This window comes from Danio rerio, chromosome 21 (genome assembly GCF_049306965.1).
Source record: "Danio rerio strain Tuebingen ecotype United States chromosome 21, GRCz12tu, whole genome shotgun sequence".
Taxonomy (NCBI): Eukaryota; Metazoa; Chordata; class Actinopteri; order Cypriniformes; family Danionidae; genus Danio; species Danio rerio.
In genome coordinates this window covers 2,100,001-2,162,500 of record NC_133196.1, presented here as the reverse complement: position 1 = coordinate 2,162,500, position 62,500 = coordinate 2,100,001, and the positions used below count along the sequence as shown (strand labels likewise).

Sequence of the window (62,500 nt, the reverse complement as noted above, 5' to 3'; positions counted from 1 at the left end):
ACACCCGCACACATCATCATATGCATCGCGATCTCTTGCTTCTCAGATGATAGAGACTGCTGTAGTTATTCCAGTTGTGTTATTTTTTGGTATTTATCTTCAGGAAATCACTAAAGGCAATGATATTATGTTATCATAACCATATAATGTGGTAATAAGCCTATAACTGTACTGTGCATTCACACCGTGGCCATATTCATGTATGTAAACACACAAAAAACTACATATAATAAATAATAATAATAAATATAATTTATAATAATAATAATAAATACAATAAAATATAATTTATAATAATAAATATACTAAATAATAATAAATATAATTATCAATAATAATAATAATAATAATAATAAATAACTAATAATTATTATTAGTAAATATAATTCATAATAATAACAATAATAAATAATACTAATAAATATAAAAATATATAATTTATAATAATAATAATAACAATAATAATAAATATAATAAAATATAACTAATAATAATAATAATAATAATAATAATAATAAATATAATAAAATATAATTCATATGAATAATAATAAATATAATAAAATATAACTAATAATAACAATAATAATAAATATAAGTAATGATAATAATAATGATAATAATAACATATAATTTATAATAATAACATTAACAATAAATTTAATAACATAATTAGTAACAATAATAACAACAATAATAATAAATATAATAAAATATAATTTAATAATAATTACTAATCATTATAAAATAAAATATAATTGACAATAATAATAATAATAAATAAATAAATAATAATAAATATTATTAAATATAATTAATAATAATAACAATAATAATAATAAATATAATAAAATATAATTTATAATAATAATAATAATAAGAACAATAATAAATATAATAAAATATAACTACTACTAATAATAAATATGATAAATTATAACTAATAATAATAATAATAAATAGTACAATATAATAATAATAATAATAATAATAATAATAATAATAATAATATAAAATATAACTAATAATAACAATAATAATAAATATAATTAATGATAATACTAATAACAATAATAAAAATTTATAATAATGATAATAATAATAAATTTAATAACATAATTGGTAACAATAATAATACATTATTATTTTTTGGACAATATAAAACAAAACTACAAACACAACATGGAACGCCTGACACATACCAAAATTGAACTTACAGTAATATACATATGGTAATACCACAGCATTCTGCTACAAGCAACACAATGCAGCAGGACCGGTAGACCATTTGTTAATAACAGAAAGGACGCGATATCATTCAAAATCTCTAAAGATCACAAACAGAGATGTTTATACTGTACAGATACGGTGTCCATATGCTGACAAATCCATCCCCTGTGGAGTGACTAAGACATGTTAGAAGTTCAAGAGGAAAAGTCTCTTTGATAACCGAATACTATGCTTTTACAGAAGGGGTTTATCACTGATCCACGACATTAATAAATTCTTCCTGGCAGCAAAAGTTATCAGTCAAAACAAGTGCTTGTTACGAATCGGTCTGCAAGGAAAACCCAGGTGAAGGACAGAGGCTGCCTCTGACAGTAATTTAATTACAATAACTCGTTACTATATGTACCCAACAGCAAAAACCCTCCATGGTGCCCATTTACGATCGCAGAGTAAAGCTCCGCCTCCAAACATCCTACCAGCCAATCAGAGACTTCCATTAGACACACCCACATACCGGAATTTGCCACGCTGGATGAGCAGCCACAGAGTTCCCCCATGGGTCACGGAGCTGGAGGAGGGCAGAAGTCAGACAGAGGTCAAAGATCACTCAGGAGAGGACGTCAGCCTGAGGGAGCTGCGTTTACAACACACACACTCAAACACGCTCCAGACGGCAAACACACCACCCCTTTTTAAAGGTACGCAGTATTAAACAGACATTTCACCAGGGGCAATGCTAGACATGAAGCTCTACTGGGGCTTAGCACCCCCTCCAAAAAACATAAATAAATTAATTAATAAAAAATAAATAATATACACTTAAAGTCAGAATTATTCGCCCCGTTTATATTTTCCCCAATTTCTGTTTAACGGAGAGCAGATTTTTTCAGCACATTTCTAATCATAATAGTTTTAATAACTCATCTCTAATAACTGATTTATTTTATCTTTGCCATGATGACAGCACAAAATATTAGACTAGATATTCTTTAAAGGGCACCTATGGTTTTCAGGCTATTTGGACAAACATATGTGTATATATAGTGTATAGACCTTCATATTGGGGTGATATAAACACACACAGCCCTTTTTTTTTCAACTTAACAACATAAAAACGGTGGACCAATTAGAGCGGTTTTCAGACCGACTGCAACTTTACGTAGGAGTGCGGTCACCCCGCCCACCAATATTGATTGACAGCTGCGCGCATTAACATGTTCTGGTAGTCACGTGTATATGTCAACAAGACCAGGCAGACATACACAAAGCAACCGGGAATAAAAGGTCTGTTCAGTTCGCTAGGATCAGCAATCATCATCAAATGTGATTAGGAGTGAGTTTCACATGTTTAAAGTGTTTTAAAACAGAGTATGTGTGTAATGAACTACAGCGATTTACTTCAGCTTTACTTCATCAGCACAGCCGCATGTCAGATCAATTATAAAAGAAGACGCTTCAATCCCGGTTTGTGGAAGTTAAATCAGGTTTATTTTGTACAATAGCATAACAGATATCCACACAGCAAAATTGAACTTACAGTAATATACATATGGTAATACCACAGCATTCTGCTACAAGCAACACAATGCAGCAGGACCGGTAGACCATTTGTTAATAACAGAAAGGACGCGATATCATTCAAAATCTCTAAAGATCACAAACAGAGATGTTTATACTGTACAGATACGGTGTCCATATGCTGACAAATCCATCCCCTGTGGAGTGACTAAGACATGTTAGAAGTTCAAGAGGAAAAGTCTCTTTGATAACCGAATACTATGCTTTTACAGAAGGGGTTTATCACTGATCCACGACATTAATAAATTCTTCCTGGCAGCAAAAGTTATCAGTCAAAACAAGTGCTTGTTACGAATCGGTCTGCAAGGAAAACCCAGGTGAAGGACAGAGGCTGCCTCTGACAGTAATTTAATTACAATAACTCGTTACTATATGTACCCAACAGCAAAAACCCTCCATGGTGCCCATTTACGATCGCAGAGTAAAGCTCCGCCTCCAAACATCCTACCAGCCAATCAGAGACTTCCATTAGACACACCCACATACCGGAATTTGCCACGCTGGATGAGCAGCCACAGAGTTCCCCCATGGGTCACGGAGCTGGAGGAGGGCAGAAGTCAGACAGAGGTCAAAGATCACTCAGGAGAGGACGTCAGCCTGAGGGAGCTGCGTTTACAACACACACACTCAAACACGCTCCAGACGGCAAACACACCACCCCTTTTTAAAGGTACGCAGTATTAAACAGACATTTCACCAGGGGCAATGCTAGACATGAAGCTCTACTGGGGCTTAGCACCCCCTCCAAAAAACATAAATAAATTAATTAATAAAAAATAAATAATATACACTTAAAGTCAGAATTATTCGCCCCGTTTATATTTTCCCCAATTTCTGTTTAACGGAGAGCAGATTTTTTCAGCACATTTCTAATCATAATAGTTTTAATAACTCATCTCTAATAACTGATTTATTTTATCTTTGCCATGATGACAGCACAAAATATTAGACTAGATATTCTTTAAAGGGCACCTATGGTTTTCAGGCTATTTGGACAAACATATGTGTATATATAGTGTATAGACCTTCATATTGGGGTGATATAAACACACACAGCCCTTTTTTTTTCAACTTAACAACATAAAAACGGTGGACCAATTAGAGCGGTTTTCAGACCGACTGCAACTTTACGTAGGAGTGCGGTCACCCCGCCCACCAATATTGATTGACAGCTGCGCGCATTAACATGTTCTGGTAGTCACGTGTATATGTCAACAAGACCAGGCAGACATACACAAAGCAACCGGGAATAAAAGGTCTGTTCAGTTCGCTAGGATCAGCAATCATCATCAAATGTGATTAGGAGTGAGTTTCACATGTTTAAAGTGTTTTAAAACAGAGTATGTGTGTAATGAACTACAGCGATTTACTTCAGCTTTACTTCATCAGCACAGCCGCATGTCAGATCAATTATAAAAGAAGACGCTTCAATCCCGGTTTGTGGAAGTTAAATCAGGTTTATTTTGTACAATAGCATAACAGATATCCACACAGCAAAATTGAACTTACAGTAATATACATATGGTAATACCACAGCATTCTGCTACAAGCAACACAATGCAGCAGGACCGGTAGACCATTTGTTAATAACAGAAAGGACGCGATATCATTCAAAATCTCTAAAGATCACAAACAGAGATGTTTATACTGTACAGATACGGTGTCCATATGCTGACAAATCCATCCCCTGTGGAGTGACTAAGACATGTTAGAAGTTCAAGAGGAAAAGTCTCTTTGATAACCGAATACTATGCTTTTACAGAAGGGGTTTATCACTGATCCACGACATTAATAAATTCTTCCTGGCAGCAAAAGTTATCAGTCAAAACAAGTGCTTGTTACGAATCGGTCTGCAAGGAAAACCCAGGTGAAGGACAGAGGCTGCCTCTGACAGTAATTTAATTACAATAACTCGTTACTATATGTACCCAACAGCAAAAACCCTCCATGGTGCCCATTTACGATCGCAGAGTAAAGCTCCGCCTCCAAACATCCTACCAGCCAATCAGAGACTTCCATTAGACACACCCACATACCGGAATTTGCCACGCTGGATGAGCAGCCACAGAGTTCCCCCATGGGTCACGGAGCTGGAGGAGGGCAGAAGTCAGACAGAGGTCAAAGATCACTCAGGAGAGGACGTCAGCCTGAGGGAGCTGCGTTTACAACACACACACTCAAACACGCTCCAGACGGCAAACACACCACCCCTTTTTAAAGGTACGCAGTATTAAACAGACATTTCACCAGGGGCAATGCTAGACATGAAGCTCTACTGGGGCTTAGCACCCCCTCCAAAAAACATAAATAAATTAATTAATAAAAAATAAATAATATACACTTAAAGTCAGAATTATTCGCCCCGTTTATATTTTCCCCAATTTCTGTTTAACGGAGAGCAGATTTTTTCAGCACATTTCTAATCATAATAGTTTTAATAACTCATCTCTAATAACTGATTTATTTTATCTTTGCCATGATGACAGCACAAAATATTAGACTAGATATTCTTTAAAGGGCACCTATGGTTTTCAGGCTATTTGGACAAACATATGTGTATATATAGTGTATAGACCTTCATATTGGGGTGATATAAACACACACAGCCCTTTTTTTTTCAACTTAACAACATAAAAACGGTGGACCAATTAGAGCGGTTTTCAGACCGACTGCAACTTTACGTAGGAGTGCGGTCACCCCGCCCACCAATATTGATTGACAGCTGCGCGCATTAACATGTTCTGGTAGTCACGTGTATATGTCAACAAGACCAGGCAGACATACACAAAGCAACCGGGAATAAAAGGTCTGTTCAGTTCGCTAGGATCAGCAATCATCATCAAATGTGATTAGGAGTGAGTTTCACATGTTTAAAGTGTTTTAAAACAGAGTATGTGTGTAATGAACTACAGCGATTTACTTCAGCTTTACTTCATCAGCACAGCCGCATGTCAGATCAATTATAAAAGAAGACGCTTCAATCCCGGTTTGTGGAAGTTAAATCAGGTTTATTTTGTACAATAGCATAACAGATATCCACACAGCACTGGAGGTTAGCCTGTATCCTGTCACATTTGAGTGCAAAAACAGTGCTAAGCTAAGCGCGCTCTGTCTGTCTGCATGCCTGCTTGTGTGTGTGTGTGTGTGTCAGCTGCGGTGTGCGTGTGTATCTCTTTGTGTGTGTGTTAGGGCTGCTCGATTATGGGAAAAATCATAATCACGATTATTTTGGTCATAATTGTAACATGATTATTCAAAACGATTATCAGTTGAAGTCAAAATTATTCGTCCTCCTGTAAATTTATTTTTATATATAAATATTTCCCAATTGATGTTTAACAGAGGTTTATTACAGTATTTCCTATAATATTTTTTCTTCTGGAGAAAGGCTTATGCGTTTTATTTCAGCTAGAATAAAAGCAGGTTTGAATATTTTGAAACCTATTTTAATAGCTCGATATTATTAGCCCCTTCAAGCAAGATGTTTGATTGTCTGCAGAAGAAACTACTGATATACAATGACTTGTCTATTTACCCTAATTAAGACTTTGAATGTCACTTTAAGCTGAATACTAGTATCTTGAAAAATATCTAGTAAAATATAATGTGCTGTCATCATAGCAAAGATAAAAGAAATCAGTTATTAGAAATGACTTATTAAATCTGTCACGTTTAATCTGCGCTTTAAGCATCTTCACTGTATTTTTCATTTTATTATTGATTAATAATAAAAACAGTCAGCAGTCACTTTAAGAATAGTGCGGCTCTGATATGGTTTCTCTTTCTTGTGTCTTTTGATTCTCAAGTTGTTAGTTTATTACACAAATGAGGGTTAATATGAATAATCACTAAACACTGCGCTCTGACACAAGTGTGCATGTATTTGACCATTAAAGCGCTCACATTAAGATCGCGTTAGATGTGTGTGTGCTCTGCTGTCCGAGGATAAAGCCTGATTTATACTTCTGCGTCAGGTGACCGGCGTAACCCACGGCGCAGGCAACGCGCGTGGCTGTGCATTTATACTTCTGCACGCTGTCTCTGTGGGTCTGCATTAACACTTCTGAAACGCTAGTGGGCAGTGAGGTGTAAATGTTCCTCTGTGTCGAGTTTCTTCGCTGCTTTTTTGCTTTACCTGAACACTTCCGGGATGTACAAGTGGCTCAAACTCGCTCATTTTGAGGCAGGAACCGGAGCTCCTTCACGGGACTCCACACTTGTAAACAATCGCTCGTGATATTCGCGCGGCTCTCGGTCCCGCCCAGACTCGTCAGCGCTACCAAGCCGACCAATCACAGAGCTTACGCTACGCGTCGTTGCGACGTGTAGTTACATTTTTTGAGAGGTGCACGTCAGTGACGGCGATGGCCACGGCGAAGGGCTATGCGTCAGTGCCGTAGCATACGCCGGCGTTTGACGCAGAAGTATAAATCAGCCTTAAGCGCGGCGCGGAAACACACACACACGCTCATGTCCGAGACTAAGCACGGCGCACACACACACAACAGCACGTGCTCTTTTGCGCTTTTAAAAATATGAATGATGCACATCCGATGCTGCAAAAGTTGCATTACAGCACATACATTTAGTCATTTTCACGTGGAACTGAGCTTTGCACAACTGGAAAGGGGGCGGTATGTGATGGAATAATCGCTTATCTCGATTATTGCTTTTTCATAATCGTTAAAAGCCGAAATCGAAATCGAAATCGGATTTTCGATTAATTGCACAGGCCTAGTGTGTCTGTGTGTGCTTGCGCGCGTGAACTTTGTAACGATATTTCGTGTGACTCATCAATGCAACTTCACAATACTGATTAGTAAAGGTTAGTTCTTACTGTAGTATTTCTCACAAACGCTACGTGAGTCCTTCCTCCTTAAAGTCTGTCTGTTGTCTGACGCAGCAGAGGGAGGAGATTAAAGCACGCGGGAAGGCACGTAGAAACAGTAGGCGGGCAGAACTCGCCTTAAAGGCGCAGTACGACAAAACCACCCCTGCTGGAAATCAGTATAAAACAGCATCTTGTAAAAGGTGCAATGAAAAATCTGATGGGTGTTTTGAGCTGAAACTTTATATACACATTCTAGAGACGCAAAAGGCTTATATTAAATCTGAAAAAAGGGGAAACCTAGGTGCCCTTTAAGACTTCTATACAGCTTAAAGATGCATTTAAAGGCTTAACTAGAGTAATTGGGTTAACTAGGCAGGTTAGGGTAATTAGGCAAGTTATTGTATAATGATGGTTTGTTCTGTTGACTATCAGATAAAAAATATATATATAGCTTAAAGGGGCTAATAATTTTGACCTTAAAATGGTCTTTTAAAAAATAAAAACTGCTTTTATTCTAGCCGAAATAAAACAAATGAGACTTTATCCAGAAGAAAAAATATTATCAGACATACTGTGAACATTTCCTTGCCCTGTTAAACACTATTTTAAAAAGAGAAACAAATTTAAAGGGGGGCAACGGTTAAAATATTAAATATAGTGTCCCATATTAATTTAATTATGTTATATCATGTAAATAATAATGAATCTTTTTTTTAATATTTACTTTTTCGATTATAATGTATACACATGTGTACACCTACAGTTATAAGATAAGAGGTTTTATTTCCATGTAATGTTTTATTAATTGTCATTTCTGTTTTGTACATTTTAATGCATTAACCTAATGTGAATGAAAATGTTGGCAGCTTTGACTTTTGTTTTTCGTATTCGGTTAATGTATATTAACAAAACGGTTTATAATAGTTCAGGGTGTAAGTGAATGTGAATGTCAGTGCAGGTGAACTCCTCATTCTGCTCCTGTTTATATCTCTGTTCAGATGACAGGATTGGATCTCTGATCTTAAGAGCGGAGCAGATGTTAAATTCTCCATCATTTGCTGTCAGTGATGCGGTAAAAGAGCTCAATGCTTCAGCAGATACAGAAGAGGCGCTGGACGTGGACCGGTCCTGGGACAATCCACCAGTGGCATTGTGAGTGAAGAACAGAACAGTCCCTTTATTAATCCGGGGTCGCCACAGTGGAATGAACCACCAACTTATCCAGCATATGTTTTACACAGCGGATGTCCTTCCAGTGGGGACACACACTTTTTCACACACACATACACTACGGTCAATTTTAGCCTACCTAATTCACCTGTACCGCATGTCTTTGGACTTGTGGGGGAAACCAAAGCACCCGGAGGAAACCCACTCCAACACGAGGAGAACATGCAAACTCCACACAGAAACGCCAACTGACCCAGCCGAGGCTTGAACCAGTCCCCTTCTCGCTGTGAGGTAAACGTGCCTCCCACTGCGCCACCTTTACAATAATATGTTTGTGCTTATACATTAGTGGGGCGGCTCAGTGGTTAGCACTGTCGCATCACAGCAACAAGGTCACTGGAAGGGCATCCGCTGCATAAAGCATATGCTGGATAAGTTGGCGGTTCATTCCACTGTGGTGACCCCTGATAAATCAGAGACTAAGCTGAAGGAAAATGAATAAATGTACATTAGTTTATCAGTATTAAAGACAAAATTGGCACTAATCTAACAAACAAACTGAAAATAACAGTCCAAAAATGAGTACGGATGTGGGGGAAATATTAACTACAATTTTAATAAACAGAAAAAATCAGGAGAATCCTAAAAAAAAAATCTAATTTACTTGCAATTTTGTAGTTTGTGATGTTTCTCGTTTCAATCTAAAGTTGCAGTGTGTAAGTTTTGGGCGAGGCAGTGGCGCTGTAGGTAGTGCTGTCGCCTGACAGCAAGATGGTCGCTGGTTCGGCTCAGTTGGCGTTTCTGTGTGGAGTTTGCATGTTCTCCCTGCGTTCGCGTGGGTTTCCTCCGGGTGCTCCGGTTTCCCCCACAGTCCAAACACATGCAGTACAGGTGAATTGGGTAGGCTAAATTGTCTGTATTGTATGAGTGTGTGTGTTGGATGTTTCCCAGAGATGGGTTGCGGCTGGAAGGGCATCCGCTGCGTAAAAACTTGCTTGATAAAGGCTGATTTATACTTCTGCGTCAAACGCATAGCCCTTCGTCGGCTGACGTGCACCTCTCAAAAAAATGTAACTACACATCGCAACGACGCGTAGCCTAAGCTCTGTGATTGGTCGGCTTGGTAGCGCTGACGAGTCTGGGCGGGACCGAGAGCCGCGTGCAGGCACGTGCACGCATAGGGCTCAACCTGTGCAGTGCACATGCCCTTTTTAGTCTTGGATAGAAAGTGCCCTTCCAAAATTATCAAAAGTGCCCTCGCGACGCGGCACACCTTCGGTCCCGCCCTTCAGTACGCGCGCGACAACACCGCTGTTCAGTACGCGCGCGACAACACCGCTGTTCAGTACGCGCGCGACAACACCGCTGTTCAGTACGCGCGCGACAACACCGCTGTTCAGTACGCGCGCGACAACACCGCTCTTCAGTACGCGCGCGACAACACCGCTCTTCAGTACGCGCGCACATGCCCTTTGGACGGTCTCTGCACGGGCCTGGCTGCGTGAATAGTGCGAGCCTGATGGAGCGATTGTTTATAAGTGTGGAGTCTCGTGAAGGAGCTCCGGATGGAAAGTTTTGTTTTGTGTTTCCCTCATAGTTAAAGTTGTTGCACGTCTGCCGGGTCCTGCCTCACAATGAGCGAGTTTGAGCCACTTGTACATCCCGGAAGTGTTCAGGTAAAGCAAAACTAGCTGCCAACTAGCGTTTCGGAAGTGTTAAAGCAGACCCACAGAGACAGCAGCAGAAGTATAAATGCACAGCTACGCGCGTTGCATGCACCGTGGGTTACGCCGGTCACCTGACGCAGAAGTATTCACCTTATTTTCCGCTGACGAGCGGGCGCTGCCATTTGAATCTTTTTGGCTCGAGACTTACGGTCACATTCACTTCCATTCATTTTTTGATGTTAAAAACTGCTCGTTACCCTGCTTGATGTTGCAATTTGATATTTTCTTATTATATTACGCTACTTGGTCTGTGTAGTCATGCAAACATTTGTTTGTAGAGCAAGTAGTTTGACCGTTTTCTGCCGTTTATTATTCCTAGTCATTTCTCCCATAGGCGACTGAATCGGAAGTTTTAAGACAATCGCGAAAACAGGCGCGCTTCCGCATTTTAGAATAAGGTCAATAAACCAGGCTTAAGTTGGCGGTTCATTCCGCTGTGGTGACCCCAGGTTAATAAAGGGACTAAGCCTACAAGAAAATGAATGAATGAATTTGTAAGTTTGACACCCAGTGGTTGAACTAGGTATTGCACTCCTGGATCAACACGCGCAGGTTGCCAGATTGATAACGTTAACAGGAGTGTGCCTGACTGTCGAGCCTAAAGGCTGATTTAAGTTGTGTTCAAAATAAAAGCAATGACAAGCAATAGAAGGAATATTTTCCATATTAAAATGACTTTTTGTCCTAAACAACACCTGAAATTTATATTAGAAAGTTATATTTAGACTACTAAATCAAAGAAAGTAATTGATTCCTACTGTGTGCAGTAAATCTCCAGTGCCGGTGGGCATCGCTGAAGAGCCGCCAGCAGCTGAGGATCTGCAGAGGAGTAAGGTACAGTACAAGACGTGATTTAAAGCAGATATTAAATGAGAAACTAAAATTTCCTTTATATTTTGACGTATAAAAGTTGACAGTTCTATAAACACATCCTGCACGTTTCAGAATTAAACACTTTGTGGTTCCTCTAAATTCAGCCAAAGAGCATAGAATCACCAAGAGGCGACACGCTAATACGCGATATGGGGAAACAGCCACTAGATGCCGCTAGTGTCACGCGGCGGCCATATTGGAATGAAAACTCCAATAGAACAGCAGCATGTTACAAGTCTGTACAATAAACTATTAAAGAGCTGATGATTGTGATAGTAAGTGTTGTATTGTCGTCTTTCAGGTTGTATTTCAGCTTTAAAGGGCCATGAAACCCCCTCGTTTCAGCAGGGTGTTTTCACACCTCTACTTTGGAAAAAGTCAGAAAAGTGGGCGTGTCCAGCTCTGTTTAGGGGGGAGTGTCGGAGGAACTAAAGTGGGATGGTGTGGGAGTGTCTATTTGGGCACGCGCGAGTTTCAGAGTCAAAATACACACACACAATAGAAAGTGATGGTGTTTAACCTACATGGACATCTGTAGTCGAATTATTTGCCAAATTATTAAATGTTGGACTTTAACTGCAGTTTGGCTCTTTCATTCAGGGAATTCATTCATGTCCCTCGCGACAAACGAGATATTTGATTCGAGGATCTGCTCTAAGCGTGTATTTTTCATGCAATGTTTGATACCGCACGGTGAATGAGAGAAAAAAAAACCTTCGCATTTTCCGGAAACTTAGATGCACACGGCAGGTAGCGTCAGAAAGCCGCGTGTGTTATTCCGGTCACTAAATGCGGTTAAAAACCCTACACGAGGTTAAAGTTTGGTTGTGGTCCTAACATGTTACGGTGCAATAGTTAACTTAGTTCGATACGAACAAACTGAATAAACAAAGATTACTGGTCGCTCACTTACCAAATCTGTAGAGACAGGACAATCACCAGCAACTAGAGCCGCGTCTTTATTAAGAGGAGACTACAAGCGAATCCGGATCTCAGCGTTTGCAGATGAGAACAGCTCTCAGATAAACAATAATCCTCCTTAGACACGTAAGTTATTGTTGTCGAGCGTCGCGTACACTGTTAATCCACACGTGACTCTAGCTGAGCTCTCACAGAGAGAAAATGAAAACAAAACTTAACTGCAGCAAACTATAAAAGCAACACTTCACGCTTGTTTTGCCAACACAACGTGGCGTCTCTGTCGTGTAAACACAGTAATGAATATTAATGAAGTTGCACAATAGAGCGCGCTGATTGGTTTGAACCAAGCCTTACTCATGCATTAATGCATCACACTGTAAGACGTAATAAGACTCACTCTGGCACAGGCGTCCAGTCTGCACGCTGGAATACACACTATTATATCATGACCGTGACGCAACTTCAAAAATTTGTTACAAACCGGAAGTACGAATTTGCTTGAAATAACGTAAAAACAACCAATTTACACTTTTTAGTGAAATATAGGTGTCCTAATAGTGTTTTTAGCAGTGTGGGACACATATACCACTGTCAACAGCTCAACACATGTGTTCTGGTGTTTCGTGACCCTTTAATGCACTTTTAAAATAAATAATTGAAAAACAAAGCAGCTGCTCGCCGAAATGAAGCGTTTCTGTCAGCGAAAGTCAGCGCATTTGGCTTCGAGAGGAAACCCTGATAATAAACAACTGGGGAAAATCATGGCTACTTTAAACGCTCTAATGTTAATCTGTATTACTGTAATGCTGCGTGTGTGCGTGTAGTCTGCAGCATCCGGCTCTTCCGGATACAGCAGCAGGAATCATCCGGGTCCAGTGGAGGCGCTCAAACACATGCTGTACCGCCTGCAGGCCGTGGAACAGAAGATCAGCCAATCACAGCACAGCATTACAGATTCAGCAGACACTGCAGAGCAGGTGCAGAACACTGATAAAAGCATCACGCTACCTTGTGTGTGTGTGTGTGTGTGTGTGTGTTTGTGTGTGTGTGTGTGTGTGTGTGTGTGGTCTCATACAGCACCTTTAAATTGATTTAGTTTATTTTTAAATGCATTTATTGCTTCTTAGCAGGAAACAGAAGCTGTGGATGCAGGAAGCGGCGAGTCTTTACTGAGGTCAGTCGATATGAGTGTGTTTTTCTCCTTTATAAACTGGTGCTGGTGTTCAGTTTTGTTTATGATCCGGGTTTCTCAGAGCTCTTCATCATTTGGAGCGGCTGAAAACACTGGTGGACGATATGAATGATAGGAAGGTGGGAGCAGGGAATGATGGGATTGACTCTACAGACTGCACCAGAATCAGCATGCACACATGAAGACCCGACCTCAGACTGTTATTAATACAGTCTAGCATGAAATTATTCATTCACCCCTGACAAATTCTGGCTTAAAGTTATTGTTCAAATGTACATAAAACCTAAAACATATATATTTTCCACAATGATGCCTCTTGAATGTCACGTTATAGTCTTCTGGGAGTAGCCTGGGTCATTTCCAGGTAATAAAACTACTTTCTGGTTGACTTGACGTAAGTTTAAGTCAGAGTTTGCCAGGGGTATGAATACTTTCAGGCTTGGCTGTATATAAACACAGACACGGCTCATATTTGCTTAAAGGTGTCATTTCTATTTTCATTTAAAGGGACAGTTCACCCAATAAATGTCAATTCTGTCTTCTTTTAGTCCTCTTCAAAACCGGAGTTTCTTTCTTCTGTTGAACACAATGAAAAATAAATAGAGTATGCTGGAAAAAGGCGACGTTGAGAAGATTTGTATTTTTGGGTGAACTGGCCCTTTAAACTGCATCAACAAAAGCTTCTTTATCAGTGGTTTGTCTGAAGAGTGTTATTGACTCAATTATTGCACAATTATTCAGTTTTGTATATAAATAAACGCTTATTTTAAGCTAACGGAGTTCGAGTATTTCAGTTGTCAAAAGGATCATTCAAGTTCTGGTTTTGATGTTGATTAAAGACGGAACTTTAAGTAGCTTCTTGCAGTTCTGACTTTTATTATGAAATTCGTGTGGCATTTTTTTCTCTCTCTGCATTTACTGTATTAATTTGTAATTTGAATATTGATCGAATATCTATTCTTGCACCATGGAATAATAGAAAAAAGGTAATTGGTCGAATTCACAATTCAGTTTTTTTTTCCTCAGAATTCTGAATTAACAACTCAAACTGTTTAGTTTTTTTAAAGTAATTGTGATTATTTTTTACTCACTATTCTGACTATTTTCCAATTAAAATTATGCATAAAAAATTATGGCCGTGTATTTCTACATTGTCTAGATTTTAACTTTTTGTCACTTTTGCTTCACAGTTTTTACTTTGTGTAGAAATATTTATTTGCCTCGGTTTTTACTTTTCTTGTTTGTTTTCGTAACTTTAATAATTCATTTGTTTTCCACAAAAAATAAATAAATAATAAAACAAAAATCGCAATTGTAAAAATAATTTTTTATAAAAAATAAACGGAAAAAGTTAAACTTTTCAATCACAATTCAGATTTTACCCTCCAGAATTTTAACTTAGTTAAAAACCTTTTTTTTTTTTTTTTTTTACTTAATTCTGACATGCAAGTCTCAAGATCAACACATTTACATTTCACAGTTCTGCCTTTGGATCTTTACATTTTAAGAATTGTCAGTCTTTAAAAAAATATTTTTCTTTGTTTTTGGAATTCAGATGAAATTTTTCAGACTTATAGTTAAAAACGTAAGTAACTGCATTGTTTAAAACCAGAGTTCTGTGCTCCAACCCATACGGAAAAATACTATCGTAAATAATGTGGTGTTTTTGAACCATGAAATAGTAAAGTACTTGAATTAATTCAATTCAGCTTTATTTGTGTAGCGCTTTTACAATGTAGATTGTGTCAAAGGAGCTTCACATAAATGGTCATAGTAACTGGATCAGGGTAGTTCAGTTTTTAGTGTTTAAGTTCAGTTCAGTTTAGATCAGTTCAGTGTGTTTTAAAATCATTACATTCAGTCCAAACACTGAAAAGCAAATTCATCGATGCGTAGCTCTACCGATCCTGAACCATGCCAGCCAGTGGCGACAGCGGAGAGGGAAAAAAAACTTTAATGGAAGAGTGAAGAAAAAAAACCTTGAGAGAACCAGACTCATTTTAATTTATCTGCTGGCCAAAAGTCTTGTGCATTAATCTGTTGTGGCGGTTCTATAGTTGCTACAGTAACACACCAACTATAGAAATCGATCTGCTGTGCCAGTTCTATAGTTGCTACGACAATGCACCATCTATAGAAATCGATCTGCTGTGGCAGTTCTATAGTTGCTACGGTAACACACCAACAATAGAAATCCATCTGTAGTGGTGGTTCTATAGTTGCTATGGTAACACACCAACTATAGAAATCGATCTGTTCTGGCAGTTCTATAGTTGCTACGACAACACACCAACTATAGAAATCGATCTGTTGTGGCGGTTCTATAGTTGCTATGGTAACACACCAACTATAGAAATCAATCTGTTGTGGCAGTTCTATAGTTGCTACGACAATGCACCATCTATAGAAATCGATCTGCTGTGGCAGTTCTATAGTTGCTACGGTAATACACCAACAATAGAAAATCCCTCTGTAGTGGTAGTTCTATAGTTGCTATGGTAACACACCAACTATAGAAATCAATCTGTTGTGGCAGTTCTATAGTTGCTACGACAACACATCAACTATAAATCGATCTGTTGTGGCAGTTCTATAGTTGCTATGGTAACACACCAACTATAGAAATCGATCTGCTGTGCCAGTTCTATAGTTGCTACGGTAACACACCAACAATAGAAATCCATCTGTAGTGGTGGTTCTATAGTTGCTATGGTAACACACCAACTATAGAAATCGATCTGTTGTGGCAGTTCTATAGTTGCTATGGTAACACACCAACTATAGAAATCAATCTGTTGTGGCAGTTCTATAGTTGCTATGGTAACACACCAACTATAGAAATCAATCTGTTGTGGCAGTTCTATAGTTGCTATGGTAACACACCAACTATAGAAATCGATCTGTTGTGGCAGTTCTATAGTTGCTATGGTAACACACCAACTATAGAAATCAATCTGTTGTGGCAGTTCTATAGTTGCTTTGGTAACACACCAACTATAGAAATCGATCTGCTGTGCCAGTTCTATAGTTGCTACGACAATGCACCATCTATAGAAATCGATCTGCTGTGGCAGTTCTATAGTTGCTACGGTAATACACCAACAATAGAAATCCCTCTGTAGTGGTCGTTCTATAGTTGCTATGGTAACACACCAACTATAGAAATCGATCTGTTGTGCCAGTTCTATAGTTGCTACGGTAACACACCAACAATAGAAATCCATCTGTAGTGGTGGTTCTATAGTTGCTATAGTAACACACCAACTATAGAAATCGATCTGTTCTGGCAGTTCTATAGTTGCTACGACAACACACCAACTATAGAAATCGATCTGTTGTGGCGGTTCTATAGTTGCTATGGTAACACACCAACTATAGAAATCAATCTGTTGTGGCAGTTCTATAGTTGCTACGACAATGCACCATCTATAGAAATCGATCTGCTGTGGCAGTTCTATAGTTGCTACGGTAATACACCAACAATAGAAATCCCTCTGTAGTGGTAGTTCTATAGTTGCTATGGTAACACACCAACTATAGAAATCAATCTGTTGTGGCAGTTCTATAGTTGCTACGACAACACATCAACTATAGAAATCGATCTGTTGTGGCAGTTCTATAGTTGCTATGGTAACACACCAACTATAGAAATCGATCTGCTGTGCCAGTTCTATAGTTGCTACGGTAACACACCAACAATAGAAATCCATCTGTAGTGGTGGTTCTATAGTTGCTATGGTAACACACCAACTATAGAAATCGATCTGTTGTGGCAGTTCTATAGTTGCTATGGTAACACACCAACTATAGAAATCGATCTGTTGTGGCAGTTCTATTGTTGCTATGGTAACACACCAACTATAGAAATCAATCTGTTGTGGCAGTTCTATAGTTGCTATGGTAACACACCAACTATAGAAATCAATCTGTTGTGGCAGTTCTATAGTTGCTATGGTAACACACCAACTATAGAAATCGATCTGCTGTGCCAGTTCTAAAGTTGCTACGACAATGCACCATCTATAGAAATCGATCTGCTGTGGCAGTTCTATAGTTGCTACGGTAATACACCAACAATAGAAATCCCTCTGTAGTGGTCGTTCTATAGTTGCTATGGTAACACACCAACTATAGAAATCGATCTGTTGTGGCAGTTCTATAGTTGCTACAGTAACACGACTACTATAGTAATAAACAAATGACCCAGTACTGGAGATTTCTACAACTATAGGTTATATTATACTACAATAATCCAGTTTACTTTAGTATAACTAAAGCACACTACAGTATCAGTTCACTATAGTCAATATGACAGTATGCTGGAGCATTCATTAAACAATTGTATATACTAGAATATATAGAGTATTTCAGAAACACTAGTATTAATTACAGCATTTCTTCATGTGGCGTCTGGCAGTGATTCTTGAGCAACTGCTGTGTTTATATTCTGACTGCACTGATGTTTAGCTGAGATTTTGTTTGCTATGTGAGCTGGACTTGGATCAGTCTGAGGGTCAACGTCCCACACTGAGAAACAAACACACACATCTGTTCTGAGCTCCAACAGAAACCATGCTCAAGTTTCTCTCTTTATTGCTAATTTCAACATTAGCAGTTTTTGCAGCGAATGCGAGTCCATCAGGACGTGTCCAGCGCTCCATCGGCAGACCTTTCAGATCAATGCTGACCGTCCATAACGGGATGAGATGGGGATCATGGGGTCAGAAAGAGATGTGTCCAACTGGGATGTACGCCGCAGGATTTAGTCTAAAGGTGAGCCACTATTATGAAGGTAAATCAGCAGCAAACCGAGAGCTTACTAATCTAAATGTGAGAACTTGTGATGGTATTTGTATGTGTTGAAATGTACAGTACACTCAGCTCTGATGTGAATAGCTGAATCTGTCAATCTGCACACCAACAATAATCAAAACCATGTCAATTTGAAGTTGCAGATTAAACATTGATGTGAAGCAGTGGTGTACAGCAACAAATAACTAATACACAAATTAGTGTATTTGTATTAGTTTTTAAGGAAATGCAATGTTTTAAAAAAATTTTTGTGCTGTATACTTCACTACTTTTTAAACCTGCAGATTTTATTTTTTCTTGTCTGAGGATTGGCTGAGTAGAAAAAAACAGTCTTGTGATTCCCGTCCAATCAAATCGCACATAGAAAGTAAATCAAATCATACTGAACAAGCGCAAGACATGGGCACTTTATAAATGCTGCAAACTGTCTGAAAGCATTAAAAGTGTCCAAGGAGATGTCCAAAATCTTTCCATGCAAGCATTGGGAGACTGTTTAAATGCAAGTCACCGATAAGAAGATGGTGGTTGTTTGCTGTATCATGACTGAAATTTCCAAACGACCTTAAACAATCACTTAATGCACTACAGAATGTTACGTTTTCACACACATGCACAAATTGCAGGTCAGCACTTCAACCTTTCACACTGAAATACTCAGTACTCTTGAAAACATACAGTAATATTTACAACAGATACTTTTACTCCACTTTCACTACGTTTTTGGGCAAGTAGCCATTTACTCGAGTATGATTTTCTGTACTCTTTCCACCACTGAATGTGAAGAGATGATAACAACTACCAAAGACTTCGTGTGCATGTTCAATGAAGTGTATTAAGTTGTCCTCAAGACATCATCTATATACTATATAACTGCAGGTTAACTATATATACCCATTTTATAAGGTTATAACGTCCAACTGCTCATTAAAGCAAATTTCTAATCAGCCAATTACAGAGCAGCAACTCAATGCATTTAGGCATGTAGACATGTTCAAGACTATTTGCTGCAGTTCAAAGTGAGTTAAAGGGGATTTAAGTGACTTTGATCGTGGCATGGTTGTTGGTGCCAGACGGGCTGCTCTGAGTATTTCAGAAACTGCTGATCTACTGGGATTTTCATGTACAGCCATCTCTAGGGTTTACAGAGAATGCTCCGACAAAGAGGAAATATCCAGTGAGCGGCAGTTCTGTGGGTTCAAATGCCTTGTTGATGCTAGAGGTCAGAGGAGAATGGCCAGACTGGTTCCAGCTGATAGAAAGGCAACAGTAACTCAAATAAGCACTCGCTACAACCGAGCTCTGCAGAAGAGCATCTCTGAACACACAACACGTCCAACCTTGAGGCGGATGGGCTACAGCAGCAGAAGACCACACCGGGTGCCGCTCCTGTCAGCTAAGAACAGGAAACTGAGGCTACAATTCACACAGACTCACCAAAACTGGACAATAGAAGATTGGAGAAACGTTGCTGCTCTGATGAGTCTCCATTTCTGCTGACACATTCAGATGCTCGGCTCAGAATTTGGCATCAACAACATGAAAGCATGGATCATCCTGCCTTGTATCAGCGGTTCAGGCTGGTGGTGGTGGTGTAATGGTGTGGGGGAGATTTTCTTTGGGTCCATTAGTACCAATTGAGCATCAACGCCACAGCCTACCTGAGTATTGCTGCTGACCATGTCCATCCCTTTATGAGCACCGGTTCTCCATCTTCTGATGGCTACTTCCAGCAGGATAACACACCATGTCATGAAGCTCAATCATCTCAGACTGGTTTCTTGAACATGACGATGAGTTTACTGTACTCAAATGGCCTCCACAGTCACCAGAGCTCAATCCAATAGAGCAGCTTTGGGATGTGGTGGAACGGGAGATTGGCATCATGGATGTGCAGCCGACAAATCTGCAGCAACTGTGTGATGCTATCATGTCAATATGGAGAAAAATCTCTGAGGAATATTTCCAGTATCTTGTTGAATCTACGCCATGAAGGATTAAGGCAGTTCTGAAGGCAAATGTGGTCCAACCTGGTACTAGTAAGGTGTACCTAATAAAGAGTATAGTTATTAGTAGCTAATAAAGTTATGGGAACTCATAACCATATTGATTTTGTGAGCTCACATTGCTAGTTTTGTTTTGAACACTTCATCTGTGCACGTCATTAAGAATAAACAATAGTTTTACCTTGTCATCTTTAAGTGAAATCTGAAAAAACAAGCCACGCCCACTGTTTACTCATAATATTTCTTTAGGAACTGCATCACAGTATGAAAAAAAATGGTCGCAGCTTTTGGCTCATGCAGACTTTAAATGTTTCTGTCGCATCACATGTAGTCAGGAAACAGTGTTAAATGCAATATTGTGCATGTGTGTGTGTGTGTGTGTGTGCAGGTGGCAGGTATGTGGGAGTCTCTGCTGGTTGGCGATAACACAGCGCTCAATGGGATTCGTCTTCATTGCATCAACCCATCTAAAAAATCCTCTGCTCCATATGATGATTACGCCACTGTTCAGTCAGATGTAGGAAGGTGAAGCTTTTATTAAACTATTATATAGAGACTTTTGTGCCCACACTTCACATTAGGATCACATTGGTGGCTGAGAGAGCTTAATGCACTGCAATAAAAGAAGACATGCAATTACAAAAAACGAAAAGATCCTCATCGGCTGGGCAGCATACGTGTTGCAAATCCTCACAACGCAAACACACTTTAAAAATGTGCTGCATTTTCTCACAATCCAAACTAAGCGGCCTTAAATCACTGGGGTTTGGGTCCTATTTTAACATCAGAAAATAAAACAATCCTTGTGCTTTTATCACTCCAATATGACTGTGGACACACTATACCTGCACACAGTTCTGTCCGAACAGCTTACAAAGGATGATTTTTATCATAGGCGCCCTTTAATGCACCGTGAGTTAAACAAAAAATTAATGGCTTTATTTTCATTGACTAACATTAGCAAATATTAATAAATACTGTAATAAATGTATTGCTCTTTGTTTTTGCATGTACATTAACTAATGCACCCTTATTGTGTGTTTTTTTAAAAAATGTTGTATATATTGCAGAAAAACTAAATATCGCAATGTCAGATTTTCTCTATCGAGCAGGCTTAAATATTACAGCAGATTATGTTTCTTATCTCAGCTGGGGAAAATGGTCAGATATCAAATGGTGCCCAAGTGGATTCCTGATGTCTTTTCAATTGAGAGTGGAGCCCTACCAAGGGACCTGGGATGACACGGCTGCAAACAACATCAGGTGATCTTAATTGTGTAGGCCTATATAGTCAGAAGTATTAGCCCTCCTTTGAATTTTTCTTCTTTTTTAAAAATGTCCCAAATGATGTTTGCAAGCAAATGTTCACAGTATGTCTGATAATATTTTTTCTTTTAGAGAAAGTCTTGTTTTATTTCGGCTAGAATAAAAGCAGTTTTACATTTTTTAAAATCTATTTTAAGGTCAATATTATTAGCCCCTTTAAGCTATATTTTTATTCAATAGTCAACAGAACAAACCATCATTATACAATAACTTGCCTAATTACCCTAACCTGCCTAGTTAACCTAATTACCCTAGTTAAGCCTTTAAATGTCACTTTAAGCTGTATTGAAGTGTCTTGAAGACTATTTAGTCTAATGTTATTTCCTGTCATCATGACTAAGAGAAAATAAATCAGTTACTAGAGATGAGTTATTAAAACTTTTATGATTAAAAATGTGTTGAACAAATCTGCTCTACGTTAAACAGAAATTGGGGAAAAAATAAAAATAAACTTCAACTATGTATGTATGTATGTATATATATGTATATATATATATATATATATATATATATATATATATATATATATATATATATATATATATATATATATATATATATATCAAAAAAAGGTATATACATATACACAGAGACTTTTATTTTGTATAAACAATCGCTGTCCATTACCAAATCGCCCTGTTTAAGATCTAATTTCTTTGTAAATCAGCGATTTTTACTGCCTGATTGATAGAAAATATATTGTGGGTTTTCCGACTGGACAAGAAGCACTGCATTACATTACATTATTATGCACCAAATGTATTTTACCTCAGTATTTTCAATGGAGTTTTAGCGCTCGCCTGTTACTCCTGATTACACTTGTGAAGTCTTTTTAACTGATTATATGTTCATTAAATCACATTATCTATACTGTTAAGGGAAGAAAATGATCACATCAACCTTTCACTGGAAGTTTATCACTAGCTGAGCATAAAGCCGATTAATTTATCTTATAAAACTTAAATTACTATGACTTTCAAAGATGTTTTATAGACCATCAGGACTTTGTTTTCATTTTTTCATTGACAATAAAAAAGTAACAAATCAGATACTGTTATGAAATCCCTCCTGGCACCCTTTTCAAATCCGATTCGTAAATTCAGAACACGACAAAAAAAATACACAAATCCAATTCGCAAGTTCAAAACACGATTCATAAATATGCAAGTCCATTTCAGAAATTCAAATAATACACAAATCCTATTCGTAAACAAAAAAATACAAAAATGCTATTTGAAAATTCTAAAAATGATTCATAAATACACAAATCCAATTCGTAAATTTAAAACATGATTCATAAATACACAAATCCAATTCGTAAATTTAAAACATCATTTATAAATACACAAATCTAATTCGTAAATTTGAAACGTGATTCATAAATACACAAATCCAATTCGTAAATTCAAAACATGATTCATAAATACACAAATCCAATTCGTAAATTCAAAACATGATTCATAAATACACAAGTCCATGTTGTAAATTCAAAAATACACATATCCAATTCATGAATTTAATATTACAAAAATCCAATTTGTAAATTCAAAATATGATTCATAAATACACAAATCCAATTCATAAATTTAAAACACGATTCATAAATACACAAATCCAATTCATAAATTCAAAATACAATTGATAAATATGCAAGTACATTTCGTTAATTCAAAAATACACAAATCCAATCGTAAATTCAAAACACGATTCATAAATGGACAAATCTAATTAGTAAATTTAAAGCACGATTCGTAAATACACAAATCCAATTCGTAAATTCAAAGCACGATTCGTAAATAAACAAATCCAATTCGTACATTCAAAACGCAATTCAAAAATGCACAAATCCGATTCGTAATTTCAAAACACTGTTCATAAATTCAAAACACGATTCATAAATAGACAAATCCAATTAGTTAATTCAAAGCATGATTCGTAAATACACAAATCCAATTCATAAATTCAAAATACAATTTATAAATATGTAAGTCCATTTCGTTAATTCAAAAATACACAAATCCAATCGTAAATTCAAAACACAATTCATAAATGGACAAATCCAATATGTAATTTCAAAACACAGTTCATAAATTCAAAACACGATTCATAAATTGACAAATCCAATTAGTAAATTCAAAGCACGATTCGTAAATACACAAATCCAATTCATAAATTCAAAATACAATTTATAAATAATGTAAGTCCATTTCGTTAATTCAAAAATACACAAATCCAATTCGTAAATTCAAAACACGACTCATAAACGGACAAATCCAATTCCTAAATTCAAAGCACGATTCGTAAATACACAAATTCAATTCGTAAATTCAAAGCACGATTCGTAAATACACAAATCCAATCGTAAATTCAAAACACGATTCATAAACGAACAAATCCAATTCGTGAATTCAAAACACGATTCATTAACGGACAAATCCAATTCCTAAATTCAAAGCACGATTCGTAAATGCACAAATTCAATTCGTAAACTCAAAGCACGATTCGTAAATACACAAATCCAATTTATAAATTCAAAATACAATTTATAAATAATGTATTTCCATTTCGTTAATTCAAAAATACACAAATCCAATCGTAAATTCAAAACACGATTCATAAATGGACAAATCCAATTCGTAAATTCAAAACACGATTCATAAACGGACAAATCCAATTCGTAAATTCAAAGCGCGATTCGTAAATACACAAATTCAATTAGTAAATTCAAAGCACGATTCGTAAATACACAAATCTAATCGTAAATTCAAAACACGATTCATAAACGGACAAATCCAATTCGTAAATTCAAAGCACGATTCATAAAGGACAAATCCAATTCGTAAATTCAAAGCACGATTCGTAAATACACAAATACAATCGTAAATTCAAAACACGATTCATAAATGGACAAATCCAATTCGTAAATTCAAAGCACGATTCGTAAATACACAAATCCAATTCGTAAATTCAAAACTCGATTCATAAATACGCAAGTCCATTTTGTAAATTTAAAACACTATTCATAAATACGCAAGTCCATTTCCTAAATTCAATCCTACACAAATCCAATTCGTAAATTCAAAGCACGATTCGTAAATACACAAATCCAATTTGTGAATTCAAAACAGGATTGATAAATCCAGAAGTCCATTTCGTGAATTCAAAAATACACAAATCAAATTCGTACATTCAAAACACAATTTAAAAATGCACAAATGCGATTTGTAATTTAAAAATACAAAAATCCTATTATTATATTAAAAACACTATTCAAAAATACACAAATCCAATTTGGAAATTCAAAACCAATTCATAAATACACAAATACAATTCAATTGTCAAGAATGTTTATTTTTTTATTTAGTAAACTAATATTGCTAACAATGTTGTAGTGTCTATGGCAATTATGTTAGAAATGTGCAAATTATGATAACAACATGCAGGTGTCATGCTAATTGATTGGTGTCTGTATTGTGGCCAGGTTTAAATGCAGTGTAAACGCAGAAGAGCTGCAGGGGTCTGGGATGTCCTGGGGCGAATGGGGCGACTGGAGCGAGACCTGTGGAGGAACCGGAATCTGTGGGATCGAGACTATGGTGGAGGAACCGCAGGGTGTAGCAGACGACACCGCACTCAATGACCTGCGCATCTACTGCTGCGACTGAACTACACTGACAGAATGATGCATTGCATTTACTACATTTCTTTAAGGTAAGAGGTTACAAACAATTTACATGGGCTGAATTTAAACAAGCAAATAAAGTTGAACATTACTACATTTAATTTGTTTGTTCAAATTCAGCCTATTTAAGTTGCTTGCAACCACTTACCTTAAAGAAAACGTATTAAATCCAATGCATCATTTATTAGTGCACAGAAGAGCATTGCTTAAAGGCTCAGAAGATCATAATGTCTGTCTGAGAATGATTTTCTTTTTCAAATATTTCCTAAATGATGTTAAGGATTTTTTCACAGTATTTCCTGTAATATTTTTTCTCAGGTCAATATTATTAGCCCCCTTAAACAATATATTTTTTGGATTGTCTACAGAACAAACCACTGTTATACGATGACTTGCCTAATTAGTCTAACTTTAGCACGGCAAGGCACGTTTATTTATATAGCACATTTCATACACTGTGGCAATTCAAAGTGCTTTACATAAGGAATAAAAGAGAAGTTGTAATCCAGCATTGATGTTTCCGGGTAAATGACATGACGCAGCTGTGTAATTTCACAGTAAATATCACTGACAAAACTCGCTCGGTGCACAAGACTAATCTACCAGATGCAAGCAATAAAAGCAACCAACCAGCCTAATGTGATTAATTTATAAGAAATATAATTAATATTAAATAATTAATTTATAACTTATACAGTATTTTAATAATGAAATTATATGACAATAATAATAATAATTATTATTATTATTATTATTATTACTACTACTATTATTATTATTAAATTATAATTATTATTATAAAAGTTATATTTTAAATCGTAAATTGATGTATTTTTTTAAGTTACATTGCCCAGCCCTAATATAGTCTATTGAATACAAAAACAAAAACAGAATAGATACATAAATACATTTTCTTAGTCAGATACTGATAATATTAAAAACAAGTATGTTTACACCAGTACAGATTTATCATTTATTAAAGTAATTTGCTTTACAGCCAAATGCTATAAAGTAGCACCTACAAGAATATGCGCTTTCCATAATTACTATTGATTAATCAATTGTCTACAGAAAACGTACAAAAACTAAAAAAGACACTGATCTGTGGTGAGATATATGGTCATATAGAGGTCACCACAGTGGAATGTTATTAAACAGATTATTACAGACTTCCAGTGGAATTTTAGTTGAACTATGTAATAAAAAAGAATGTAAAATGAGCTAAAATGTACAAAAACAGCATTTAAAATAACGTCACATCTCAAAAACTTCACATGCACAAACAAAAAAAAAATGCTTGGGGCTTGAATGTGTGCTAGTGTGGTTTTGTTGTGCTAACTTGTTTACCCACCAGCTATAGCATTACTCTATTAAATCTCCCTTTGTTCAAGATGTGAGACATAAACTAAATTTCTCCTGCCCTTGCTTAGCATGAAAAATAGGAATACTGTTTAACTAGTATAAAAAATATATAAAAAAAATTGATTAAAAACAGATTAAAATGTGTTTAAAAAGGTTATAAAAGAATGAATAAGAGAAGAAAGACACAATAGTGCGATCTGTGGGACGCAGCACACAGATGTGTGTTCAGTCTTCATGTTATTGTGCCTAATGTTGGAGCATATCTGATCATTTCTGAAAGCTGATTCCAGCAGCAGGGGGCGCTGTTAGTAGCTGAACGCCGATTCACCCTGCTTTGACTGAACTCTTGAAGTGTTTCTAGTTTATTTGATCCTGAAGATCTGAGTGTTCTGTTGGGTTTGTATTCAGTGAGCATATCTGTAATGTATTGAGGTCCTTGGCCATTTAGTGATTTATAGACCAGTAATAATACTTTAAAATCTATTCTGAATGTAACTGGAAGCCAGTGTAAAGACCTGAGGACAGGTGTGATGTGCTCTGATTTCCTGGTTCTGGTCAGAATCCTGGCCGCAGCGTTCTGGATGAGCTGTAACCCGCTGACTGTGTTTTTAGGAAGGCCAGTGAGGAGTCAATTACAGTAATCCACCCTGCTGCTGATAAAAGCATGAACAAGTTTCGCTAAGGGTGCTTTCACACCTGCCTTGTTTAGTTCGATTTAATCGCACTAGAGTTCGTTTCCCCTTTTGATGCGGTTCGTTTGGGCAGGTGACAATCCAGCAATCGTACTCGAGTGCGCACCAAAAGCGGACCAAATAAGTGTACCGAGACCTGCTTGAAGAGGTGGTCTCGCTATGCTTTCAAACGAACCCTGGAGCGGTTCGTTTGTGGTGAGAATATGGTCTGTACTAAAACAGGTCCAACCGCAAAAAGTACTGCGCCTTTTGAACTAATTCAGCTGCCGTAGGCCGATGCGCTGTGCATTATTGGATATGGAGGAAAAATATTTGTTGACAGCGCTTTACCAACAAAGAGAGAGAGAGAGAGAGGAGAAAACATTACCTGATGGATCGTTGGTAATATTTCCGCAAGATGAGCATGTCGCAGTTTAGCTAAATTAATTCACGTCTCCTCCTGAAGTGACGAGCGATGCATTAAACACTGTTTTCCAGCCACAGCCACGCTTCATTTTCGTAATGTATAGTTTGTCTAAAGCAGAGATACAATCAGCCAGCACAGTCCTCCAGAGTAAAAGGTTTTGTTTACCTGCGGCAGTTCACTGGCATTTTCCCGCATGTGAATTCTGACCAATCAATAAGCAGTTTAGGGAATATGTTCAACAACATCTGGCCAATGAGAAATGTGGATTTTGTCAGATCACTGCATTTTGGTTCGTTTCAACTGGTTTGGACCAAAGCCAGCAGTGTGGTGTGAAAACCACCCAAAGACGGCAGAAGATGCAACGATGTGTCATTTATTACCCTTGGTCCCGACCAAATGAAGCGAACTACAGATGTGAAAGCAAAGCACCCTAAGGGTGCTTTCACACCTGTGAATGGATTCAGTTGTTCCGAAACAGAGATTAAAATTGTTACATTGTTGCTCTTTGCTCTTGGAGCGGTTCGCTTTCACACTGCAAAGTTTCTAATCGGTCCAAAAGAGCTAAAACAAGCCACGTGCGGGGAAACTCTCCTTACATTGGTCAGAGTGTCAGGGTTTATTTTGCAGTGTCCCGCTCAGCTGTCAGGAGAGGTGGTGGTTTGGTGGTGATTGACAGGGTGCGCGCGCGACGTGTCTGAAGAGAGACGCGGTGGGGAGGGGTGAGAAGGGTGCGCGACGATGCCTATTTGAGGACCGGGAGGGAGACGCGAGATTACCGGGAGATCATCACTCGTTTGCGGGCATCCGGAGACTCGCGAAACTTCCCGCCATACTCATAATTCTCTCTTCATATAGCCGTAAGCCTATTACATATCCATAAAACACTGAATATAACCGCGCTCGGATCGGATCGCTTTCTCACTGCAATCGAACCGCTCCAGGGTTCGTTTCAATCGAGCCGAGACCACCTCATTCAAGCGATCTCGGAGCGATTACTTTGGCGCGGAACAGAGCGCGATTGCCCTGTTCACATATGCCAATCGAACCGCGCTAACTGGGCAAACGAGATACGTTCCGAAACAAAAGTGTAGGTGTGAAAGCAGCCTAAGTCTTCACTGGAAACAAAGCATCTGATTCCTGCAGTGTTTTTGAATGGTAGTATGCTGATTTACTGACTGCTTTGACATGACTGTTGAAACTCAGATCTGACTCCAGAGTCACACCAAGAATGGTAACGAGCTCAACTAATAAAAGACAACGTCCACCGGCTGAGGTCCCACCTAGTCAGTAGGGCTCACAGCTTGGCAGGTATGTCAGTGGACAGCACATGCTCTTATGAATAATTAAAAAGCCGGCTCTTCTCATAGGATAGGAGAACTCAGCTATGAATAATAATGAGAAACCAACGTGTCATCACTCCACTAGCAGATTCACGCTACGTCACTGATTTTGTTCCCGCCTCAATAATGATTTTAAACCCAGATGCAATTAGCTGACAAAAGCGCAAAATTATCCAACTTTCCCCACAATTAAAGCCGACAGCTGCTAACAGTGTCCTATCTGATGCTCAACACACACTAATCTGTTAAAATCTCAAATAAAGTTCTCGAGGGTGTCTTGAACCTTTAAGGAGGCTAATAATATTGGCCTTAAAATGGTTTAAAAACAATTAAAAACTGCTTTTATTCTAGCCGAAGTAAAACAAATAGGACTTTCTCTAGAGGAACAAATATTAGAGGAAATTTAATGCATGTAATTAAGCCAACTTGTCAAATCAAATGAATTCATTCATTCATTTCCTTTCCGCCTAGTCCCTTTATTATTCCACAGTGGAATGAATCGCCAACTTATCCAGCACATGTTTTACACAGCGAATGCCCTTCCAGCTGCAACGCATCACTGGGAAATCAAATGAATTTAGTAGCTATCACACTATGTCTGGACACATTAGACCAGGGGTCACCAATCTCGTTCCTAGAGGGCTGGTGTCCCCACAGAGTCTAGCTCCAACTTGCCTCAACACACCTGCCTGGCTGTTCCAAGTATACCTAGTAAGACCTTGATTAGCTCTTTCAGGTGTGTTTGATTAGGGTTGGAGGGAAAATATTCAGGACACCGGCCCTCCAGGAAAAAGTTTGGTGACCCCTGCATTAGACTAGATTTGCATGTATTCTCGTTAATTAAAGAAATGTCGGTCATTTTGAATACTGTGCATGTTCAAATTAAATGCTTAATAAAAAAATAAAAGGAGGAAAAGCCTTAATTTGATCATTTTCTGTTGCACATCTTGACTGGTCATCAGTCTCAGCCTATTAATAAGATAATAACAGCGTCAACACGTCTTAATAATTGAGCCGGTTTAGAGTTTTGATTTCTCCATGCAAACACACTCATTACTTTAACACAGAGCTTTTTTTTTGAGTGCATAATTTTATTAGCTAGTCATATTTATTTTAAGTACAACAAGATACAGGAAAAATCTCCATCACATCATTCAAATACTTGGTTAAGCTGAATCGTGTTATTTTAAGAGTGAGAAATAAGCACTATTTAACAAGGGCAAACACATTAAAGGGGTAGTTCACCCACAAATTAAACTTCTGTCGTAGCTTATTCACCCTTGTTTTAAAACACTGTTGAGCACAAAAGAATATTTTTTGAAAAATGCTGAAAACCGGTACCCATTGACTTCTATTTGTTTTAACAACAATGCAAGTTAATGGTTTTTAACTTCCTTTAAACTATCTTTTTTTGTGTTCAACAGAAGAAAGACCTTTATAACCACTTGAGGAAGAGTTAAAAGTGAGCAAATGTTCATTTTTGTGTGAACTAGCCCTTTTATGACGCGCAAAGTTTTTCAACATTTGTTAGTAACATTTCTCCACATGCACTCAGACGTCATACAACAACACAAACGCTTTGTAAAAAATATAATACATCATATTTCTGAATCTGTTTTGATGAATTTGATACAGATTTCTTGTTATTTTGATGGTCAAAACATCATTTGTTCATAAGACATGAGTTAGACTCTTCTTAAAGGGGCAGTTCACCCCAATCATTCACTCTTTCTTCACTTATTCCAAACGTGTTTGTGTTTCTTTCTTCTGTTGAACACAAAAGAAGATATTTTGAAGAATGTTGGGAAGAAAATAAATAGTTTTTGTTTTTCCTACTATTGAAGTCAATGGTAAGCGAGCCCATTTTCGCCAGGTAAGAAAATTAAATTACAACATGAAAAGTTCTGACTTTTAATTTAAAATTATGACACAATAATGTTAATATTTTCAAGATAATAACAATAATAATAATAATAAACAATTTCAAATTAATTTCATACTAAAGTGAGTCAATATTATAAAAAAAAGATTAATCTGATGAAACAGGACATATTTATAAGCGAGTCATTGAATCATTAACTCAAAATTTAATTAAAACATTAATTTAAATTCTATAATATAAAATATATATATTATATATTAACAATTATAAATATATATTTACAAATATATATATTCATTTTGTAATATATTTGATATTATAGACATCATATTCATGTTTTTAATATTTTACAAAATCACAATATGATTTTCTAAAGGCTGTAGCGATTGCACTGTTATACCAGTAGGTGGCGACAAACAACCATATAAATGTGTGTCAGTAATTTTTTTAAATAATGTGATTACTTTCAAGATAATATTAATAATACTATTAATTAATTTCACACTAATGTGAGCCAATAATATAAAAAAAGATTAATCTAATAAAACAACATATTTATAAGCGAGTCATTGAATCATTCACTCAAGATTAAATTAAAAACATAACTTTAAATTCTATAATTTAAAATATATACTTATATTTTTACATTTATAATATATTTATTATAGAATATATTTTGTATTATAGAAATCAAACTCATGTTGTTAATATAATCTTATAAAATCCAAATTATAACTTCTAAAGGTTGTAGTGTTTGCATTATGTCAATAGGTGGTGACAAACAACCATCTAAATGTCTGTTGCTAATTTTTCTAAACAATGTGAATATTTTTAAGATATAATAATAAATAATTTCAAAATTTCACACTAATCTGCGTCAAAAACAATTAATCTAATAAAACAGGACATATTTATAAGCGAGTCATTGAATCATTAACACAAAATTAAATTATGAATATGAATTTAAATTCTATAATATGAATGAAACCCATGTTTTTTTAATATAATTTTACAAAATCTAAATTATGACTTTATGAATATGAAAGTTGTAGTGATTGCATTGTTATGCCAATAGGTGTCAACAAACAATTTGCAACACAATTTTTTATAAGATAATAAATAATTTCAAATTAATTTCACTAATGTGCATTATTAATAATTCAAAACTGATCAATCTAATGAAACATGACATATTTATAAGCGAGTTGTTGAATCATTAACTCAAAATTAAATTAAAAGACTAATTTAATTTCTATAATATAAAATATATATTTACTAATATATATATATACATTTTTAAATATATTTTATACTATAAAAATTAACGTTTTAATATCATTTTACGAAATCCAAATGTATGACTTTTAAAGGTTGTAGCGATTGCACTGTTATGCCAATAGGTGGCGAGTCTGGCGACAAACATTTCGCGACACTAATTTTTCAAAATAATTAAAATAAATATTTTCCAGAAAAGAATAATAAATGTTTGTACACTAATGTGCATAACTAATATAGCAAAAAATAATAATATAATGAAACACGACATATTCATAAGCGAGTTATTGAATCATTAACTCAAGAAAAAAATATTGCATAATAAATATATATATATTTACAAATATAAATACATATTTATTTTAGAATATATTTTATATTACAGAAATCAAATTCACTTTTTAATATCATTTTCAGGTTACGATTTAATAACTTGCTTATGAAGACTTCATATTTCATTACATTAATCAATTTTGAAAAATGTATGCAGTCACATTTAGACACTTAATTATATATTAAATCATAATTCTGACATTAGTCTCACAATTTCAAGCTATAATTTCATTTATGGTATGATTTTTCTTCTTATCTTACAATAAACAGGCTTCAACACCACTGACTTTAATATATTTAAAGTTCCTACTACGGATCTCAATGGCTTCCGACATTTTTCAAGGTCACACTTTACAATAAGGTTTCATTAGTTAATGCATTTATGCAATAATGACACTTTTATTTATTGAGCATTTATTAATCCCAGTTCAACATTTACTAATGCATTATTGACATTTTAATATTGAGAGCTAAGATTAATAACAATAAATGAATGTATTATCATCAACTGACACGAACAAATACTGTAATAAATGTATTGATCATTGTTTGTTGTTGTTAGTAAATGCATGAACTAATACAACCTTATTGTAAAGTGTTACATTTTTCAAAATATCTTCTTTTCTTTTCAACAGAAAAAACAAGTGAGTAAGCGGAAAGTAAAGGGTGAACTGTCCCTTTAAATCACAGCATCATCATCTTCATTATCTTCTTCCTCATGGGCTCTAAATAGCTCAATTTGACCTCCACTATACTTCTATATTTCCAGAGCTCAGGGTTTCTGGGCGAGCAGCGTGCTGAGTTTAATCTTTCCATCCATGGATGCAGTAAGGCAGGTCCCGCAGTCCATGGCTGAGCACCAGTCCACCGTCACCACTGGAGCTTTATGACCAGCCAGAGATAAAACACTCTCCAGACCCGCTTCGGCTTTATTCAGCTGCACAAGAACACACACACACACACATTATACTATAGCTTACATTTACACTAGAAAATACAAATCAGCTGAAATTTGATCATGTACATTACCAGAACAGTTTCTGAACACGCACGCACGCACGCACGCAAACACACACACACACACACACACACACACACACACACACACACACACACACACACACACACACACACACACACACACACACACACACACACACACACACACACACACACACACACACACACACACACACACACACACACACACACACACACACACACACACAATTTTTAGGACAACTTTGATGAAAGGTTTATGTCTGTTGGACAACTTTTGGCCCGTTTCCACTGACTGGTACAGTACGGGTCAGAACGGGTCACCTTTATCAGCCCTGCATTTCCACTACCTAAAGCAGGGGTGTCCAAACTCAGTCCTGTAGGGCCGGTGTCCTGCATAGCTTAGCTCCAACTTCCTTCAACACATCTGCCTGGAAGTTTCTTGTATACCTAGAAAGAGCTTGATTAGCTGATTCAGGTGTGTTTAATTGGGGTTGGAACTAAACAACGCAGGGCACCGGCCCTCCAGGACTGGGTTTGGACACCCCTGACCTAAAGGGTACCAATGATACCCTTTTGGTGGGCATGGTGTACGACAGAAAGTTTCTGATGTCATTCTTACTCGAGGAAATCTTGCTCAAACTAAAGCCGTACGGGTCGTTCACATATCACATGAGAAGCACTTCTCACTACACAGATGCTTTATACACAGAAATACTTGTTTATAAATGTTCATTACTAACCTTTTTATGAACATGATATGATTATAACTGCAGATCAATGACAGTGTGCAATAGGCTACTGTAACATCTGCGATTCTATAAAATAAATAAATATATGAACACATACAGCCCCTTACAGTCTCTGATATGTTACCAACTCACTCAAAAAAATCAACTAGGCATGTATTGGATTTACAAAATAAAAATTTGTCAGATTGAAAAGAACAAATCAAGTTGACGTATGTTAAATGATTAATTCATGTTATTTGAAACTGAATCAAGAAATAATCCAATGAATTTGATCAGAACATGTTGAATCAATGAGACTGAGACGCTTCAAATCGACAACTCTCACTCTGGAGAGTCACTTCGCGCAAATCAGTAGGTGGCGGTAGTGCGTTTGGATGTCACCATACGAAAACAAGAAGAAGTATCACCGCGTGTTTTCGGCACAGTTTGGTAATTGGTTTTCCCAAGAGCTTCAATGTTATGCATGTTATGTTGCTGGCTAAATGTTTCCTATACATTTCATACTTTTACATTTTGAATAGGAGTACCAAAGTGAAGAAAGCTGTTTAAACTCAATTGGTAAAAAAAATGATGTTAACGTCCTACAGGTATTGCTTGGGGATCAGTTTTCTTAAGAGCCAAGGTTATTTTGTTGGCTAAATGTTTCTTATACATTTTATATTACATATTACAATTTTGGAGATTATAAAACATTTCGTATCAGAATATTAAAGAAGAAATTTGTTTAAATGTGATTGGTGCCTGCTAAAGGCTATAATAAAAGAAATATACATATATATATACAGATGAAGTCAGAATTATTAGCCCCCTTCGATTTTTTTTCTTCTTTTTTAAATAATTTCCAAATGGTGTTCAACAGAGCAAGGACATTTTTACAGTATGTCTGATAATATTTTTTCTTCTGGAGAAAGTCTTATTTGTTTTATTTTGGCTAGAATAAAAGCAGTTTTGAATTTTTTATGAACCATTTTAGAGACAAAATTATTAGCCTCTTTAAGCTATATTTTTTCTTGATAGTCTACAAAACAAACCACTGTTATACAATAACTTGCCTAATTCCCCTAACCTGCCTAGTTAACTTAATTAACCTAGTTAAGCCTTTAAATGTCACTTTAAGCTGTATAGAAGTGTCTTAAAAATATCATTTAAAATATTATTTACAGTCATCACGGCAAAAATAAAATAAATCAGTTGTTAGAAATGAGTTATTAAAATTATTATGTTTAGAAATGTGTTGAAAAAATCTTCTCTCCCTTAAACAGAAATTGGGGAAAAAATAAACAAGCGGTCTAATAATTTAACGGGGCTAATAATTCTGACTTCAACTGTATATATATATATGTATATATATATATATATATATGTATATATATATATATATATATATATATATATATATATATATATATATATATATATATATATATATATATATATATATATATATAACATGTTTTCTGTCCTTTTTGTGTTGAATTACTTAATTTGAAATCTTGCTTCATAGTATTGTCATTTAAAAAATGTAATTTAAACAACAATATTGAACAAGAAATTTACTAGCTGATTTAACAAGACGTAATTTTGTTGAAGTAAAGCTTTAGTGTTACATTGAGTAAATTAGAATCATTTTAATTAGAATAACACAATACAAACATTTTGAGTCAATTAGTTGCAAAGAAGTTAGACTGACATATTGAAACCATGTTTAATCTACAAATGTGCTTTGTGTTCATACAACATGTTCAAAGCAGTTCAGGTTTACTTGATTGGATTAGATGCATAAAGGGTGCCACCATTAAATCATGTTCATTCAACAAATTTTTTTTTGAGTGTACAGAAGAACTACACACAGCAGGCATTTAGTGCTTATTTGGGTTCAAAAACAACAGGAAATATAGCCCACAGTCAAAGCAGACCTCTCATCTGTGTCTGTAATATTCAGCAGCACATGTAGCCTCTGTTAGAGAGTCATTCTGTCATTCAGAGTTCAGAATAGTCCAAAAGGGGATGATAATAATTAAACATGGCTTAAACCATGCCTTTTGGTACCCTTTTGCCGTGCTAGGTACCCTTTGCAAAGGGTACCCAAAAAGTGGTACGGCACGGTTAGCTTTTTGGTACCTTTTGATGGTAGAAACGGACATAAAAGCGTACCAAACCGAACCGTACCATTCAGTAGAAACGAGCCAACAATGGACTTCTGAGTCTTTTTTAGTCGAGAATGTAGTTGTTTAGATTGCAACTATGCAGTTTATTTATAAGGATAGAGCCTATTTTATTATTTATAATTTTGGAGATTCAGCGGCGGACATCAGCCTGTCACTGAGCAGACCAAAGACAGTTGATGTTTCGCCACAAGATGGTGGCAGAGACAGCATGATAAGCCCTTAGAGGAAAAGAAGTCAGCGTATTTCAAACTCCAGCTGATCAGATCATTATTAATCATGTAGGTGACACTTTGAGTTGATCTCTATCTTGTGTATGTTTCAGTGCTGTATTTATACCATAGTAATCTGCTAGTGTTTGCTTTGCTTTGGATTTTTCGGGGTTAATTATTATCTCAATAATTAAAAATATCTCTGTAGACTGATGGCATTTCATGCTGTTCAGCCTTATAATCTTAAAAACTGAGCAAAATCAGCTGTTTTGTCTTTACTTTAGACATTGCGCTAGAGAATCATTCAAACACTAGCTCTACAGTGCTGTTGGTGAATGAGCATTGGTTTCTGCTGATCTGACGTCAGCTGCAGATGTGAATGAGTGGAGGAAGAAAGTAGTTCCTCATACAAAATGATAAGGGTCTCACGATCCTCCAAATCCTCGATTCGATTACATTTTCGATTCTAAAGGCACGATTCGATTCGATTTTCGATTATGAATAATTAATTAATTAATGACCAATTAATTATTTGTAGTCTACCGTTTAAACTACCTGACCTGCATGGTCTTTGTTTTACCCATAAACAAATCATACAGTAAATGAATAAAGGCAAGATACACACATAATTACCACCTGTCAATCATTTTTTCTGCGGGACTCGTGAATAGGCAGTGATCTGTGTCGGTATAATGGCATCGGTAAAAAAAAGACGCCCAGCCAACAGTATCTGAGGTGTTCGTTAAAATGACTAAGTACAAGTGAGTGAAAGATTGAAGCAGTCTACTGATCCTCTGACTGCCTGAACCCGCTGTCTCGAGCCCATGGCTGTGAGTGCGTCTGTGTGTGTGTGTCAGAGGTAGAGAGGAAGGAGGGCTGCTCAGAAATGCTACACACCACTGTGGATGTCAAATCGTTGTCGCTCTAAAATGCCATTTAAAAACAAAAACAGTGTAAACAGGGCCTGAGTGTGAACTTTTCCCCAGCGGATTTGCAACGGGGGCGGGCGGAGGAACCCTAATACGTACATAGCAGAGCTTGCAAAACTGTGTTGTTTTTTTTGTCGACAACACGAACGTTGTCAACATAACTCACTGGAAGTCCAAAATGCTTCCACACCGGCGACTTCATTGAAAGAGGAGAGGGTTTAAGTTCTGTCGACGGGTCTCCTGCTTCTGCAGTTTAACAAGCACTTCAACAAGTCTGTTTTTTTCCCGCTTGACAAGCCAAGCTGACGTGACATGGGGGCGTGGCAGCATCGCCGATTCTATTTTTTGATTCGATAATTGAAATTGAGCATAAATTTCGATTGATTTCGATTAAAAATCGATATCGTGACACCCCTACAAAATGATTTTAAAACTGTGCTTGATTTCCTTATTTATATACACGATTACGCCGTTGAACTGTTGTATAAACGCAATATCACACTCGTAGCATTGCGAATGTGGCTGCATAGCGTCACTGGTGGGACACTAAAGCAGGTCGCACACCAGAAGCGCCGCTCGGCGCCGCGACACGGCGCGTACATGACAGTTTAAAGTATCGCACACCAGACGCGCACATTCGAATGATATTTAACATGAAACTAATCAGATGGCGCTCTGTGGCGCGGCTGAAAAATGAACTGCGTCTTGAGCCGTCGCCGGGCGCCGCCAACAGCCGCCGACTTGCGGCGCCGGTGTGTGTATCCTGATAGAAACCTATGTTTAGAATTTTAAAATACATGGCGCTGCGTGGCGCTGGTGTGCGACCTGCTTAAGGCCGTACTCACACTAGGTACAGTTGCCTCGAACCGGGCCAAAGCACGCTTGTCCCCCCTCCCGTCTCCCCCGGCGGCCCGCGCTCACACCACAAACGGGCTTCGGCACGCTTACGTCATCGCTGCTGCGCTGTTCAGTGAGAAGCGCTCTCTCACTCAGCAGCACAGAGGAGATTTCTCTAGTTATATCGTTTCAGTCGTTTGATATGCCGTCAAATATTTCGCCAAACAGTCCTTAGGGATGCGGGGACACGCAGTTAGATATTTCGCCAAACAGATCCGCCACTTTTGGCGCTCATACACAATCATAAAGCTCTCGTGCTGCAGGAATGCGGAGGTCTGCTGAAGGCGCACAGCTGTGGTGCAGTGAGGGGTTCTCGTCTTTAATGAACTACGGCAGTTTGCGTTCACTGAACAGTAAGAATGATTAATAAATCCATTTGAAACAACCCCTTAAAAGTCACGTCTCGCTTTCAGTTTCAGGCTTTGGCGCGTTTTGCACTCACACTACAAGCGTACCGCGCCAAATCCCAAGTGAACCGCGCTCAGGCACACCTCTTCCAACCTGGGCACGGTACGGATGGCATAGTGTGAGTAGGCCCTAAGGCACTTGGCCTGTGGCCTTGACCAACACACACCTCCCACCAGTGCTGATATACAGCCACATCGCACTGCTACTCGTGTGATATTGATCATATATATATATTTACATACTATTATATATAAAGCAAAATTCTAAATTATACGCCTTCCTTTGGATTATTTTTTCTGTTTAAAATATTTCTCAAATGTTGTTTATCAGAGCAAGGAATGTTTCACAGTATTTCCTAAAATATTTGTTTCAACTGGAGAAAGTCTTATTTGTTTTATTTCGGCTAGAATAAAAGCAGTTTTTACATTTCTGCAAACATTTTTTGTGGATATTATTTAAGAAAATATTTTATTTTTGATTCAAGCAAAAAAAACCCTAGTTGAATTAGACTCGTGTGTAAAGCAGAACTGGGTTTACTGGGTTTTTATCCTGTAGATGTTTCAAGTGATTCGTTCAAAAAGAGTCGATTCACTGTGACAGTAGTTTACTGTGTTTTTACCCTGTAGATGTTTCCTCCAGTGCTGGAGCAGGTCAGCACATGTTGACCCTCAGAGTCGAAAGCGAAGAGTCGACCGCGGGGAACCTGAACCTGTTTATATCCGCTGTATCCTGATAGAACAAACGGCCCCACGGCATCCTGGGAAAGCGAGTACTCGGACTGCTTCACACCACAGCGGTGGATATTCCACTGAACAAACTGAACACAACACACTGATTAAAACAATGCTAATGCCAACACTGACATGTTAGGAAACAAACGTGACGATGCAAATGAACTGAATCACTGAATCACATTCTTCACAGGCACATTTGATTCATTTCAATAGAAACCTATGTGATTAATTATATATATATTATATACATAAATGAATAAAAAGCTGTAATTAGCTATTAAACAACTATTACTAGCTGTTTATTAGTTCATATTAAAATACAAACATGTGAGGGTTGTAATCTGTGACACTGTCCAAAAAATCTTTACATTATTCACTTTATTTTGTTGGGCATCTTATTGTATTTCATGGTTTAATCAATATAACACAAAAACCACCAGTAGGTGGCGCAAGTCTCTGTCTTAAATTCGTTAAATGGTTCAATAAAGTGATTTGTTCAAAAGAGTTGATTCATTCAGGAAGGAAAGTGCACAGAGAACAATATTCCCATCACCTTTCCGTCCTCTCCGATGCTGAAGACGGTGTTTTCATCATAGCTGAACTCCACGCTGTACACTTCACCATCATGAGCCTTCCAGCTCAACGCGCTCTCATAGCGCTGCATATCTGCACAAAAACATAATCATTTTTTTTGAATCCTCAGCGTTTAGCCCTGTGTAAGTCTGAAATTTTATTAATAATGCTCTTAAAATGACTTGATGAAACCTGCAGAAACCCTGGCTCTTAGTACATGATGTAACTACGCAAGAGTCACGCTTTAAATAGGAAAATTATTAAAACTCTGGTCATTTTTTGAGTGAGAGGCTAACAGTCTAATCCGGTTCAATGATCTATGCCAGGGGTTTTCAAAGTGTGAGGCGCGCCTCCCCTGGGGGGCGCCAGAGCATGTCAGGGGAGGCGCGGGAAAAATATTATATAATAAAAATATAATTATTAAGTTTAATTATATAAAATGTATTTTTATTATATTTAAACGTTTTAATTAAACAAAGCAAAAAAAAATAATATGTCTAAAATAAGAAAACCTTTTTTACCCAGAAGGCCATAGCTGTGAATTTGCTTCTGTTTGGCAAGCCCGCCAATACAGGTATATGCCTGCTAATACAATGGATCGGTTTCTGAGACGCCCCGATTCAAAGCCTTCAAGTTCAGGGCTTAAACCCAAAAGACGACGATATGATGATCAGTATTTGAGTTTAGGATTTACGTGGACAGGACCAGCTGATGAACCACAACCTTTATGTGTGGTTTATCAAGATATTTTGGCTAATGACAGCATGAGACCCGCTAAACTTCAACTGTTTTGACTGGGATGGACAGTTCTTGGATCTGTTCTATTCATTTTGAACCATCATCCGAGTTTTAAAAACGTTATACTAAAATACTTATTACTCTGTAAATAATTGCACTTTCATGCAAATGATGATAAAAGTGAGTTGACAGTCTGACATCTGTCTGTCTTTATATATATATATATATATATGTGTGTGTGTGTGTGGTGTGTAGTGTGTGTGTGCGTGCGTGTTTGGGAGGAGGGGGCGCCAATGGATAAGTTGTGTCAAAAGGGAGGCCCACTGTCTTAGACTTTGAAAAACCCTGATCTCCCTGCTGAAAAATCCATCTTAAACCAGCCTAGGCTGGTTGGCTGGTTTTAGCTGGTCGACCAGGCTGGTTTTAGAGGGGTTTTGGCCACTTCCAGGCTGGTTTCCAGCCATTTCCAGCCTGGTCTTAGCTGGTCAGGCTGGGAGATGACCAGCTAAAACCAGCCTGACCAGCTAAGACCAGGCTGGAAATGGCTGGAAACCAGCCTGGAAATGGCCAAAACCCATCTAAAACCAGCCTGGTTGACCAGCTAAAACCAGCCAACCAGCCTAGGCTGGTTTAAGCTGGATTTTTCAGCAGGGCTATGCTAAGCTAAACTAAGCTAAAAGTGCTCCTGTGGACCCAGAGATTGGCTGAATATTACTGACGCCCCAATTACACCAGGTTTCAGGTACTTATTTTGTAAATAGGCTCATTTTACACCTCTCCTAGAGTTAAATAGTATTACTTAAATAGTATTATAAACCATATTTTGAATGCATTCAGCCAATCTCAATGTCTGCAGACACACTTTTAGCTTAGCTTAGCATAGATCATATAATCAGATTAGACCAGTAATAATAATAACAATAATTTATCACATTTTTTATAGCGATTATCTGGACACTCAAATGGGAATCTCCTCATCCCCCACCAGTGTGCAGCATCTACTTGGATGACGTGATGGCAGCCATTTTGCGCCAAACCGCACACCAGCTGATTGGTGGAGAGGAGACAGAGTGATATGGGGAGGGTTAGGAGGCCATGATGGACAGAGGCCAGTGGGCAAATTTGGCCAGGATGCCGGGCTTAAACCTCAACATTTTTTTTCTAAGGACATCCTGGGATTTTTAGCGACCACAGATAGTCAGTACCTCAGTTTAACGTCTCATCCGAAAGCCAGCGGCGCCCCCTGCTGGCCTCACTAACACCACTTCCAGCAGCAACCTAGCTTTTCCATGTGGTCCATCCAGGTATTGACCAGGTGCAGCCCTGCTTAGCTTCAGTGGGCGACCATGTAAGAGTTGCAGAGAGTTAGCTGCCGGCATTAGCATCTCAGTCCAAAAAAACGGCCAAAGTGTTTATCTAATTTTTTATTAAAAGCTTGACTCTTCTGTAGCCAGGGCTGGCGCGTCCATAGAGGCGACCTAGGCGGCCGCCTAGGGCGGCAGTATAGAGAGGGCGGCATCCGCGACACCCCCCTTACCACCCGCGTCCTCAGTTGTATCTGCGACACCTCCCTCACCACCCGCGTCCTCAGATATATTCGTGCATAGACGACAGAATAGAGAGGGCGGCGTCAACGACACCTCCATCGTGTCCTCAGTTATATCCGCGCATAGGGCGGCAGAATTGAGGTCCTCGACACCCGCGCGTCCTAAGTTATATCCGCGCATAGGGCGGCAGAACAGAGATCGCAGTGTCCGCGACACCTCCCTCCCTCAGCACCCGCGTGTCCTCAGTTATATCCGCACATAGGGCGGCAGAATAGAGAGCGCAGTGTCCGCGACACCTCCCTCCCTCCCTCAGCACCCGTGCGTACTCAGTTATATCCGCACATAGGGCGGCAGAATAGAGAGCGTAGTGTCCGCGACACATCCCTCCCTCCCTCAGCACCCGCGTGTCCTCAGTTATATCCGCGCATAGGGCGGCAGAATAGAGAGCGCAGTGTCCGCGACACATCCCTCCCTCCCTCAGCACCCGCATGTCCTCAGTTATATCCGCACATAGGGCGGCAGAATAGAGAGCGCAGTGTCCGCGACACATCCCTCCCTCCCTCCCTCAGCACCCGCGCGTCCTCAGTTATATCCGCGCATAGGGCGGCAGAACAGAGATCGCAGTGTCCGCGACACCTCCCTCCCTCCCTCAGCACCCGCGTGTCCTCAGTTATATCCGCACATAGGGCGGCAGAACAGAGATCGCAGTGTCCGCGACACCTCCCTCCCTCCCTCAGCACCCGTGCGTACTCAGTTATATCCGCACATAGGGCGGCAGAACAGAGATCGCAGTGTCCGCGACACCTCCCTCCCTCAGCACCCGTGCGTCCTCAGTTATATCCGCGCATAGGTCGGCAGAATAGAGAGCGCAGTGTCCGCGACACATCCCTCCCTCAGCACCCGTGCGTCCTCAGTTATATCCGCGCATAGGTCGGCAGAATAGAGAGCGCAGTGTCCACGACACCTCCCTCCCTCCCTCAGCACCCGCGCGTCCTCAGTTATATCCGCGTATAGGTCGGCAGAATAGAGAGCGCAGTGTCCGCGACACATCCCTCCCTCAGCACCCGCGCGTCCTCAGTTATATCCGCGCATAGGTCGGCAGAATAGAGAGCACAGTGTCCGCGACACCTCCCTCCCTCCCTCAGCACCCGCGCGTCCTCAGCTATATCCGCGCATAGGGCGGCAGAATAGAGAGCGCAGTGTCCGCGACACATCCCTCCCTCCCTCAGCACCCGCGCGTCCTCAGTTATATCCGCGCATAGGGCGGCAGAATAGAGAGCGCAGTGTCCGCGACACATCCCTCCCTCCCTCAGCACCCCCGCGTCCACAGTTATATCCGCGCATAGGTCGGCAGAATAGAGAGCGCAGTGTCCGCGACACCTCCCTCCCTCCCTCAGCACCCGCGTGTCCTCAGTTATATCCGCGCATAGGGCGGCAGAATAGAGAGCGCAGTGTCCGCGACACATCCCTCCCTCCCTCAGCACCCGCGCGTCCTCAGTTATATCCGCGCATAGGTCGGCAGAATAGAGAGCGCAGTGTCCGCGACACCTCCCTCCCTCCCTCAGCACCCGCGTGTCCTCAGTTATATCCGCGCATAGGTCGGCAGAATAGAGAGCGCAGTGTCCGCGACACCTCCCTCCCTCCCTCAGCACCCGCGTGTCCTCAGTTATATCCGCGCATAGGTCGGCAGAATAGAGAGCGCAGTGTCCGCGACACATCCCTCCCTCCCTCAGCACCCGCGTGTCCTCAGTTATATTCGCGCATAGTGCGCTGGAAAAGAGGTCCGCGACACCTCACTTCATTTTCATAACCGGTCACTTACGTTTTCACATTGGGGTTGAGGGCGGCGTGATCGTCCTCTGCCTAGAGCGGCAGTTCAGCTCGCTCCGGCCCTGTCTGTAGCTACATCATATACTAAGATGGACCAGTCAAATTGAAGACTTTTAAAGACCATTTTTAATTAAATTTCTTCTTACCGAACAGTCGAATGATCCCATCTGCCGCTCCCGTCACCAGCAGGTTTCCGTTGTGGTTAAACGCTGTGCAGTTTATCGCTACTGGACCCGGCTCTAACGCAAACTGCAGCTGAACACAAACACAACACAAACATGCTCAGAGTCGGGTGTACGGCGTTACTGTATTCTGATGACATTTTTGGGGACAGCAGTAATGTAGCAAATTACATTTTAAACTTGTGTTGTATATGATTTACAGTTACTAAAGTCAGTGGCATGGTGGCTCAGTGGTTAGCACTGTCACCTCACAGCAAAAAGGTCGCTGGTTCAATGCCCAGCTTTCTGTGTGCAGTTTGCATGTTCTCCCTGTGTTGGTGTAGGTTGTGCTCTGGTTTCCCCCACAGTCCAAACACATGCACTTATAGGGGAATTGATTAACTAAATTGGCCATAGTGTATGAGTGTGTGTGTGTGTGTGTGTGAGAATGAGTGTGTATAGGTGTTTCCCAGTGCTGGGTTGCATTTGGAAGGGCATCCGATGTGTAAAATATATGCTGGAATAGTTGGTGCAATGTCCAAAACATGCAATGTCCGCTAAAATAGACACAGGCAAAAGAGGTATTTGAGTGCATCTGAGCTTCAGTACCTGCTGTTTGACAGTCTTGGTGTCCCAGAGCAGTAACTGGCCAGAAACAGGAGCAGATCCTCGAGGTTCGCTCTCCATCACCGCACCAGAATGAGCTGCGGCGGAGCAAACGAACGACGTCCCACTCGGGCTACAGGCCAGAGACAGGATCCTGCACACATTTACCTTCATTTCACTCAGCACACACTTTAAAGTACACATGACATCAAATCTAAGCATAGGGATTTTGTTCGCTCACATTGCTAAATCTGTTGTGAACAATTCCTCTGTGTGCGTCATTAAAGACGAAAAGACAGTTTGCCTTTGTAATCTTTAATTGAAATCTGAAAATGCACTTTGTTTTGGATTCAATTCACAGATTAGTTCTGTCTGAGGCAGTAGGTGTGGCTAACATACTTAACCACGCCCCTCCAACTGTCAGTTTAGACATCAAACAGAAATGGTGAGGAGGAGGAGTCTGTTGGGGTGTAATAACTCTCCTCAAACCCTTTCACGCATCTTTCTGAATGCAATGCCTACTTTACTACATCCAATCAGCTCGCAGTAGAAGAAACCAAGCCACGCCCACCGTTTTCTCATTTAATATTATATTTCTCTAAGAACTGCATCACAATATTACAAAAATGTGAATATATCTATTGTTTGTTTCTCTTGATTCTTGAAGTTGTATTTTTCCTAACAAATATAATATTATAATATAATATTTGAGGACTCACCGTGGGTGAACGTCATCTATGGTCATCTCATAGAGGCACTTTTTGGCATCCGTGTCATAAAGCTTCACTGTGCCGACGCCACTGCCTAGCAACAACTATAAAAACACCACATAAAAAACACCTTAATACTCATGTGTACTATTACTGGAGGATTAGATACTAATATCCTATATTGTTCATATTGAAATGTAATATATATATATATATATATTGTGATCTTCAGAGACACGTTCAACTGATTAAAACAAATGGATAAGAAATGTAACATTTTAAATTTAAAATAATACAGTTAACAAATGTAAAAGTTTGAATTTGAAAAGAAACAGTTAAGACATTTGAATTTTAAATTTAAAAGGAAACAGTTAAGACATTTACATTTTTGAATTTGAAAAGAAACAGTTAGGACATTCAAATTTTGAATTTAAAAGGAAACGGTAAAAACAGTTAAAGTTTGAATTTGAAAAGACACAGGACATTTGAATTTGAAAAATAAATCAGTTAAGAAAAATAAAACATTTAAATTAATGTTGATCTTTTGAAGTTTCTATTCATCAAATAATACTGAGATTTAAGCAATAACAGCTTCTACTAAAAATAATATTCAGAAATGTTTCCCGGGTATCAAATCATCACATTATAATGATTTCTGATGCATCCTGTGACTTTAGACATTAGTAATGACGCTGAGAAATATCAGCTTTAAGTCACACAAATAAATTCCACTTTACAATTTATTTACACAGAAAACTGTTCATTTTTCATTAACTGTTTTTAATGAAATTTAAAATTTGAAATTAAAATTTAAGAAAAAGTAACATGAAAAAACATGAAAATCATACTAACACTAAACATTTGAGGTGTAAATACTTATTAAAGAGCCATGAAACACTAATATAATTGAATTATAATACTAAAAAGTATATTCATAAGTATTTTGAGCATATTTAAAGTGAAAGTTCACCAGATTTTTTAAACATCTGATGAAAACTAAATGGCTTTTTGTATCGGACCTTGCTTCTTGTTGTTGTTTTGTTCAAATTATTTTATTTTATTTTATTTTATTTAAATCAAATTAAATAGCATTAAGTTAAAGTTTATATTGTTTGTTATTTTTATTTATTGTTTTATTTTATATTGTTTATTTATTTTAATTAATTAATTTATTTATTAATTTGTTTATATTTTAATGTGTGAATTTTCCTTGCCGTGTTGATTATTCTGTGCTGTACAGTTTGCAACAATAATAAAAACAAAGTGGTTCTGAAACGGGGCTTTGCTGATTTTTTAACAGTGTTTTACCAGTCTGTCAGGTTTTGCCGCCCATTCCAGAGACAGCAGAGGAGATTTGGACATGATAGTGGCTTTGGTTTGCATGATGGGATTGAAGGCCCAAACCTTCACCACCCCATCCACATCTAGACTGGCCACCCGTCTGCCGGAGCAGTCCACCCTGAACACACAAAACAAACACAACAAATACAATAACACACACATATCCACAACACATTTCCCAAATGATGTCCAACAGAGCAAAGTATGTTTAATTACACATTATTAATCATAATAGTGTTAATAACTCATCTCTAATAACTGATTTATTTTCTCTTTGCCATGATGACAGTAAATAATATTAGACTAGATATTCTTCAAGACACTTCAGCTTAAAGTGACATTTAAAGGCTTAACTAGGGTAATTAGGGTAAAGTTAGGGTAATTAGGCAAGTCATTGTATAACAGTGGTTTGTTCTGGAGACAATTCAAAACTATACTGCTTAAGGGGGCTAATAATATTGACCTTAATTCTGATTGTTCTTTCTGATTGTACCTGCAGTGCATGATGGAGGAGTGATGCTCTCCGTACTCTTCCTGACTCAGCTTTATAAAGGGCTGCTCTGCTCCGGCTCCGCCCACATCACACACTCGCGTCTGATTGGCTGAGTCTGTTTGATCAGGAGGAGCTTCGGTCTGAGTGTCTGGATCTGAATCAGTTTTCTTCTCTGAACCCTGAAACACACACACACACACACACACACACACACACACACACACACACACACACACACACACACACATTATATTAGATTAGATTAAACATTACTGTCTTTATGGGTAACAAAATGCCATTATTACATCTAACCAAAGTGCAAATATAAGCAGTAAGTGGATAAATAATATACAAAATACATATAGAGAGGGCTCAATGGTTAGCACTGTGGCCTCACAGCAAGAAGGTCGCTGGCTTGCGTCTCAGCTAGGTCATTTGGTGTTTCTGTGTGGAGTTTGCATGTTCTCCCTGTGTTGGCGTGGGTTTCCTCCGGGTGTTCTGGTTTCCCCCACAGTCCAAACACATGCGCTATAGGGGAATTGATAACCTAAATTGGTCGTAGTGTATGTGTGGGTGTGAATGAGTGTGTATGGGTGTTTCCCAGTACTGGGTTGCAGCCGAAAGGGCATCTGCTGTGTAAAGCATATGCTGAAATAGTTGGTGGTTCATTCCACGGTGTATTTAGTACTACTCGTGAGCACTGGTTGTTTTCTCTGACCTGCGCGGCGTGTTTGGAGAACAGCTCTTTCCTCTCCTTCTCGTGGTCTTGATGCCGTCTCTGTCGAGGATGAGACGTGGACAACTCTGCCGTCATGCTGGAAACACTGGGCGGCTTCACCTCTTTATCTTTTGCTTTCGAAGACTGAAAACAAGACAGAGAAATCATCCGATTTGCAGGAAAATTATGTAAACAGGACTGCAAGTAAACAAATAGAGCATAATGGAGTCTTGTTGCTGTAAGTAGTAAGTAAGGGCAAGCAGTAAGGACAACAGCTCCAGTGCTTCACCACACACCAGCTATTGGGGGAGGGGAGAGACCATAACAGAGCCAACTGAGTGGATGGGGATGATTAGGAGGCCATAATTGAGGGAATTTGGCCAGGATACACCCCTACTCCTTACCAGAAGTGCCATGAGATTATTAATAACCACAGAGAGTCAGGACCTCAGTTTAACGTCTCATCCGAAAGACAGCGCTCACTGACAGTATAGTGTCCTCTTCACTATACTGGGGCATTGGGACCTATACAGAATGCTGTTGATCACAAGTTGATCACAAGTTGATCGCCCCCTACTGGCCTCACTAACACCACTGCCAACAGCAGCCTAGTTTTCCCATGTGTTCTCCCATCCAGGTACTGACCAGGCTCAGTACTGCTTAGCTTCGGTGAGTAACCACTCATGGGCTGCAGGGTGACATGGCTGGATGTAGAGATCTGCGCGGGACTAAATTTTGAATCCCGCTCCCGCCCGCACCCGCCAGGTTTTAGCCCGAACCCGACCGCTCCCGCTTATATTAAGAATTTATTGTCCCGCTGCCCGACCCGCCCCGTTTTCTGGCCGCCGTGCCCGATCCCGCTAAAGAGCGGGGGAGAACAAAACCGAAAATCCCCCAGCTATACAGTCCAGACAGCCAAGCTGTCTGTATAAACACACACACACACAGCACCAAGCACACACACACAGACAAATCTCTCTCTCTCATACGCGCGCACGCACTAACACACACACACAAGCACGAAGCAGACACACAGGCGTTTGCTGTTATATCAACTCAAAGGCTTGTAATACCATGTATCAAGTACCAATGTAATACCAAAAGGTTTTATATAAAGGTATATAAATACTGAGTCGCGCCAGCTCCGGGCCGCAGCGCACATTACTCTCGGGCCGATTCAGGCGCGGTCCGCGCGGATGCGGCAGCGTCGGCTCGCTTACGGCCGCCACATCTGCCGGAATCGGGCAGTGAGTCCACAAGCATCCGGAGTCCAGCAGCCGGAGCCGGGCTGAGTGGTAAGTCTCCGGCAGGCGAGAATCTAGCCGGAACTGGCCCGAGTGTATTTTGCTATCTGGGAAAGCTCTCTCCCTCTCATTCGCATGCGCACGCACTAACATACACACACACAAGCACACACACACAGGCAAAGCTCTCTCTCTCTCTCTCTCTCTCTCTCTCTCTCTCTCTCTCATTCGCATAGCAATATCCGCGATATTGCTAGACAGCCCGCTCCCGTCCCAGATTAAACCAGTTACCGACCGCTCCCGCGATTTATTCGGAAGTTTATTCCCGCGCCGTAGAAATCTGGTCGGGTCCTGCGGCGCCTGCGGGACAGCCGCGGGAATGCAGACCTCTAGCTGGATGTACCTGCATGGAAGCGGCGGCGTCCTTCCGCCCGAGTGCGCTCTGTGTGGGGGACGACTGTGGCCCCGGGGCAGTTCTGCCAGGAGCCCGGCGGCCCTGAGGCAGGAAAGTGGAAAAGAAGTTTCTGGATGGAGTGGCCATGTTGACGTTCCTCTGACTGGACACCAGATCTCTGAGAAAACACACCACACATCAAAACAAACATTTCGTTAATGCACAATTTACAGATCTGAGACTGATCTGGCTCCATGGTTTCTCCACTCATGTCAGGATTATTTGTGTAATAGTGTACTGAAGCAGTGTGTTTGAGCGTCTCACAGCTCAGTGTCTCCCAGTCGGTCCATGTGCTGCACGTATGGAGGGAGTTTATGATGCACCATCTGCTCGTCTTTCTTCAGTCGAGACTCACCCTGAAGAGCGAACACCTGCACCGGACGGAGAGAGAGAGACACACACAGCATCAGCGCATACAAGATCAGCTGGAGATCACAACATTCTGTCAATGTTGATTTATGGAGTTTATACGTTATTACTATATTATGTGGTGTGTGTGTGTGTATATGACTGAGAGAGTGAGTGGGTGAGTAATTGAGTGTGTGTGTGTGCGAGCATGAGTGAGTGTGAGTGCAAGAGTAAGTGCATGCATACATGTGTGTGTGCATGTATGAGTATTGGTATGCGTATGTGCCAGTGCATGCATGCAAGTCTGTGTGTGCGTAATTGAGTGTGTGTGTGTGTGTGTGCATGTGTGTCTGAGTGTGTGTGTACAGGTGTGTGAGTGCGTGTATGAGAGTATGTGTATGCGTATGTGCTTGGGCATGCATGCAAGAGTGTCTGTGCGAGTGTAATTGAGTGTGTGAGTGAGTGTGCACAAGTGTGTAAGTGCATGCATGAGAGTCTGTGTGTGTGTGTGTATGTACTTGTGCATGCATGCGTGAGTGTCTGTGTGTGTGTAATTGAGTGTGTGTGCATGTGCGTCTGAGTGTGTGTGTACAGGTGTATGAGTGCGTGTATGAGAGTAAGTGTGTGCGTATGTGCCTGTGCATGCATGCAAGAGTGTCTGTGCGAGTGTAATTGAGTGTGTGTGTGTGTGTGTATGCATCTGAGTGCGTGAGTGAGTGTGCACAAGTGTGTGAGTGCATGCATGAGAGTCTGTGTGTGTGTATGTGCCTGTGCATGCATGCAAGTCTGTGTGTGCGTCTGAGTGTGTGTGTACAGGTGTGTGAGTGCGTGTATGAGAGTATCTGTGTGCGTATGTGCCTGTGCATACATGCAAGAGTGTCTGTGTGAGTGTAATTGAGTGTGTGTGTGTGTGTATATGCATCTGAGTGCGTGAGTGAGTGTGCACAAGTGTGTGCATGAGAGTCTGTGTGTGTATGTGCTTGTGCATGCATGCATGAGTGTCGGTGTGTGTGCAATTGAGTGTGCGTCTGCGTCTGAGTGCGTGTGTACAGGTGTGTGAGTGTGTGTATGAGAGTATGTGTGTGCGTATGTGCCTGTGCATGCATGCAAGAGTGTCTGTGTGAGTGTAATTGAGCGTGTGTGTGTGTGTATATGCATCTGAGTGCGTGAGTGAGTGTGCACAAGTGTGTGAGTGCGTGTATGAGAGTCTGTGTGTGTGTGTGTGTGTGTGTGTGTGTGTATGTGCTTGTGCATGCATGCATGAGTGTCTGTGTGTGTGTAATTGAGAATGTGTGTGTGAATACATGCGTTCATGAGTGTGGGTGCGCACATGTCTGTTTTTGTGAATTGTGGGGACATTATATAGGTCTCCATTGTTTTCATACTATATAAACTGTATTTTCTAAAGGCCTAACCCCACCATACCCCCGTGTACAGATTGAGAAGCTTTTGGAGAAATGAACATCAGCAATGTCCTCATATTTCACCACCTTCTTGTAAAACCTATGTCATTATACAGATTTGTGTCCTGATCTGTCACAATAACATGTACACGTGTGTGTGTGTGTGCGTGCGTGTGTGTTTGTGTGTGTGTGTGTGTGTGTGTGTGTGTATGTGTGTGCATAGATGTGTGTGTTACCGTCTGTCGGAGTTGTTCGTTGTCCTCTTGCAGGCTGGTGATCCTCTGAACTTCACTGTCGAAACTCAGCAGCGCAGGAAGAGGTGAACAAGTTAAAGAGCTCAACAGCATCTTCATCAACAGCAGGATTAAACATGATCAGATTAAACACTGAACACTGAATTCATGAAAAATGATCTTGTAAGTTGTTTTCAATCTGTATTTCAAGCAGTATTATAATAAATTGTATTATAACAATTGAACTAATTCTGTTTAAACTTAATCTGAAAAGCACGTACTTCTGGTTCATATAATGACATATTTGACTGTATTAGAGCACATCTCTGCTCATAATTATTATAATAGCGTCTGTAGGGGGTCTGGATATGTATGCGAAGTAATATGATAGTATATTTTACTGTTTTAGTGTCCATCTCTGGTCATAATAGCGTCTGTATGGGGTCTGGATATGCATGCTGGGTTATATGATGGTATATTTTACTGTTTTAGTGTCCATCTCTGGTCATAATAGTGTCTATATAGGGTCTGGATATGCATGTTGGGTTATATGATGGTATATTTGACTGTATTAGAGCACATCTCTGGTCATAATAGCGTCTGTATGGGGTCTGGATATGCATGCTGAGTTATCTGACAGTATATTTGACAGTATTAGAGCCCATCTCTGGTCATAATAGCGTCTGTATGGGGTCTGGATATGCATGCTGGGTTATATGATGGTATATTTGACAGTATTAGAGCACATCTCTGGTCATAATAGTTGTAATAGCAGCTGTATGAGGTGTAGATATGCATGATGGGTTATATGATGGCATATTTTACTGTGTTAGAGCCCATCTCTGGTCATAATAGCGTCTGTATGGGGTCTGGATATGCATGCTGAGTTATCTGATGGTATATTTGACAGTATTAGAGCACATCTCTGGTCATAATAGTTGTAATAGCAGCTGTATGAGGTGTAGATATGCATGCTGAGTAATATGATGGTATATTTGACAGTATTAGAGCTCATCTCTGGTCATAATAGCATCTGTCTGGGGTCTGGATATGCATGCTGGGTTCTATGATGGTATATTTGACATATTAGTGTCCATCTCAGGTCATAATAGCGTCTGTATGGGGTCTGGATAAGCATGCCGAGTTATCTGACGATATATTTGACTGTATTAGAGCCCATCTCAGGTCATAATAGCGTCTGTATGGGATCTGGATATGCATGCTGGGTTATATGATGGCATATTTTACTGTGTTAGAGCACATCTCTGGTCATAATAGCGTCTGTATGGGGTCTGGATATGCATGCTAGGTTATGTGATGGTATATTTGACAGTATTAGAGCCCATCTCTGGTCATAATAGTGTCTGTCTGGGGTCTGGATATGCATGCTGGGTTATAAAAATGTATATAGTACAGTATTAGAGCACATCTCTGGTCATAATAGCGTCTGTATGGGGTCTGGATAAGCATGCTGGGTTCTATGATGGTATATTTGACAGTATTAGAGCCCATCTCAGGTCATAATAGCGTCTGTATGGGGTCTGGATAAGCATGCCGAGTTATCTGACGATATATTTGACTGTATTAGAGCCCATCTCAGGTCATAATAGCGTCTGTATGGGATCTGGATATGCATGCTGGGTTATATGATGGCATATTTTACTGTGTTAGAGCACATCTCTGGTCATAATAGCGTCTGTATGGGGTCTGGATATGCATGCTAGGTTATGTGATGGTATATTTGACAGTATTAGAGCCCATCTCTGGTCATAATAGTGTCTGTCTGGGGTCTGGATATGCATGCTGGGTTATAAAAATGTATATAGTACAGTATTAGAGCACATCTCTGGTCATAATAGCGTCTGTATGGGGTCTGGATAAGCATGCTGGGTTCTATGATGGTATATTTGACAGTATTAGAGCCCATCTCAGGTCATAATAGCGTCTGTATGGGGTCTGGATAAGCATGCCGAGTTATCTGACTGTATATTTGACTGTATTAGAGCACATCTCTGGTCACAATAGCATCTGTCTGGGGTCTGGATATGCATGCTGGGTTCTATGATGGTATATTTGACTGTGTTAGAGCCCATCTCAGGTCATAATAGCGTCTGTGTGGGGTCTGGATATGCATGCTGGGTTCTATGATGGTATATTTGACTGTATTAGAGAAAATCTCTGGTCATAATAGTTGTAATAGCAGCTGTATGTGGTGTAGATATGCATGCTGAGTAATATGATGGCATATTTTACTGTGTTAGAGCCAATCTCTGGTCATAATAGCTTCTGTCTGGGGTCTGGATATGCATGCTGGGTTATGTGATGGTATATTTGACATATTAGTGTCCATCTCTGCTCATAACAGCGGCTGTATGGGGTCTGGATATGCATGCACTGGAACAGCACACTGAGGAAGTTGTGCAGGGACACCAGGAAGGTGTCGGCCCACTGGCGGGAGAAATACGCAGAGAAACTGGGATTCTGCTCTGGAGCCGGAATGAAGGGCAGAGAGAACCAGTCGCGCCACTCAGCCTGAGCCTGCAGCTCCAGCGCCTGCTTCTGGAAGAACTCCTGCGTCTTCTCCACGTTCTTCACCTGACACAGTCATTACAAACACACATGCTTTCATTAATGAACATATAACACATTGGTCATATAAGAGGTGTGTGTGTGTGTGTGTGTGTGTGTGTGTGTGTGTGTGTGTGTGTGTATAAGATAGATGGCTGGTCCCAGAGTTGCTGATGGTGGGCTTGTGTGTGTGTGCGCGCACCTGAACAGTGTGTATGAGGTAGAAGCGGTACAGGCTGGTCCTCAGTTTGCTGACGGTGGGCTTGTAAACGTCCTCCAGCCTGCAGAAGAGCCGGCGCTCCAGGTTGGCCCAGTACTCCTTCAGTCCGGTCAGATCACAGCTCTGGATGAGCAGCTGCAGCTGATCCATGATCTTATCCACCTGCAGATCAATCATCCACCATCAATACACACATGCACGCTCACACACACACACACACATGCATGCTTGTTCACACTATCATTCACACACAGACATAGGCCTGCTTGCACATACACATACTCACACAAACTCACTCACTCACACACACACACACACACACACAAGCACACATAAAGGCAAGCTTGCTGACGCACACACACACACACACACACCCATGCACACATACACGCACACTTGATCGCATACACATACTTGCTCACATGCACACATACATGCAAACTTGCTCACACACACACTTGCACACACGCAAACATACGTATACGCTTGCTGGCACACACACACACACACACACACACATACATGCATACACTTGCTGACGTGTGCACACACACACTCGCTCGCTCACATGCATGCACGCATAAACACATGCTTGCTTGCACAGCACACACACACATACATACATACACGCATGCTTGATCGCATGCACGCATACATGCAAACTTGCTCACACACACACTCGAATGCACCCAAACATGATTGCTGGCACACACTCCCACACTGGCTCACATACACGCATTTTTGCTCACACACACTCTCACACACATGCTCGCTTCAACACACACACACACACACACGCACGTACACATACTCCCACACTGGCTCGCATACACACTTACACACATGGACGCATGCACTCACACTCACTCACATACATGCATTTTTGCTCACACATACACACACACACACACACACACACATGCTCGCTTGAACAAACACATGCACGTACACACACTCCCAAACTGGCTCGCATGCACGCATGCACCCACACTCACTCACTCACATACACGCATTTTTACTCACACACACACTGACACACATGCTCGCTTCAACACACACACGCACGCACGTACGTACGTACGTACGTACGTACGTACACACACTCCCACACTGGCTCGCATGCACGTTTACACACATGGACGCATGCACCCACACTCACTCACATCCACGCATTTTTGCTCACACACACACACACTCTCACACACATGCTCACTTGAACACACACATACACGCACGTACGTACGTACACACACTCCCACACTGGCTCGCATGCACGCTTACACACATGGACGCATGCACCCACACTCACTCACATACACGCATTTTTGCTCACACATACACACACACACTCTCACACACATGCTCGCTTGAACACACACACACACGCACGCACGTACGTACGTACGTACACACACTCCCACACTGGCTCGCATGCACCCTTACACATATGGACGCATGCACCCACACTCACTCACATACACACATTTTTGCTCACACACACACACACATACTCTCACACACATGCCTGCTTGAACACACGCGCTTACACACACACTGACCCTGAAGCCCTTCTCCTTGTCTGTTTTGATCTCGGAGTCCAGGTGTTTGAGTGTGCTGGTGAAGCCTCGGTAGATCAGGTACTCTCTCACCAGATCATCTGTTCTCTCCACCGCAGACGCCATCACACACACTGCAACACACAAGACAGACAGACAGACAGAGCAAAATCTCAGCATTAGGTATCCAGTACAAACCCAAAAACCCTACGGCTTTATGTCCCGTTTACACTTGAGCAACTAAATGAACCCCAAAGTTTATTTAACTGGTTGTATTTTAATTACATTACAACATCGGTGCTGTGAAAGGAACCGTATAAAATGAAAAAAAGTTCCAGATCACGGGAAGTTTATCAGTATGGGAACAACACAAGCTCGGCATATACCATCAACGCTTTAGCACAATAACGAAATACCTTTTCAAAAATACCTAATAATTTGATTATCATTTATTCATATTATTTAAAATTTACTTCATGTATTCCCTGCAGAAAAAATCCAGCTTAAACCAGCCTAGGCTGGTAAGCTGGTTTTAGCTGGTCGACCAGGCTGGTTTTAGAGGGGTTTTGGTCATTTCCAGGCTGCTTTCCAGCCTGGTCTTAGCTGGAAACTGACCAGCAAAATCCAGCTAAAACCAGCTTGACCAGACTGGTTTAACCTGGACATAGCTGGTTTTGGCTGGGCTCCCAGCCTGGCTAGGCTGGTCAAGCTGGTTTTAGCTGGTCATCTCCCAGCCTGACCAGCTAAGACCAGGCTGGAAATGGCTGGAAACCAGCCTGGAAATGGCCAAAACCCCTCTAAAACCAGCCTGGTCGACCAGCTAAAACCAGCCAACCAGCCTAGGCTGGTTTAAGCTGTTTTTTTCAGTAGGGTTTTTATGTTGCTTAAAATATTAGTATTATATATTTAGTAATATATTTTAGTATTACTTTTAACATTACGCTTGAATGTATTTACGTTTGTGAGCTTATATTTAAGCTTCCTAACATTGTTATCTTTATTTTAACAGTGTTATAATATATGTACAAACACAGATCATGTGTATAAATGCGATGCTTTCCATGCACGAACTATTACATTGCATTCATTTAGATTAAGCTGGAGATTCCTCATCAATAAGCGCATATTAGAGGTGCTATCACACACACACACACTCACACACACACACACACACACACACACACACACACACACACACACACACACACACACACACACACACACACACACACACACAAAAGCCTCGTTTTAAATGCTGCTTCTGTAAAGCGTTTACATAAAATGACCAAACAGTAAATAACGAGTCTTCCAGTGTGTTTCTCACTCATGTGGATGCTCTGAGACAAACACGACTTCATGCATGACACGTGCTGTTCACTTCCGCTTTACATGTGGCTACATTTATCTACAAATACACGCAAATACAACATGTATACAATGGAAACAAATAGATTTATAAGGATTAAACAGGCTCTTACTTCACTGCCAGAAAGCGTTTCTTCCTGTTTTTGCCTTCTGCTTGTCATGTGACTGCTGGTGTCACGTGAAGTCTCCAGCGTCATGTGAAGATGTCAGCTGATCCTCCGCCAGAGGGCGCGCGTTAACAACAAACCGAACTTTAACACTCCCTTTAAAACACCGTGCAATGCTTTTAGTGTGTTTTAGCAAGCTGTTATGCAGTGCTGTGTTGTGCTTTCATTTTCAATTTGATGGGAATATCCACAGTTTGTTGGAAGACAAAGCCCACAACAATACAGAAATCAAGCACATTTCTACCACATTATTCGTTTTTCTACTTTTTTACATAATATGCATACACTAATTTTCCCTGTTTTATAAAAAAAAATCATATATTAAAAAATATAGAAAGATAATATATTATGATACACTCACCGGCCACTTTATTAGGTACACCTGTCCAAGTTGCTTGCTAACGCAAATTTCCAATCAGCCAATCACATGGCAGCAGCTCAATGCATTTAGGCATGTAGACATGATCAAGACGATCTGCTGCAGTTCAAAGCGAGGATCAGAATGGGGAAGAAAGAGGATTTAAGTGACTTTGAACGTGGCATGGTTGTTGCTGCCAGACGGGCTGCTCTGAGTATTTCAGAAACTGCTGATCTACTGGGATTTTCACGCACAACCATCTCTAGGGTTTACAGAGAATGCTCCGACAAAGAGGAAATATCCAGTGAGCGGCAGTTCTGTGGGCGCAAATGCCTTGTTGATGCCAGAGGTCAGAGGAGAATGGCCAGACTGGTTCCAGCTGATAGAAAGGCAACAGTAACTCAAATAAGCACTCGTTACAACCGAGCTCTGCAGAAGAGCATCTCTGAACACACAACACGTCCAACCTTGAGGCGGATGGGCTACAGCAGCAGAAGAGCACACCGGGTGCCGCTCCTGTCAGCTAAGAACAGGAAACTGAGGCTACAATTCACACAGACTCACCAAAACTGGACAATAGAAGATTGGAGAAACGTTGCTGCTCTGATGAGTCTCCATTTCTGCTGACACATTCAGATGCTCGGGTCAGAATTTGGCCTCAACAACATGAAAGCATGGATCATCCTGCCTTATATCAGCGGTTCAGGCTGCTGGTGGTGGTGTAATGGTGTGGGGGAGATTTTCTTTGGGTCCATTAGTACCAATTGAGCATCAACGCCACAGCCTACCTGAGCATTGCTGCTGACCATGTCCATCCCTTTATGAGCACAGTGTCTCCATCTTCTGACGGCTACTTCCAGCAGGATAACGCAGCATGTCATAAAGCTCAATCATCTCAGACTGGTTTCTTGAACATGACGATGAGTTCACTGTACTCAAATGGCCTCCACAGTCACCAGAGCTCAATCCAATAGAGCAGCTTTGGGATGTGGTGGAACGGGAGATTGGCATCATGGATGTGCAGCCGACAAATCTGCAGCAACTGTGTGATGCTATCATGACAATATGGAGCAAAATCTCTGAGGAATATTTCCAGTATCTTGTTGAATCTACGCCATGAAGGATTAAGGCAGTTCTGAAGGCAAAAGGGGTCCAACCCAGTACTAGTAAGGTGTACCTAATAAAGTGGCCGGTTAGTGTATATATGTGTGCGTGTGTATAGATAGATAGATAGATAGAAAGAAACAGGCAAAAATGTATATATCCCAAATAATTTTTGTTGTAAACACATTTTAACATTTTTATTTGATCGTTTTGTTGTAGGGTGACACAAACACACACAATTGAAACACAAGCCGTTAAAATCTCAAGCATTTTCTTCTTTATTCTTTAGTAACGTTACACACATAACAAAAAATAAACGCTCTTAAGGAAACTGAAGGGTTATACTGTATAAGTGTGTGTTCAATCCTGCATTCCAGCTGATGTGTGTGTGTTCAGCGGGCGGATGGACTCGGCAGCGTGTGATTGGTCAGTAAATCTTTACAGGCACGAGGAGAGAGAAAATCCTTCAGTGTAAACTTGCAGAGGACGAACATCACTTCAGAAAGCATTCCTGAACCACATGAGGTACTAAAACCAGCAGAAGCCAAGCAGAAGACCAGCACAACACACACACACTCACACCCACACACACACACACAAAGGAGAAGCATTGGTCCACAGGATTGTCACTATTGAAGGCATCAGTGACGCACACACACACACACACACACACACACACAGGTTTCTCCATCATACACTGCTGTGATTATGGCACTGATGATTTTTGGCACCAGAGGACAGAAATAAAACTATAAAAGTGTTAAAAATATCAGATTAATTAGCATAAATAAATGAAAAACATAATTAACCACAGTGTCATGTTTCACCCCTGAACACGTTACACTCTCAGAAATAAAGGTACATGAGCTCTCACTGAGGTGGTACCTTTTTGTACTTCAAGGGTCCTTATTAATACCTCAAGGGTGCATATTAGTACCTAAGAAGTGCAAAAGTGTTCCTCTGAAAGTTTGTAGGTACTAATATATACTTTTGAGGGACCAATATGGACCCTTTAAGTACAAATATGTACCTTTCGAAAAGGTACCACCCCAGTGACAGCTCTCATACCTTTATTTCTGAGAGTGAACGGTAAAATAAAACTTGTTGTGTATTTATTTAGAGCTAATACTTTTTGCATTGTAACAAATATGTGTGTGTGTGTCTGTATTTATTTATTTATTGCCAATAAATGATGGATAATGATAGTTTGATGGTTTAAAGGTGCTGTGTGTGAGTTTTTGACTCTTCTAGAACATTAAACACTATAATAAGTTTGCAGATATTTAGAAACATGCTCAGTGAACATTTTTGTTTATCTGAAAACAATGCTGAAGTCAGATATTCTGCTTTGAACATGTGTGTTACGTGCTTCTGTCATTGTTTTGGTCATTTAACCCGCCCAATGCCAGTCTAGCCAATTATATTTCAGCATCCTGGGTTGCCAGATTGTGGAAAACAGCACATTTCATTCATTCAGTCAGGAAGACTCTCTCAAACATGCATCTTTGACTGAAATGTGACCTCTGGTGGACAGTAGCAGACTCTAAAATGAGACACAGATTCAGAGTTCCACATGACGTGGTTATTAATTAGCAAATAATATAAATATTATGAATGTAAACATTAGGTGAGCAGGTTACATTGTAAACTCTGTGTCCTAACACCACGCTATCTGACAAGATACACAGTGATGAGCAGTTTGGCTGTTTGCACCAGACGAAACACGACAGAAATGTAAATACAGCTATTGAGAAACACAGAATAGTGCACTCACTGCACTCCAGCACAATGCTAAGGTTTATAATCTGATTAATACACATTAAACCTGTTTAACATGATTAAATGCAGATGCTGAGTCACTGATGTGTGTTGGTTCACAGTTCTGAAGTTCAATTTTAGGGGGTTTATTTTATTCTACAGATCTGAGGTGAACTATCTGCTGCTGCTTTCAGTAGTATGGCAATAAATGTGATGTGAAATGGCATTCAGACTCACATTATTAACATAACACTGAATAAAGCACATGAGCTGCACCTGAGCTGATCATTCATCCTGTTGTTCAGCTGTGAGAAATTAAAGCCGTTTCTACAATATTAATTTCAGGTGCTGGTTAGGATAAAAACTCTATCTTCTATCGCGTGTCGTTGCTTTTATTTAGAAAACGATTCAAATCAGTCTTAAATCAGCCTTTAGGCTCGATAGTCAGACACTCACGTCAATCTGGCAACCTGAGCTTGCGTGGACTCATTAGAGGTAGAACCAAGTAAAGATGTGTGTTGATCCAGGAGTGCAATACCTAGTTCAACCACTGGGTGTCAGACTTACATACTGCACCTTTAAAGTGAATTATGGCCAGTTTTTATATTTCACTCATAGTCAAAAATAGGACGAAATATTTTGTTTAAAAAGGACTGAAATACAAGAATGTAGTAGTTCTACATTTGCGAAGTGAAAAATTAATATTAATTTAAATGATAGAATATTTAAAGATGTTTAAATAGTGTAAAACGAATGGGTGTATGTCATTTAAATTGTAATGATGCTTTAAAATTTTAAAACGCTTGAATTTATAAAATGTGTCAAAATCATTTAAAAATATGAGATATTTTTATTAATCCGGGTGCAGGTCACCTTAAATTCACCGTAAATTATTACACAAAATTTAGATAAAAAATGTGTTGTTATTTATATTATATTTTAAGTTTAATATTACAATTAAAAAGAAAGTTCATGATCAAAAATGTTGCTGTAAATTTAAGGTGAATTAAGCTCAGATGTTTATTAACTTAAACTAAAATATCTCCAAACTCTCATTTCTGCAAAGCCAAAATAAGTATGCAAATAAATAAAACAGTGAATTCAGGCAATGAGGAATAATTAGAAATATTAAGAACAAATGTGTTCAATCAGTAAAACATTCATATATTAGTCTACATTAAGTATTCTTTAATAATGTCACAATGCAAAAAGCTTTTATTTCGTTTTTAATTGGGCTGAGTTTTTATTATCCTTTACGAAATGTGTTTAAAGGTC

General features: G+C 39.3%; 3 protein-coding genes and 1 long non-coding RNA gene across 19 annotated transcripts in view; 3 read left to right on the top strand and 1 right to left on the bottom strand.

Annotated features, from left to right (window-relative positions):
- zgc:152948 overlaps positions 1-14,296 on the top strand; it is a 16,690-nt gene extending 2,394 nt beyond the window's left edge. Inside the window, exons 4-11 of one of the 15 annotated variants that reach the window (XM_073934996.1) lie at positions 1,643-1,927; positions 3,193-3,477; positions 4,743-5,027; positions 8,637-8,790; positions 11,303-11,369; positions 13,154-13,306; positions 13,460-13,503; positions 13,583-14,296. In XM_073934996.1, coding sequence (XP_073791097.1) covers positions 1,643-1,927; positions 3,193-3,477; positions 4,743-5,027; positions 8,637-8,790; positions 11,303-11,369; positions 13,154-13,306; positions 13,460-13,503; positions 13,583-13,703 — 1,394 coding nt within the window. In that variant the 3' untranslated portion in view covers positions 13,704-14,296. 15 annotated transcript variants of the gene reach the window in all.
- A 3,725-nt stretch (positions 14,297-18,021) lies between these two features.
- vmo1b (vitelline membrane outer layer 1 homolog b) lies at positions 18,022-25,853 on the top strand. Its single transcript, NM_001386272.1, has 4 exons — positions 18,022-18,294; positions 20,725-20,861; positions 21,486-21,599; positions 25,144-25,853. Exons 1-4 carry the CDS (start codon positions 18,094-18,096, stop codon positions 25,325-25,327), a joined length of 636 nt encoding a protein of 211 aa, NP_001373201.1. The 5' UTR covers positions 18,022-18,093; the 3' UTR covers positions 25,328-25,853.
- Positions 25,854-26,128: 275 nt separating this feature from the next.
- On the top strand, positions 26,129-30,067 carry LOC141379943 (uncharacterized). Its single transcript, XR_012397057.1, has 2 exons — positions 26,129-27,439; positions 28,746-30,067. It is a non-coding gene; the product is annotated as an uncharacterized lncRNA (long non-coding RNA).
- wdr91 (WD repeat domain 91) lies at positions 29,525-58,005 on the bottom strand. 2 transcript variants are annotated; one of them, XR_012396505.1, is made up of 17 exons: positions 57,952-58,005; positions 56,477-56,607; positions 54,900-55,079; positions 54,517-54,724; positions 52,133-52,215; positions 50,410-50,516; positions 50,095-50,263; positions 48,448-48,591; positions 47,730-47,908; positions 47,204-47,354; positions 45,905-45,999; positions 45,189-45,339; positions 44,565-44,673; positions 40,284-40,396; positions 39,616-39,813; positions 33,277-33,571; positions 29,525-30,577 (listed from the first exon to the last, which is right to left on the bottom strand). XR_012396505.1 is itself a non-coding variant. In NM_205605.1 (16 exon segments), coding segments are annotated over 16 exon segments (2,184 nt in total). In that variant the 5' UTR covers positions 57,953-57,962; the 3' UTR covers positions 33,034-33,406.
- Positions 58,006-62,500: the final 4,495 nt, after the last annotated feature.

Excerpts from the sequence above, each read along its gene's own strand:
- vmo1b (NM_001386272.1), top strand. The coding sequence starts at position 18,094 with ATGCTCAAGTTTCTCTCTTTATTGCTAATTTCAACATTAGCAGTTTTT. Across the intron at positions 18,295-20,724 it reads CCGCAGGATTTAGTCTAAAG|GTGGCAGGTATGTGGGAGTC; the intron begins GTGAGCCACTAT and ends GTGTGTGTGCAG. Across the intron at positions 20,862-21,485 it reads GTTCAGTCAGATGTAGGAAG|CTGGGGAAAATGGTCAGATA; the intron begins GTGAAGCTTTTA and ends TTCTTATCTCAG.